Source organism: Taudactylus pleione, unplaced genomic scaffold, assembly GCF_031769625.1.
Source record: "Taudactylus pleione unplaced genomic scaffold, aTauple2 ptg000472l, whole genome shotgun sequence".
Lineage (NCBI taxonomy): Eukaryota > Metazoa > Chordata > Amphibia > Anura > Myobatrachidae > Taudactylus > Taudactylus pleione.
In genome coordinates this window covers 1461732-1533820 of record NW_028284874.1, presented here as the reverse complement: position 1 = coordinate 1533820, position 72089 = coordinate 1461732, and the positions used below count along the sequence as shown (strand labels likewise).

Sequence of the window (72089 nt, the reverse complement as noted above, 5' to 3'; positions counted from 1 at the left end):
GGCCACCATCGACCCGCTTGCGAGCGCATAGCGAGCGGGTCTGAATCAGGCCCAGAGTGTGAAAGTAACACCTATGAGTGTGGTGGTAAAGTGGGCGTGTACTGCTACATCTGAGAGGCGTGTCCTAAAACTGACTTACATCCAAATGTAAATGAACAAGAAAGCAGTTAGTAAGATCTACTTGGTGATGAAAACACACTGATACTTTTCAGAAAATGCCTGTAGCCATAGGGATCATTGGGCCTGATTCAGAGCCGTTCGCTATTTGCGGTCGTTCGTTCAAAAACAAGGGGTGGCTATTCAAATGATCCGTTCGCAAATTGCAGTCTGTTCACACCTCTAAGTCTGAACGAGCGAGCAAAACATACGCTTGTTTTTTTGTTAAAAACGCCCCCTGGCCGCTCGCACCATACGTCATGTCCGCTATTTATTAGATTAATCGAGTACATCGACCAGCGTATGAACTGCTCGCTATTCTTGTGGTTGGTTTTTGCTACCACAATCTTGCGAGCAGTTCTGGCTATAAAATAACCCAGTGACGTGGTCAATGACGCTGCTGTATTAATTATGCACACCCATAAAACGCCCGTTTTGACCTTTAAGCACGCCTGCGTTCGGATCTCCACTCCCCATTTTCAAGCACCTTCCCCTGTTACCACCCACATACGCCTCATTCTGTCACTCAAAATAGCAGGCATTCGCTATATTGCGAGCACATGAATTTCGGCCGCACTGACTGGTTCGCGCATGCGTATAACGATCCGTACGCATGCGCAGATGTGCGAACATCGCTCGGAACGAGCGTACTGCCGCTAGCGAGTGGCTCTGAATGAGGGCCATTGTGCCTAATAACCAATGCAGGGAAATTATACCAATGATACAATTTGAATGTACATATCTCTGTTATTATATAACAGCTATATATAATGGGGGTAAGGTGAAATCAGGGAGATTGCTAGACTCTTCAGGGAGACAGGGAGATTGATACTATGGGCCTGATTCAGAGCCGGACGCAATTAGCGCTCGCTCGTTCAGAAAAAGGGGGTGTCTATTCAAATGATCCGTTCGCTCTTTGCGGTCTGTTGACACCTCCATATCTGAACGAGCGAACAAAGCTTGCGGACGTTTATTTGAAAAATACGCCCCCTGGCCGCTCGCATCATACGTCATGTCGGCTATTTATTAGATTAATCGAGTACATCGAACAGCGTATGAACTGCTCGCTATTCTTGTGGTTGTTTTTTCCTACCACTATATTGCAAGCAGTTTTGACTATAAAACAACCAGGTGACGTGGTCAATGACGCTGCTGTTGTAATTATGCACACCCATAAAACGCCCGTTTTGACCTTTAAGCACGCCAGCTTTCTTAATTCCACTCCCTGTTTTCAAGCACCTTCCCCTGTTACCACCCACATACGCCTCATCCTGTCACTCAAAGTAGCAGGCATTCGCTATATAGCGAACAAACGATTTTCGGCCGCACTGACTGGTTCGCGCATGCATATTATAAACCGTCCGCATGCGCAGAAGTGCGAACATCGCTTGGAACAAGCGTACTGCCGCTTACGAGCAGCTCTGAATCAGGCCCTATGTCAGGGAGTCTCCCTGACAATCAGGGAGAGTTGGCAAGTAAGGGTTAGGGAAGGGGTTAGGAAAACACTTACCTGTCTTCCTTATGGGTGTCGGGATACTGCTGTCTGTATTCTGACCAGCGGCATCCCGACAGCCGGGATTTCATACCCACCCTATGGAGAGGGGGAAGAGGTAGACAGACTCTATGGAGGGGAGGGAAGAGACATTCAGAATATGTACTGAAAGAGGGGAGACAGGTAGGAGCTCTGTGGAGGGGAAAAAGACATGCAGGTTATGTACTGAGAGCATTCAGGATCTTGGCAAATTTGCCAATAAAGTAACCCCCATAGAAACCTATGGGGGCTGCTTTTGCAATTGAAGACGAGGGATTACAGTGGGCCCCTGTACATACATTTTAGAGAAACTTAAAATTTGCTGGAACCACCCGAAAATTGGTGTTTTTTGGGGGGGGATATCCTACAAATAAGATTTGATAAATAGACCCACAAATGCAGAAACATTTCTGTGAAATAAATACGGCGATGTGCAACTTAGATGTATTACACTTACCCTCTCACCTGATTCCTCCCCCATCCTGTCTCTCCTGTACCCTCTAATCTGATTCCTCCCCCATCCTGTCTCTCCTGTACCCTCTCACCTGATTCCTCCCCCCTCCGGTCTCTACTGTACCCTCTCATCTGATTCCTCCCCCCTCCTGTCTCTCCTGTACCCTCTCACCTGATTCCTCCCCCAACCTGTCTCTCCTGTACCCTCTCATCTGATTCCTCCCCCCTCCTGTCTCTCCTGTACCCTCTCACCTGATTCCTACCCCCTCCTATCTCTCCTGTACCCTCTCACCTGATTCCTACCCCCTCCTATCTCTCCTGTACCCTCTCACCTGATTCCTCCCCCCTCCTGTCTCTCCTGTACCCTCTCATCTGATTCCTCCCCCCTCCTGTCTCTCCTGTACCCTCTCACCTGATTCCTCCCCCCTCCTGTCTCTCCTGTACCCTCTCACCTGATTCCTCCCCCCTCCTGTCTCTTCTGTACCCTCTCATCTGATTCCTCCCCCCTCCTGTCTCTACTGCACCCTCTCACTTGATTTCTTTCCCCCTCCTGTCACTTCTGCGCCCTCTCACCTGATTCCTCCCCCTGTATCTTCTGTGTCCTCTCACCTGATCCCAATTGCCAATCCCTTTCTTTTATGTACCATGTCTCCTGATTCCCCCCCTTCGTCTCTTCTGCACCCTCTCACCTGATTCCTCACCTCCTCCTGTCTCTCATGTGCACTCTCACCTGATTCCTCCCCCCTCCTGTACCCTCTCACCTGATTCCTCCCCCACTCCTGTCTCTCCTGTGCCCTCTCACCTGATTCCTCCCCCCTCCTGTACCCTCTCACCTGATTCCTCCCCCCTCCTGTGCCCTCTCACCTGATTCCTCCCCCCTCCTGTGCCCTCTCACCTGATTCCTCACCTCCTCCTGTCTCTTCTGCAGCCTCTCCCCTGATTCTTGTTAGAAGGAATCAGGGGACGTATTACAAGCCCACCCAGGCAGAAGAGAAAATAATTTGCTTGGGCCTGTAGAAGCCATGAGGAATGCAACAGGTCCATCCCCAGCCAGTAAGTTCCGCTTTTGTTTCATATTTTGGTGATACCTTAGTTTTGGGTGCAGTTAGCCATTAAGGACCTGATTCAGAGGTAGACGCAGAAGCACACATAGCGTCTGTAATACCGATTGGTGCGCCATTATACACCACCATCGGTCGCACCATCGAATCATGCGCCAGGTGCAGTATCTCCGCCTGACCACGGCCTCTTACGCCTTCGGCTGTAGGCATGGGTACACAGCTGCTCGCATTCTCATGCCCACGACATTCCCATAATATACACACTGAACGTATTTTTCTTTGCACTACTACCCGCCTCCCAGCCAGCGCCCAGGAACGCCCAGCACTTTTCCACCACATTTCTGTTACTGTGAATTTTGATCGGAACAGCGCCTGGGAATTTTTGCACATGCACAATTACAAAAACAAAAATCACTCGTCTACGTCAGCATGTGCATTGGTGCAGTTCTGAATCCAGCTCTGAGGCTGCAACATTTCTACACATGTAGCATAACCGGTACACCCGTGGTCTTATGTCGCCTATGATGCTGGAACGCTTTATTCCGGGGGTGGATTAAGGAGTAGAGAATTCTATTTTTATTCTTTTTGTAAATGTTACGGAGCACAAAAAAAAAAGATGATTTTTACAGCATTCATCAATCATTTCTGCTGCATCGTCTGGAGGAAGAGAAAGACAGCGCCGGGCTGTGTCAGTCCTCGGAGACGCTCAGCCCCAACGCTTTATCTCTAGCAAAAGATCTATTTCAAGTCTCTGCATTTGATGATAACATTCTGGGTAGGGAGGTTAATGGAATTTAATGGAGGAATTTAATTCAGCTACAACATCAAAGGCTTTCAATTCTTTTATGTAAAGCTTCTAGATTTGTGCCTGGATTACTGACACCAATCCAGGCCTCGAGGGGTACCTGCTGAGCTGGACCGTACTCTGCCAGTATCACTAGTCTGTGGCCTCCCCCAACTCATCTGAGCTGTGGCCAATTGGTACATGTTCTAGCAGAGGAGCAAATCCTCCCGGTAAGATAAAACTTGTCCTCTGTGGCTCCTTCAGGGATATACAAACGGTATCCAATTAGCCCCGAACATAGGGCCTGATTCAGAGCCGGACGCAATTAGCGCTCGCTCGTCCAGAAAATAGGGGTGGCTATTCAAATGAACCGTTCGCTCTTTGCGGTCTGTTCACGCCTCTAGATCTGAACGAGCGAACAAAACATGCGAACGGAATTTTGAAAAAGAACGCCCCCTGGCCGCTCACATCCTACGTCATGTCCGCTATTTATTAGATTAATCGAGTACATCGACCAGCGTATGAACTGCTCGCTATTCTTGTGGTTGGTTATAAAATAACCCAGTGACGTGGTCAATGACGCTGCTGTATTAATTATGCACACCCATAAAATGCCCGTTTTGACCTTTAAGCACGCCTGCGTTCTGATCTCCACTCCCTGTTTTCAAGCACCTTCCCCTGTTACCACCCACATACGCCTCATCCTGTCACTCAAAATAGCAGGCATTCGCTATTTAGCGAACAAACGATTTTCGGCCGCACTGACTGGTTCGCGCATGCGTATTACGATCCGTACGCATGCGCAGTTGGGCAAACATCACTCGGAACGAACGAGCGTCCGCTTACGAGCGGCTCTGAATCAGGCCCATAGGCCCTCATTCAGACCCGCTCGCAAACGCTATGCACAAGCAAGCGGGTTGATGGTGGGGCACTGCGCACGCGTGACGTGCATGTGCGCAAGCCCCACAGCGAGTGAGAAATTCACTCGCTCTTGGGCTCGCTACAAACGGGGTGGCTGTCGATGTTGATCAACAGCTCGCACCGTTTTGTAGGCGGGGAGGGGGGTTGGCTGGACAAACGGAGGTGTTCCTGAAGGAATGCCTGCCGTTTGTGGGCGGCCCTACTGTCATCACTCGTGATATCAGTAGTGAGCTTCCTGCTGTATTAGAGCAGGAAGCTCACTGGGGCTTGCGGCAGACAAGACCCTACCACAAGGGTGTCGTCACAAGACTGATGGTCGCGACCATCACCTGGCCGCTCGCAAAAGCTGTGGGTGGTCACGCACAGCTTAGCGAGCGGCCAGGAGGCCGGCTGGAAAAAAAAAGCGTCCACCCTCATTCAGAGAGAGCGATCGCTTTTTGCGAGCGGCTGTGAATGAGGTCCCCAGTTCGGACGCTAATGGATAGCTGCGACCGGTGAAAAACGGGGATTATCCTCGTTTCTCGACGATGTTTTCTTTTTTCATCCTGTCCTATTATTTCGGTCGAAATAATAGGATAATTCTCTCGAAAACACATAGGACCAGAGATAAGCTTGCGGACCTAGGTGCTTTTGCCATTTACTGTAGGTTGTGAAAAAATGGCACTTACCATGGATTATTTTTCGGGACTCATCAGTTCCCCAAAAATATCCACAATAATTGCCGGTGTCAGACGGCACTTTGGGGCTAATAGGATAGCCCCACCGCGCTCAATTAGCAGTGCTACTTTAGCGCAGCTAATTGGATATTCCCAAAGGGTGAAATGTGGCGAATACACCCTCAGAGGGGGGGTGGGATGCGTCAAGCTGGTGAGGCATACCTCACTCACTCTGCTCTGTTCATGCACTGCCCATCATTAGTTGATGAAGGGAAGGTTTTTTTGAGTGCCTGGCCCCTATCACAAGGTTAGGATATGTGTACCAGTACTTTGGAGGCAGGATTCCACTGGCTGAAGACAGCAGAGGTTACAAGACCATAAGTGGTGCGTCTGCACTATGGGCCTGATTCAGAGCCGGACACAATTAGAACTCGCTCGTCCAGAAAATAGGGGTGGCTATTCAAATGAACCGTTCGCTCTTTGCGGTCTGTTCACGCTTCTAGGTCTGAACGAGCGAACAAAACTTGCGGTCCTTTTTTTAAAAAAATACGCCCCCTGGCCGCTCGCATCCTACGTCATGTCCGCTATTTATTAGATTAATCGAGTACATCGACCAGCGTATGAACTGCTCACTATTCTTGTGGTTGGTTTTTGCTACCACAATCTTGCGAGCAGTTCTGACTATAAAATAACCCAGTGACGTGGTCAATGACGCTGCTGTTTTAATTATGCATACCCATAAAACGCCCGTTTTGACCTTTAAGCACGCCTGCGTTCGGATCTCCACTCCCCGTTTTCAAGCACCTTCCCCCATTACCACCCACATACGCCTCATTCTGTCACTCAAATTTTCAGGCATTCGCAATTTTGCGAGCACATGAATTTCGACCGCACTGACTGGTTCGCGCATGCGTATAACGATCCGTACGCATGCGCAGTTGGGCAAACATCGCTCGGAGTGAATGAGCGGCCGCTTACGAGCGGCTCTGAATCAGGCCCTATGACCTTTGATGTGTTGGCTCATGGTTGGCATATACAAGTGCACCAACAAATGATTGATGAAAACTGCCGTGATCCAGAACGATGGCCCAGCCATTGAAACCACTCCATCCATCAGAAGTGCAAACGAGCAGCAGCCTCTCAGAAGAAGCCCAGAAGCATCACTAGACAGACTGCAACCCTGCTGTCATGACTTTGTATTTGCCAGTTATGACAGCCCCATTGTACCATGCAATCTCTTTATGGGGCTCTGTCCATGTCATTGTCAGTGAGGGTTAATATTTTATTGTTTGGCCACATGGAATGATCCAAGGCATCACAAGTGAAAATGTCTTGTGCCCTGATATCAACAGCAGTTTAGGAATGCCCTGTTGTATTCCGCCACCACCCCTGCCGATATTCTGTTGCATATAACAAAATCCAGTTTTTGCTGATACTTGGTAATGAGAGAATGTACATGTTCTGGTATTCACTGTGCACATCCATGACCTTTCCATGCACAGTCTGCAAGTGCTAGACAGCCAGTTCCAGATCCAGGATGGACAGTGGAGGTCTGTCTCCTGCATTGGTGGAGAGGGGGCAAAAAAACAGCATGCTACTCCCCACACACACTCCCCACACACACTGGAAAGCTCAGGGGCAGGAGGTTTAAAATGGTAAATGCAGCAACAGGAGAAAAGCAAGGTTCTGAAGTGAAGGGGAGCAGAGTGTAAAAATAGGGAACTGTCATGGGGCCCATGGCGCCATCATGCCAGGCGCGTGGCGGCAGCCATAGTGGGCATGGCCACTTTATGGAGCTGGAGAAACACCATTTAATTGATGCACCTTCCTCTGCTGTGTGCAGCAAGACAATAACTCCCAACTAGGGATGGACATCGAAAGCCGATGGTTAGCAACCATCGATGTTTTCCAATTCGATGGAAGTACTTTTTCCATCAAATAGTGGGAATTCGATGGTTGCCAGACATTGGAAGCAGCTTTCCAATGCCCATCCGATGGCTCAATGTGTTGGGGGAAAGCACACACCACTGCAGCGAGTACGCAGCGGGAGAATAAATGCCATGCGCACGTCATCTATTCACTAAGTAGGCGGACACTGGGGGCAGCCCAGCATCTCAGAGAGTGCTGAGCACGCCCCCACAGTGATGTGAAAGGGGGAAACTCAAACCTCCGCCCCCTTTGCCAGCGGCTCTGTTGGGAGATATGGCTAAGACTATGAGGCTATGATTGCTCAGTGCATGTGCAAAGTATAACCATCACGATGGTTATACCATCGAATGGTTGCGATGCAATGGCTAGTTGCCATAGCATCGCTGGATTTTTAGGAAGCCGGACAATCATTCAGTGCCGGGCTTCCGATGTTCATCCCTTCTCCCAAGTACCCTGCAAAGAGGGACAAACATCGGACAGACCCCGGTGCAGAAACTCCTCCCCCACATGTTTTTTCCATACTCAGCAAAAATGATTAAGATATGAAGATGATGCTTATTGGCCATCCTTAGGTCCGGGCAAGTTGTGATGCACACAGGTGTTATTCTCTTTCTCCATGTCCATGTGCTTTTTGTCTGTCACATTGAACAGGAGATAGAAAAGGCATAAAGAAGGGAGGAGTGGAAGATGAGGGGTGTGGTAGGTGCTCTGCAAGGGGACAATGCTTTGTGGGAGTAAATGTGAGAAAAAGAAGGGTGAACAGACAAAATAGGGGGACAATTATGACATGCATACACACAAAGGAGGGGACAGAGGGACACGGGGAGACAGATATGGCGAAAGAAACACTGAGGGAAAGCCGGGACACACACAAAGGATGGGACAAAATTTTGGGGTGAATGGCGACCCTACTTTTACATTGAAGTTCCGCAAGGCAGATGTAACTCTGTGGAGGAAGCTGCACAGAGGAGAGGGAGATAGAGGGGTGAGCCTTCAAAGATGCCAGTCTAAGGGGGAGATGTATCAAACCTTGGAGAGAGATAAAGTGGAGAGTGATAAAGTACCAACCAATCAGCTCCTAACCATCACTTTACAGGTTGTGTTAGAAAAATGACAGAAGATAGATTTGTTAGCTCTCTCCACTTTATCTCTCTTCACATTTTGATACATCTCCAAGTCATTAGATGTAGGACTGGATCACCCCTGGCATCCCTGCTCTGCGGCAGCCCAGGGCTCAGCGTAGCACAGTTGTGTAAACCGTGCGTTAGGAGGCTCTGACTACACTGGGAAAATATATTTTCTTGATTAATACACTAAATATGCTTGATGTCCCTCATTCACCCAGGTCTTCCATTGTGTTGTCAACCTACCTAGAACAATGCAAATAAGAGAGCAACACAGATGGTGTAATGGTTAGCGTTACTGCCTCACAGCACTGAGGTCGTGGGTTCAATTCCCACCACGGCCCTAACTTGTGTGGAGTTTGTATATTCTCCCTGTGCTTGCGTGGGTTTCCTCCCACACTCCAAAAATATACAGGTAGGTTAATTGGCTCCCAACAAAAATTAACCCGAGTGTGTGTTAGGGAATATAGATTGTAAGCTTCACTGGGGCAGGAACTGATGTGAATGGCCAAATATTCTCTGTAAAGCACTGTGGAATATGTGTGCGCTATATAAATAACTGGTAATAAATAATAATAACATAAACATAGTTTTGCAGTAATTTGATGTACTTTTCTTTTTATTTCTTTTCTTGCTCTTCTATTTGTTCTTTATGAATTCTCTACTTTTCTCAGTATAAGTGACAGAGGAAGGGAGTGCTGCAGGAGCATAAGAGTGGGGTGTGCACAGATACATACAGCGCCCAGGACAGCACTTAATATAAGGCCCCACTTTCATTACATATTAAAGAGAACATTTAGTTCAATTATAAATGCAGCCCTGTGTTCTTACCATAGTTTAACCTGAATGTGCCAGGGCTGGGAGAGCCTTTGTTACTTTGCATTTGCAATTCTATTCTAAACAAATATAGATCCTCGTGACTGTGAAAAAGAGCAATAACATAAGTGCAGTATAATCTGCCGCTTGCGGCTTGAAGCACAAAATAAACCTACAACGGCGAGGACGGGATCTAAAAATAGAAACTTGAGCTTCCAATCTACATAAATAGCAGCAAGTAGCAGCGCAGTAATCAGAGTAAAGATATAAAACCGCAGAATATGTTCTCAGTGTATTTGTCTAAGAAGTGAGTCTACATCTCGCTGATTAGGAAGAACAAATAAAAGCATTTTATATAAAACAGTCACACGGATGGGTATAGTTGACAATATTCATTAGATTGATGGATTAGATATGGTATGCCCACGTGAGAATGTCAACAAACCATCTGGTAGCCACTGAAGAACTGTCAAAATAAAACAATGTCAACATATTGATCCTGGTAGCCCAGCGGTCACTTACCGAGTCCCGGCGGACATGTGACCGTCATTTGCAAGAGAGTCATCTGATGCACCAGCATTTTGGTAAATACCGTCCCCCTATAATCCCAATCCCTCCCCCTAGTGCTTAATCCTGATGCCGCTTAACCCTAATATTCACCTCCTTTCAATGTCGACACTTCACATATCGACATGATGAGAATATCGATATGTGACTGGTCATCATTTTAATGATGTCAACATCCTAGTGTCCACATGTTACTGTTGACCTAATGACTATGGACCTCATTCAGAGTCGGTCGAAGCGGCCGCACGGTCGTACGCAACAATGTTCGCTATACTGCGCATGTGTAAAGATCGCAATGCGCGTGCGCAAACTAGCCGCTACGATCAGAAATTTCTCTCTCCTTGAACACAGCCAGGTCAGCAGTTTGAGTGACAGAATGAGGCGTTTGTGGGTGGTAACAGGGGAAGGTGCTTGAAAACGGGGGAGTGGAGATCCAAACGCAGGCGTGCCTAATTATGCGAACGGCGTTTTATGGGAGTGCATAATTAACAAAGTAGCGTCATGGCACATGTGACATGGGAGGTTTTTACACTGACATGATCGTAGAGCTTAAGAGAGGGTATGGTCAACCTTAAGCTCTACGACCAGTTCCGATGGTCTCGATTAATCCTTATATGCTCGGAGATGACGTGTAATGCGTACGAGAAGGGGGCGTATTTTTTTTAATTCCGGCCGCTCCCTCCCCTTGGTCGGCCAGCTACCGATCCGAACTTAGGGACGCAACTTGCGAGGGAATCATTTGCATATCCGGCCCTTTTCCCGTACGACCGTTTCGACCGACTCTGAATGAGGTCCTATATCCCTAGATGGACAGTAATAGTAATATTTGCTGATATTCCCTGTTAACTGTAAAGCCAGAAAGGTACATGGTATAACGGTTCTCAGGTGTAATAACCATTGGTAAATCACACGGGAGCGTTGAAGATGGGCTTCACACCACAAACAATGCTGTTTTAGGATCTATGCAGTGGCATAACTAGGGTGGGGCGAGCAGGGCACGTGCCCTGGGCGCCGGCAAGGGCAACGCATGCGGAAGTTGGCAGAAGAAACGTCCCTCAGCAATGTAGCTTCCTGCTCTGTGAGTCCCGCCATCTCCTCTCTCAGTCATATTTACATTTCAAAATACAGTCATAGTTTGGACTCTAACCTGTCACTTCTAGCTTTGCGTCAGACAGCTTACCAATGGAGCCATCTGATTGGAAAGGGAAGACTATGAATTCTAACTATATGATGCTACTTCACATTCTTATTAATCTAAAATACAGTCACATCTAGGATTCAAACATAACACCTCATACTTTGCAGTCAGTCACTTTACCAATGACGCTATCTGCTATTACAGTGAAAGCCTGTGAATTCTAACTATATGAAGCTACTTCATATTCTCCCTAATTTAAAATACCGTCATACCTGGGATTCAATAGAAAGGAATGTTTCCAGAGTGACGAGAAACGATGGCGTGTAATGTTGGCACGACCCCATTTTCAGTGGCCACGAATCTTGTGGCATGTAAACATGCCCATTTTTGGTTCACACAGTTGGGGGGGCACCATTTTTCATCTTGCCCTGGGTGCCAAAGACCCCTACTTACGCCTATGGATCTATGTACTGAAATACGATCTCCAATTCAGCTGCTGGAACCACAGAGCTCAGCTATAAGCAACATGGACCTTGAGTGAGACCTGCAGAGTTTGCTTACTCCATTAACCCCAGCCAGGGGGCAAAAAAGTACCCGTAACTCCCTCTATTGCCCTGCATGACTTGGATCAATTGTTCCACCACACACCTACCCTACCGAATACACAGGTACTTTCCTACCCTAATACACAGGTACTCACCTACCCTACCTAATACACAGGTACTTTCCTACCCTACCTAATACATATTCATCCACATCTCACAGCACTCCAACATGCACTTGCTCATACATGCCTACTTTGTGGCTGCCCCCACCATGCAGCCAGGTTGGCACAGAGGGGGGTGTGGTGCAGCATAGGTGGGTTGTGTGAGAGGCGTGGTGCAGCATAGGTGGGTTGTGTTGGGGGAGTGGTGCAGCATAGGTGGGCGGGGCGGGAGGCGTGATGCAGCATAGGTGGGTTGTGTGGGGGGAGTGGTGCAGCATAGGTGGGCGGGGCGGGAGGAGTGATGCAGCATAGGTGGGTTGTGTGGAGGGAGTGGTGCAACATAGCTGGGCCGTACGGGGGGAGTGGTGCAGCATAGGTGGGCGCTGCGGGAGGTGTGGTGCAGGATAGGTGGGCTGTGTGGGCGTCATGGCAGCACAATTGCATCATCATGGCCCCACCCTGATATACAATGCCAATATTACTGGCGCAAATTGTGTGTGCCGGGCAGACACGGGCAGCTACAGGAGACTCAAAGGCTCTTCCAGGTGGCTGGGATCGCCACCCAAGCCTCCCGCCTTTTCCGGGAGAGTAGGTAAGTCTGCGCCTACTCGCTTTCACCACATCACTCTTATCTCACTACCATCCTATTCCTCCTTCCTTTATTGTTAGTCCCCCATCACTACTACCCCCCCCACCCTCACCACTCTCCACCCATGAGCTGTTCTGTTTCCTGCAACCACAGCACTCCGCACCCTACAGAAGCAGAAACAAACCTCAAGCCCACAAATCATCTCACATGTTCTCTTTCTCATCCTGCTCCTCTCATGGTTGCTGGTGTCATCTCACCCAAACCCTGGACCCTGTGCAATCCCCAATATCTGCTCACATTCCTCATTCTATTCCAAAACTTCCCTCCACCTCATACTTCCAATCTCTCCAACCTTCTCCACATACGTCTGCTACCCTGTTCCTTCCACGTCCCATGCTTTGTTTTTTCTCTATAATTGTAACATTTTATAATCTTCCATACATTGATAAAAAAAACTTATAAGAGCCCTCAGGACTCACCAACAAAGCATGTCCCTGCATCACCTGCCGAGACCACAGGTGGATAAATCCCTGGTTTACCCAACTTCATACATTCTACTGTGTTTCTGTAAGAAGATCCAAAACTCTGTAGAGTGTAAGCCTGCGAGCAGGGCCCTCTAGCCTCTTTGTCCATTAATACTTAGGGGTCTAGTTACTAAGCAGTGTTTGGAGACAGAGGGCCTGATTCAGAGCCGGACGCTCTCACCAGAGCGTTCGCTCTGAATCAGTGCCCTCTTACCTAAAAATGGAGCGGCCTCCTGGCCACTCGCATAGCTGTGGGTGACCACCCACAGCATATGCGAGTGGCCAAAAAGATGGTCGCGATGGTCAAGACCATCGGGCTTGCGACGAGACCCTGCGGTAGGGTCTCGGTGACCGCAAGCCCTGGAGTGATTTTGGCTCTATCAGAGCCAAAATCACTCCCACTGACATCACTAGTGATGTCAGTGGGGCCGGAACCAGACAGTAGGCGTTCCCATGGGAACGCCTCCGTTTGGCAGGCACGCCCACCAAAGGGGGCATGCTGTCAGTCACCATCGACAGCACGCCCCCTTTGGTGCGAGACCTGGAGCGACAGTTTGGCTGTCGCTGTCCGGGTCTCACACATGCGCACGACGGAGCTCCCTCCGTCGTGCGCATGCGCGTTGGGGTAACATCGACCCGCTTGCGAGCATCCTGCGTTCGCGAGCGGGTCTGAATGACCCCTTGAGTGAAAAGTGATAAGGTGCCAGCCAATCAGCTCCCAACTGTCATTTTTCAAACACAGCCGGTGAGATGGTAGTTGGGAGCTGATTGGCTGGCACCTTATCACTTTCTTATCACTTTTCACTCTGTCTCTTATCACTGCTTAGTACATAGACCCCTTAGCCTTGTCTTACTGTATTTGTTTCCAATTTGTAAGTTACTGTAGAGTATACTGGCAGTATAAAATGACACTAAAAAAATGATACTACATGCACTGAGGACAGAACTGGGAGAGATTGAGCATGTAGTATAAAAAAAATATACTCGAAGGTAAAGTTGACTGTCATGTTATGACGCTGGACATTAAACAGGTTGGTGGTATTAGTTTGCCTCTATAATGTCTAACAAGGTTTGGATTTGATTGAACGCCCATGAATTGGAGCGCAGTCTGGAACCTGACCACTAGAGGAAGGGGTTGGGCCCCCCGGAGAGTGGTGCCCACAGGAGATTTCCCCAGTCCAACTCTGCACTTATACATGTGCCACTTTCTTACATAGTGTGGTGAGTATATTGTAAATCTTATGGGGACATGATCTCTCTTAATAAAAGCTTTATGATTAAAGAGGCGAGTAGATGAAGGTGTTATATAACAACTTTTATGAGCTATGACCTAGGCATCATAGTAACGATGTTGTTTTACATTTCTTTTATCTTTAACAGGAAATATCTGTGTCTTCTAAACGTAACTATCTCCCTCTCATACATACATAAGACCTTCATCCACACGCCTCCTCATTATATATATATATATATACACACATATACATACATACATACACACACATATATACACAACATCTTCATCCAAGCGTCTCTTCAGTGGCATTTGTAATCTGTGTGTTGGGTCCCATGTAACATCACTGTAGGTGTGGCTGGTGCAGGCACCGTGAATACTCTATGTCTTCCGATGGTGGAAACTGCTTTAAGTCAAAGGAGGCTTTACTGATTAGAAGATCTCTCTCCTCCGTAGGCTCCGGTGGAAGCGGACACTGTGCGCAGACGCAGTGTCAGCTTCCCCCGGAGAAGTCTTTCACAAAGACTTCTACAAAATGGCGGGGACATAACTGGCAGGGACAGCAGTTACCGCAACAGCTGTCCCTGCGAGTTCCCCGTTAGTACATAGCGGGGATATTTTAATTCAAGATGAAAATATCCACCGCGCTATGGGACCTTAATAATCGTAGCTGCTCCACGATGACTATTTAGGCTCCTTTTTCTTTGTTATGACAGCGGCAATTGTGCAAAGGGTTTGGGTTTCCATCATGTACAGATTTTATTTAAATGAATTGTACTGATCCTCCAATGTATTACACCTCTGCCAACACCTGTTCCTGCGCGTCAGACCTGCAATAACTCATTGCGCAATGTCATCAGCCAGAGGCGAGAATGGAGCTTCAAACTCCGCTTTATGTAACCCGGTCCCATTCACCCATCATACCTCACAGCTCGGTCACACCTATTGGGTTCTAATGCTCATTTCGTGCTTCAACAAACACAAGCAAAGCACATTAACAAACCAAAAAAGAATTAATATTAAATAGTGCCGCTCTCCCATGGCATTGTAATAGCTCAGCACTCCCTCTTTCTTACAGTTACCATGTGCATTACATTGTATCGGAGAAGGCGCAATGTGAGGAAAACGCATTATAAACACAACCAAAAAAAATAAATGAGCCTAACGACTATCAGTTTTCATTTATAGGTTTCCCAGCATATATGGATGAACGATGGCTGCCGAGCTCCTGGAAGGCCAACGCCTGTGAGCTTTCCCTCCATTTCTTTGCTGTAGAAATTTATTTATACAGCGGCAGCATATGCTGCATACTTACAAATGGTGACAAATTGAGGAATATATAAAGACCGACCATTAACAGACAAAGTGATATACGGTCCTTGCTTGCATGTTTACAATCTAGTATAGGAGATTAATGCATAGTGTTAACGGACACATCAGGCCTGATTGTGAGAGTCGTAGGCGATGCCGATATTTGCGCAAATGGTCAATGTTTTTGGACTGCACAGAGGCTCAGCTGCAAATGAGAAGAATGGCCTGAGAACTGTATTGGAAACATGCTGGGTGGTGGCTGTTCTGACACACGGGAGATGGGTGCGTCGCTGAACTGTCAGGGAACTTAGTGCCTTTTTCAGAGATGGACGGAATTGCAGAGCGGCACACGAGCGGCTGTGCAACTCTGTCCATCTAAAATGCAAAGGCAGCAGGAGGTGTCTATTTTCTACAGACTCCTTGCTACATCCGTGATCCCCACACTGCGACCATCGGTCGCGATGATTGCCCCTGTGGACAGGTTGCGGTAGCTGAAGCTTACCGCTGCCTGACCGGGTCCTGGCAGCTTGTGAGGCCAGGAAATCTGCATCGAAAGATGCATACCCTCGCCTCGTCCCTCCCAAGAACGCCCCTGCTCCGTCGCCTAAACACCCACCCTGTCAATCAGGCTGCACCTGGGAGGCACTGCAAGCAGACTCACAGATGGAGGGCTGCACATGCACAGTAACAATTGAGATGTGTGGTAACCCGATGGTTAGCACATAACTCATAATCAGACCCTCAGAAACTTATATTAGCATTAGCATAAAGTCTCAGGCACGACTACGCCAACAGTCGCAGGACCATGTGACTCTGAATCAGCGCCTTAGTGCCTATTGGTACAAGGCGGCAATGAGAAATAGTGCTTAGTGGGCTGTGTGATCCTGCCCTAGAGAATTTTTGATTATAGAACAATAAATCTAGCAGTGTTGTAGCCATAAGATAGACTGGGGAGGATTAAACACTGCAAGGGTTGGAGGCTAGAGGAAAGTCTTACACAGTATGTGGGAGAGCATTCCAGAGAGTGAGTGCAGCCTAAATAAGAGTCCTGTAAGCAAGTAACGCATGTGGGTGAAAGGCACAGATCTTGGACAGAGCGGAGGTAACGAGTCGGGAGATATTATGAAATGGAGTTTTGTTAATGACTTTGCCAGTAGAAGATACAGGTAACTAGTGTAGGGACTGATAGAGCAGAAAAAGACTTTGCAAGGAAAGCTAGCCTAGCTGCAGCATTCATCATAGATTGTACAGCTAAAACTCCAGTCAGGGGAAAGACCAGTAAGGAAGAAGTTGCAATAGTCCATATGGGACTTTACGAGTGCAAATACCGCAGCATCTTGTGCGAGATGTGAATTGGATGGGGAGGGGTGAGGACAGTTCTGAATCAAGGAAGACACCTAAACAGCTTGAGGGATTAGATTACACTTTTGTATTGTCCACAGACATAACATTATCAGTAAACAGCTTTTATTAACTGAGTGATTATAACAAAAGCTTGAATTTGAGAACTTTGGGTGACATCCTGAGACATGCTGTAATATGGGCTACCACAGACGATGAGAGATCTGGGGAGGATAGATTTGTGTATTATAGAGACTTACAACAGATCCACAGGGTACATTACAAAGGTGGCTTTTGCAAGTGGGTTTGAGCTTGAAATTAAAAGCAGCGGTAAGTGCAAAGCCCAGCGGGCGTCGCGCTTAATGTTAGGGCACTTTAGATATTGAGCTCAGGCCCACCCATCCAGCAATTTCATTGATATACCTCCGCACCTTATTTAGCAACAATGCATTTAGGGGCAGACCTGCAGGTAACCAGAAGTGACCAGACATTTGCCTTCATTGTGCAACAAGTCGTACACACATGGATGTTGCACACTTTCCGTCTTTTATCATCTCCTTTCCAGGAGAAGGCCGGAGAGAAGATGCAGCTGACATCTTTGGGGGGCCGGCTATCCACATTTACCTGTAGTGTGGGTCTATGGGGAACAGGAGGGAGCAATTGATAAAATGTGTATCATTTTAGCCCTGCACCCTCCCCATGGAGCAGATTCTCCATCTTCTACATATCCTGCCTATTTCACTAGGAAGTGGGCGAGATCCAGGGGTGCGAGTGACTACCCGAAAAATCTGGCGCTTCCAGCAACGTCCGGGAGAGTAGCCAAGTACTCTCCCAGAAGATGCCTTCTAGGTTTGTTCGCGATGTACCTAAATTCAGCCAGTTACTGGTCAGGACATGGTGACAATCTGGATAGATGGATGAAAATATCTTCAAGAAAATTTCATCCGTTTGGGCGTGTGGTTTCTTATCGCATTTCATCTGAGACTTCTTCAGGGATTATAGCAGAAAGTGGACAGGAAGGGTTTACACTAAAACATAGCAACTTTATGAATTTAATTATATTTTACTTTTTTTTTTATTCATAAAAATTTACAAAAACACACTCTAATAGGGAGGTTTCACTCCCTCAATTTACTTCTTGATCAATAATGGAAAGATCCTTTTTTTTCCCCCCACATTTTCCTGCACATACATCTCTTACCATTTTCCAGACCACAAATTTTGTAAATGGTGCATTTTATTAGGTGCATGCATTCGTCTATTTGTTTCCTCGATCTCAAACCTCTGAAGTAAGGGTACTGCAAGAACAAATTACCACAAGATACAGAAAGCCTTTCATATTAATAAGAAGCATTGGTTACAATGTTATCCTATATCGAGCACTTTACAGATTACAAGATAGGAAAGATGAAGAAAATGAGGGCGCTACAACATTTGTCAGAAGAACCTATGGCAGTGGTTCCAGGATCGGTATGAAATACCACTGGAAGCATGTGCGGCGGTTCTAATCTCGATATGTAAGTATTTTATTATTTATTAACCTAACCTACCTTCCCTTAGGGGTGCCTAAACCTAACCCAGCCCATTCCCAGCAGCCTAAACCTAAGTATCCCAGGGGGTGCCTTACCTAACTTTTTTTCCACACTCGGCTCACCTTGAATTGGGATGCCGGGCTTCCGTTGTAGGTTAAATGGGATTTCGGCGCCTGCCATTAGACCCTTGCCGGGATTAGACAGTCGGCATTCCGACTGCATACCGTAGTTGCCAAACTTTTTTGAATCACGGCGCCCTAGAGTATCAGCATTGCTTTCACGGCACCCCTAAGCCAAAAGTTTGTTGAAGAGAAACAAAGTAAAGTAAATTGTGCTGACCTGTCATTCTTTAGGTAAAGTTATGTGGTGTTGAACAGGTTTGTGCTTCTGTTTGTCCACATATTTACATTACATTGACCATTAATAATTTGATTTGGGGCTGCAACCCCAGGGTGCCACAGTGCACAGTATGGGAACCACTGGCCTAGGGAGAGACAAATTACTGGCAGGAGGAGCAGAGGGAACAGACCAGCAGCCATCTTGTCTGCAGACACACCTGAAGGTGCAAACCGCTGGTCACCATTACATGCAGAGAGAAATTTGATCTTCTCTGATAAAGGGAATATAGGGATAAGTATCTCCATCCAAAAAGGTAAGACTTCTAATATATATTAAATTAACTAGCTGGATATTATGAACATGGGTTAGGATCAGGTGTAGATGTTATCTACAGCATTATAGTTGCCCAAAGTAACCAATCAATCAGTTTCTGACATTTATCTAACAATGTATGAAATGACAGCTAGAAACTGATTGGTTGGGGAACTTGCCCAAAGCACTTGCTCTCCTCCATATAAAACTTTATATTTAATAGTGTACGCAGAGGAAATGAAGACCTAATTCAGAGATGGACGAGGACCGAGCGATAATCTGCACATGCAAAAGAGTCACACCGCGCAAGCATAAAATTTTCATTGGGGCTAGCAGCGAGGATTTATTCACAAAATGATTGATAGGCAGGGACCACTTACGGCAACGGGGAGCTGTCGACTCAAACGCAGACTGTTTTTGGGGAGTGACTCTGCCTGCGACCCCATAGGTAGGCCCCAGAGTCTCAGATCTGCATGACCATAGGGTGAACCAGAAGTCCAATAATTGACTGATCTGCGACAGAGCAAGTTTTGTACGCAGTCCCTTGTATAAGCGAAGCTTCTAGCGAGTGTCTCAGATGCATAGTTTGCACCAATTCGCAGTTGCAGCGGCAATAGCGTTCATCTCTGAATCAGTCCCTGAGGCCAGTAACAGCATATACCCCTACAGAAGATCGTCAAAGGGGATAATGCACAAAATGCAATTAAATAGGTGCCATAACAAATGAAATGCATTTCCCATTGACAAGTCCTCTCTTCCCCCATTCCTCTCGCTTGTTCTAGAAAACGGCGGTGCCTGCAATTATGTGGGAAAGAACCAGGTCGTAGAGGCCTAACGCCCAACAGATTTCTGGTCAGGTAAGGGAGATTCCCTTAAAAAGGAAACATTACCGAGTAAGACTTTGATTTTCCGATTGCAGTAAACCGGGCTGAATTAGGTAAGTGGTTTGGCCTACTGCACAGTAACTCACAGAGAGTGGTATAAAATCACAATGCAGCGACCAGTTTGTGTTTATTATTTAATCTTCTTTTCAACAGACAACACAATAAAACAAGACTTTGACATTTACCATCGCCCTAAACATCCAGATACAGTAATAATGCATCAGTACATATGTCATATCCACCATGCTCTAAAAACGTGCATTGACCACCACCAAAAAAAAAAGAAATAAAAAAAATTCAACATTTTGCACATGGCAGCGGCCATTTTCTGGGCTGAAACAAATGTTCATCGTGGCATTCAGTAGAAATCAATGACATCACACAGACACGAGTACAAAGGCCGCACCTAGCGTGCAATGATTACAATACATTTCCTGGTTGCCATATAACAGAACAGTAAAGTGGGATTTGGTGACCGGTCAGGCTCCATGGTCAAATTCTCACATTTAATTAGAATTTCTATCAACTATATTGGGTATGGGTGTGTTATAATATAACAAAAACTTTCTGGCTACCCCTTCTGGGAGGGGGCAGCCAGATTGGCAAATCAAGGGAGCATAGCAGGCATTTGTGGGCAGAGTGGGGCATGGCCACACGATCACATCATTTTGACCCAGCTACACAATGCCAAGATTACAGGCATTGTGAAGCAGGGGGCAGGGCCAAAATGACACGATTTGGCGAGAATCGCGTCACCAGCCTCCCCTGCAGCAGGGGATTCTTTTATTACTGTGGGGCGAGGGGGTCGGCGGCTGCCGGGAGGCTTGCTTCATCCCAGGCGGGGGGCTGGGAGCGGCACCAGATTTTCGGGACGCACCCAGCCAAATCGGGAGGGTAGGCAAGTATGTATAAAAAGCAGATTTTAAATGGTCTTCACTATTTAGCATTTTATATTAAAGTTAGAATGTTCTGTGCATGATCCCCCTGAAAAATAAACCCTGAATTTGGGTATCCTACACAATAAAATACAACCCCAAGACAACTACAGAATAAGCCGTAAATTGTGTCAAATTAAAAACATAAGAAACCATCTTGTTTTAGGATTTCTTGACATTTTCAAACACTGTTTGTATTAATTGTATACCATAATATCCCCCACCCCCATGCAGTAGACATGTGGAGTTAGGGGCCACAGAATTAATTTAGAGCATCTAAAAAAAATATAAATAAATAAATTGGATGTACACACCACATACACTCACCAGAAAAGGTAAAACTCCATATCATTAGGTTACCAATGAATGGTTTTCCTTCTCCATCATCACCTCCCCCATTACCCACTTACAAATACATGTCACAAACAAATACAAATCGAACCTAATCCAGGTGCATCGCACAGGAACATTTAAATATAGAAATATATATTAAAAAATGCTCCTATTTTCATTACACTTTAATTTCATTTTCAGCATGAGGCATGTTTAGGGTATATGTTTAGGTATAGGACACTCAGGTTACATGGATCCAGAAAGATTAGGGCATCTCTACATGAACTAAAATCTCATGAAGCCAGTTTGTTTTAAGTTTGTAAGAATAGAGTTTAAAAAAAAAAAAAATTCCAGGATTTGTTAAGACTGCACATACACCACAAGCCCAAAGTGGTATACAGAAACAAAAACAAACAAAAAAAAAAACACAACCGCACACACAGTACACATTTTGAACACTACAAAAAAAAAAATACATAATATGGATGAAATCCCTGAGTCTTAGGACTTGTTCACATTTTTGTTTGCAATACAAATACATAAGCCAGTTTTGAATGAAATGTGCATTATAATCTACTTTAGAGACTAGTGAGAAGTCATCATGACCAAATTAGTCCATTCCCAAATTTGGACCTAATTTGCAGATTAAAAAAAACAAAAACTATAAAACTATTTCTAAGTAGATTCAAGGAGCCCAGTGTCATACCAAAATTTAAAAAGCAGACAATTGGGTCTGGTTGATGTCTATGGATTCTAGAACAGCACAAGGGTCCTTTGTAACAGCATGGTGAGGATGCATTTACACCAGTTGTTACAGGTGAGCATAATCTAATTGTGGATTGCATTCCCTGCCCAGGGAGTTCAGCTCCCAGGAGTGTTCTGTGTTAATTAAAATCACAAGTACAGAGTTTTCAACTTTAGTAGAAAAAGTGAGCAGGATAAGCAAGCATTATTTTAGGAGAAAAATATGAAGTTTAAATTAATGAAGAGGGTTGTACATCGATAGGAGCAGGTTGATTTAAGTTGCATATTTTTAATGCAGCACAATTTGCAGAGCTTTTTCAAATCTGCAAATGTGGGCACAGATTGATAGTGTGTGAGTGAGTGAGTGAGTGTGTGTGTGTAAAGAACAGGAAGTGACGGCACTCCTAGAAATACATGGCGTGGACAATTAGAGACACTTACAGGATTTCATGGGAAAAAAAAAAGAAGAGGTGGGGGGGGGGGGGGGGGTTTGTGGGTCAGTGCAACCCCATGGAGGTAACCGCAATATCTGCAAGAGAAAGTGTACTACACAGGTGGCAACAGTCTATTTGGATTTTTTTTTTCTATTTTTAACAGCAAGCTGCAGTAAAAAATTAAATAAATAAATAATTTAAGAGGGGATTCAACTTTTTTTTTTTTTTTGCAGCTGTAATAAACGGGTGCCCGATGGAGCAATTCAATTAATGCTCCTATAGGGAGCAAGAGCCTCGGCTGCACACATTTCTGCCTGCAGCCTCCTTAGATGGTGAGCAGAAATGTGTTAAAAGTCTGGTTTGGACACCCTAAGCACTACTACAGATGGATTTAGCAGCTTGGCATGGCTAAACCCAGTGCTTTAGAGTGCGACAAGCTCAACAATTAATGGGCGCCACAAAACAATTGAATTGCTTCAACAGGAGCACATTATCGCTGCCCAAAAAAGCAACTGACTTCCCCCTTAAGAGTTTGAATCAGCCCTTGAAATGTTTGTTGCTTAAACATATGATTTCTTAAACCAATGGTGCACTATTAATATACCAAATTCACATCATGCAGAAAAACCTCATTGCTACATCCCCACTGAGGAGACACAAATCAGGGGCACATTAACTTGTGGCTGAACTTCTCTTATCTTTCATTTGACAACATTTTTAGTTATTTAAATAAAAACAAAAAAAAAAACAATACAATACATTTAATACACACATCCACTATTGTAAAGGGTACCATACCTATGCTTAAATTCACTTTTCCCCTAATATGTCAGCTCTCCCCCTCATTTACCCTTCCCACATCTACATTTATTGAATTATTGTTTCCTATAGTCACTTAAAGACATCTACAGACTATGAACGGCCACAGCTACTGAAAGCTAATGAAAAATGTATGTGGCTGTATCGGTTATACTGATTAGTTAACGTTGCAACTAAAAAGCCAAATATATTCTAGGAAAAACACATATAGTGTCAAAAGGCAGACAATCTTCTGACCTGATATTCTTTTATTGAATAGTTTTGTAGTATTTATTATAGAAGGCACTTACAATACAGGAAAAAAAATTAAATTAAAATAAAAAAAAAAAAAAAGGCACCAAGTGTGCAAATTGTAAAATGACAAAACATTATTGGAACAGTAGAGCACCCTTCCCTGTTAAGAATACAGTACATGAAAATAGCTACAGACTTCTTGTTTTGTTTTTGTTTTTTAAAAAACAATTAGGATTTTCTTAAAAAGATAAAAATTCTTCTACTTTCAACATTTAAAAAAAAAAAAAAAAAAACAAAGAAAACAAAAAAAGGGGGATGGATCGAAGATAAAATACGCACACACATTGGGTGGGGAGTCACAAGTTAGTGGTTCTTATAGCATGGCAGCTCAGTTTTTGCATTGTAAGAGATCTTGGTACATATCAGCTAGGTGAGCAGCTTCCCTCTGGCCGGACAGCAAAGCACCGTGGGTGGTGGAATAATACTTCCTGTGCGTGGCTTCACCAGAAAACATCACCTGCATGGGCTGGAAGAAAAAAAAAAAAAAAAAAAAAAAGAAAGACACTGGTAAAATCCACAAGCAAGGCAAAGGCACCACTCCTCGTATTTATCCTGGTAATTTGGAAACCGTGAATAAAACCATATTCGTTGTAACCCTTTAGATGCAGAGAGAGGTCTGAGACCATGTTTCTGTTTGCATTGGTCGCACTCCATCAAAATTTTTACACAGTACCTATACAAATTATACCTTTGTTTTTAGAAGACATTAGCAGCTTTGCTTTTTCTAATAAATTATTTTCCCTTTTTCTTTTCTTCTTTCATTATATATATATATATTTATTATTATTATTAAGTGCTTGGAGATGCTGCATTATTTTTGAAAATTTTCACAGACTGTTTAAATGCTTACAGCATGTGGCTGTAATTTGGTGGCCTAACAGGGTCCTAGTTTTTTTTAAACTAGAAAAAAAACTATGCATTAAAATAAGGTGGATCACCTTTTCTTTTTGTATTTGACACAAGTTATTGGAGATCTGGGCTTTTAATCCTCCTCTCCTTTTTTCCCAATAAATCTGTATGAAATTTTATTGTGTGTGGTGTGTTAGTCCTTTTCTGGGGGCACATGATTTGAAAGACGGTACTCACATCATCCAAAACAAGGATGCCCCAAGAATGTTTGGGCCAGTATGGGTGAGATATATAGGATACAAGTAGTGACTTGCCAAGTGCGCACAGTGCTAATTCAAAAGGAACAATAGTTACAGTACTTCCCAAATTATTTCCTGTCGATGTCCCGTATGTAGTGATCGATTCTCAATTATGTAGTTTTCATTAACATATAAAATATAAAAATCGTCCATACATAGTGTATTAAAGTTAAACTACAAAATTTATTCACAATATTTGAAACTAAAGAAATTTTTTTTTAAAATGGATGAATATATTCTCTGTGTTACAGCATGTACACAGAAATACAAACATTCAATGCAAACACAGAATCTTAAAGCAAATAATTCATATATGAGTGTTGTTACTCCTTATTCCAATGAAAAATGGGGAATTACCGGAAGTCCCAAAATTTCGGGCTCGTAGTTTTTATAGGTGGAGGTCTCCGGGTGGTCTCTCCCTTTTAAGTCCTGATTGAGGGAACTTCCTTCCGCAATCCCACTAGGATTAATAGTCCTGTCACAGCTTACCACTAACGCGTTTCGGGAGTTCCTGCTCCCTTCCTCATGGCAATGTGACACTGACTAGAAATGAATCTTATATACCTTATCCTGCATCAACTTCCGGGTCATAGGTCATCTGATGTTAACTGTTTATATCCTTCAAAGTTGTTGCAGAATTATTTGCTTTAAGATTCTGTGTTTGCATTGAATGTTTGTATTTCTGTGTACATGCTGTAACACAGAGAATATATTCATCCATTTAAAAAAAAAAAAAAAATTTCTTTATTTTCAAATATTGTGAATAAATTTGTAGTTTTTAACTTTAATACACTATGTATGGACGATTTTTATATTTTCCATGTTAATGAAAACTACATCATTGAGAATTGATCACTACATACGGGACATCGACAGGAAATCATTTGGGAAGTACTGCAACTATGGTTCCTTTTGAATTAGCACTGTGCGCAGTTGGCAAGTCACTACTTGTATCCTATATAATTTGCTTTAGTACTGAAGGGTAGTACTGTTTGTGACTAGTTTTTGCAGCAAAAGAATGTGCTAGGCGCCCGTTAGAACTGCTCATCCCATTGGTTATTAGTATTGGTGAGATAGCCTAAATGGTCTGAAGACACGTTGTGCCCCAACATTCATCACCAGACATTAGCTTTTAAGGGAGCACCTAGTTGGGCACATTTACTCCAAAAACATGCAACACATGTGCTGTAAACAAAAACACATTTACTTTATTTTGCATTTATTGTACAACACATGCAATATAAAATAAACCCATAAATGTGTAGACATTTCTAATGCCCCGTAAAACGGAACTTGAATATACAGGCAATAAGTACTGTAGGTAGGTGGCTCTTCAATGAATAAAAAAAAAAAAAAAGTCCAATTGCAAAAGGTCTGTGCCAATGAGAATCAGCCACATGGCCTTTTCTCCTGAGGTACAGAATTGACAAATACACCTCTTCAAAAGGTTTTCTGTGGTTTTCCTATCTCGAAGTACAGCGTAGGTACATAAACATACATGGACCTAAGAATGGATATGATAAATTATCCATCACTCCCCTTCTGCCTCTCTAGGTACAGGTTAGGTATACATAAATACAGTAATAAGGGCGCATGGATATGTATTTTTGTATGCAGTCCAAAAAAAATTTTTTAAATAAATTTAAAATATATATATATATATATATATATATATATATATATATATATATATAGTTGGTTTTGTGTCATTTTACCACCATCACGTTTCGAAACCACAAGGAAGCTAAAAACATCAAATACAATTATAATACACACGAGGCTAGATACATTAGGTACATACAGCAGTCTTTGAGCTCTCCGTATAAGGCAGTGGCTTCACAAGCTTTTCTACATCTTCTCCACTTGAGCCTACTTGAGTATAGGAATAGGATCCGAGGAAGTGCGGGTTACTGCCCCAGAAGGACCTCAGGATACGCCGAGGTTTCGGAATGTTCGGATTCCCTAGGAAAAAAAAAAAGGTAGGTCGGTTAACATTTTCAAGCAAACCCCAGAAGATCTTTTGCAGACAGCAGGATAATGCTAATGGAATCGCCCCTATAGAGTGTCAGGTAAGGACCCATGTCGCTTCTCTGCAGTATAACCATCTGTGGTTCTTAGCTCCATGCCATTCCTCACATCATGACGCTGCCCCTGTCTGCACTAACAACCGGATGGGTCACATCATTTTATGTGGTCAGCGTGCTGCCATTTTAGGCTAAAAGTGTTTGTTTGTTTTATCCCAGCCCACTTCAAAACTTTATTATATTCAGTCCATTCACATATTTCCAAAGTCTCAGACCACAGCATAAAACATACCTTGAAAACTAGAGAAAAAAAAAAATGTGACCGAAATTCACCATTTGGAAGGCGTGGACCATCAAGATTCAATAATTGAGACCCGTAAATTTTAATTCACAGTTCACATCATACATGCCTACTCTCCCGGGAGGCTCCGGATTTTTCGGGTAACCCCCCGCGATCCCGGAAGAGTAGGCATATCTCCCACATCCCGCCCACTTCCTAGTGAAGTGGGCAGGATGGGGAGATTTTACCTGAAATTATCGGGCCGGTCAGGAAGGGGCGGGACTAAATTTGGCAAATCGCGTCATTTAGCCACGCCCCCTCCTCACGGACCCGCGAATCACAGGGGGTTTCTGTAAAGGGGCGGGGCCTAATGCAGTCTATTTTCTGGCCCCGCCCCCGAAGAGGAGAGCAGCAGGTCCCCTCCTGCTGCTCCCGGAAAGCTGCCCAGCAATGTAGGCAAGTATGGTTCACATACAAGGTTTGGTGCTTTAATGTAATATTATTGAAAAAAAAAAAAAAAAAAAAACAACACCACACACATTTAAAAAATCTTAAGATGTTAAAAAAAAAAAAAAATTTAACTGCATAACACGGCCATTGGAATATTTAAAATATTAACCCTAAAAATTGGCTGAATTTACAAAATCAGACAAGTGACATTTTTTGTACAGATTCGACTGGTTCAAGAAATTTATGTGGCCAGATCATAGTGAGATAGAGAATATATATATATAAAAAAAATTTACAGCGTAAAATGCACTATTCCGGATTATGTAAGTATTAATTAGCATTCTGAAACAAAGCATAACCCAATTATTTGCCCTTCATTTATGGGACACTGACAGAGGTTACCCCATTTATGTCCATTTGCGGTTTCAGCCATGTAAATGGAGATTACACGGACAAGATTCATGAAAATTAATGTAATGTCCTTGATGGCTCTCATTAATATCCCACTTATTCTAACCAGGCCATTTCTGACCTTCATATGAACACAAGCCGGAAGCTACAAACTTGTAAACATTTCCAGTGGAGACATATTGTATTACATAGCAAAACCCAGTCTCTGTCCTGTGTGCCAAGTCCTGGATACCCTATGCGCGGTGTGTATTTATATTGATTTATTATCATTCCTTTATAAGAAGTCAAACAGAAATTAAAAAAAAAAAAAAAAAAATCTACAATGCTTCCACTGTGTCACAAGATTAAGCAGTTTTAGTGAGAAATAGGTTTTTTAAAAAAAAAAACAAACAAAAAAAAAACAAAAAAAACCTGAAATTTACATTGGGCGCCAGTTAGCGGGGTGATCTGCCAAAATGGTGCATTCATTCCATTATTATACTACAGAGCTCAGTAATGCAAGTATCGAATACTTATTACTGTTCAGCAGAGGGTTCACTTGTTATTTAATTGAATGCAATTAATTATTAATACAGGCTCATCCCTTAGATGGTTCATCCAACAGTGTGAGCAGATCACATACAGATGGCTGCTTACAGAAAGGTAATAGCCTGCAACACATGCAGTAATTATATTCTCCTACAGGACAGCCTGGAAGTGCTGATAATGTATTGTTACGCAGAGTCACAACATTCAAGAGAAAATGTTAAAACTGCTGAGAGGACTTTTATAAAAATAGGATTTTAAAGCTGAACTGCCAGCTAGGAAACACTTGCTAAAAAGGATCCCCTCCCCCCTACACACCTGAAGCCCATGTTTGAATATTGCCATTAACAATATATGTTGTTTTGACAGACAGAAAGTTTCCTATGACCCCTTACAAAAGAACAGCTGTCTTCGTTACTTGGAAATCTTTACTGCCAAGTAGAAAACCTTATTTGCTTTGGTTCAAAACTACTGTAATCATCACTACACCACAGTAACAGATACATAAAGTAGTAATTAGCAACTCTTTTTTTTTATGTTACCAGCTACTGTGTAAACCAGTGATGGACAACAGGCGGCTCTCAGCAGCTTCCTGCCTTGTCGTCATTGGTTTGTTATAGCTGTAACTCTTTTTTAAAATACCTGCTGATATGTTATTGCATTTTGATATTTTATGGATTAAAAGGTTTTGTCCTTCGCCCCCAAAATTGAGAAATAAAAAAAAGGAAAAAAAAAAAAAGGAAAGAAAAAAAAAGGAAAGAAAAAAAAAAAAAAAAGAAAAAGAAAAATGTGGGTAGATTAAGATTTTTTCTTTTTTTTTATTATTTTTTTTAGCATTCTGTACACAGCTTTACAGAGAAGCTTCAGTAGCAGTTTTGCAATAATCTTTGTAATGCTAGATACAGAAAAAGTTACAAAAAGGAGACAGCGTAGAAAATGCTAACCTGTAAATTTACGCAATAGCTCAGTGCAGGTTTCGGCAACCGTCTCATTGTCGCACTTCTCCATAATCAGGGCCTCATCGCCACAGATCCAGCCGCTGAGCACGTAGCCATACCTTTCCGGAGGGTACAGCACATCGAAACTGCAGATCTTCTTGTACCACATCTCCTCTGGATAAGTCAAACTCTCGCTCTCCGCGTCATCTTCCCAAACGAACTGGATGCTGTTGCACTCAGGACTCCAGAAAGGTTCTTCAAACTCCAGAAAGATCTTGTCAGTGGTGCTAATCCCTAGCTTCTCGATGGCCAGGGCCTTGTCTTCCGGGAGGCGCGGGTGAAATAAGCTCTCGTGGCACTTCTTCAGGACGCCCAGAGAAACAGTTATGATCACGTGATCGGCGGGGATGAACTCGTAGTCTTCGCACTCCACAAAGACAGGATAGCCCTTGTCCTCCGGGTGGTCGTTGTTGTGGTCAGCCACCCGCTCAATCTGCTTTCGTATGGACCTGTTCCAGTGGATGCACTTGATCGGCTTGCGCAGCTGTATGACGGACTGCGGGATTGAGGAGGACAGCAGTTCCACAATCTTCATGAAGCCGCAAGGAATTACGTGATGGGCGCCGGGAATTTCCGTCCATTCTCCAAACTCGCTGAGCGAAACCTCATCCATACTGTGGGAACTGCTCTCACAGCTTTCCACCTGGTGGAAGGAGTTCACAAAATAAAAATCATTAAGGAAGGATGCGAGACTGGTGCCAGAACTCAGGGCACAATAGATATCTGGACTTCGCTCAGTAAATGGTGAAAACCAGTATAACTATTTTAATCATGATGAATCTCTTTATAAGCAACCTTTTACATTTTTGATACAGAAGCAGCCTAAAAATGTGGGTACAGGGAGACAATGTGCAGGGCTATAAATGAGCTCCTTACAAGAAGCTTTCCGGACGGCAACTGGGCCATAACCAGTCTACATTATGCGTCAAGTGTGTGCTTTGTGGAAGTTAAGTAGTAAGGGGCCTCTCTGTACCTTTAAGTACTGCTGAATCATAGCCAGCTTCAGGCTCTTTGTGGTCTCTGAATCATAGGGATCAGCCTTGACGCGCTTCCGTACCACATCTCTGGTAAAGACGCCCACGCTGTTTTGACTTTCTGCATTGACTGGTTTTCCATTCTGAAAGAACTCCTGAGTCAAGTTATAGACCTGGGGAAAAAAAAAAAACAATTGATAACACCATCTGCATTAGTACCCAGAGGCTTACACTCTAAACACAGTATGCACACACAAACACAAATAAACCTGGAATCATTAGACCATTCATCTGTAAAACTTGCTACATTTATATGTTCAATTCTAAAAACGACTGATGCTGGAAAATATGAATAAAGTGATTCATTGTAATCGGCCAGTCCAGCCGCCTCCTATACCAGCACCAGTGAAAGATTAGTCTTTAGCCACATAAGCAATGGAGGACTGGAATAGGTCACCATGGTATTTAAAAATAAAAGTTTAAATTCTGGAGAATAGAGGTGAAGCCGAGAGCGTATATTACGTGATTGATAGAGGGCAACGAGAGGTCAGATGGAAGGCCATTGGATTAAAGAAAAAAAAAAGTAGATCTTGAACATCGTAACGCACGATTTGTTGCACATCGGTTATATCGCGGTGGCAGCATGTGGTACAGATCAACAAACTACGTATTTATACAATCTGAAGAAAAAAAACATTTTTTTTCCTGCATTTCAACCAATAGCTATAAATTTCACATAATGAAGGAACAAGGTAGCTGCTTCCACTCACCACCTGTATAGAATGCAGATAAGATTCTGTATCATTTACGTCTATACCGTGGAGTAATGCGAATGTAATGCCTCTGTATAGAAAAAAACGCAGGTTTCCCATATTATTGCCAAATGAAGCAATGCTGGTAATTTCAAGCTGTTCTGATTCGCCAAGCCACTAGCTGCCCATACAGCTCCGTCCCGACTTGCCGCAGCTGTAAGAGGATACGATACATCCCTGTATGCGCGGGTTTCCAGCAGCTCGTGTTCTGCATATCAATGGATGACCTGTGCCCCCAGTGTATGAGTCTACTAATTGGGAATCGTCTCATCTGCAGCCACTGGGCTGTGAGCGCCCATTAATCACAGGGATTGCATGAATAAAGAGCCCGGGCTTCCACTTAGCTTAGTTTCTCATTACGTATTACAAATCCCCACGTGTGGAAAGAGGCTAAACTAGTCAATTTGTTACATGTAAAAGAAATAAATAAGTAAATGGTGTTAAAAGAGGTACAGACTACCAGCCGACAATTTCTCCCTTACAGCATGTGAATTATATAAAGTTTAATGGGGCAAAAATCAAGGGATTGATTCCATTATCCTGACTCCTGACGTCTGGTAGGAATCTCTGTAGATTGGGGAGGAGGGCTCTACAGTTCTAACGTGATCCAACATTTTGCGGAGACAGATTAGGTGCCCCTGACATTTAATTGTAGTCGACCAGTAGAGGATGGATAAAGCCCCACCAAGGGGTGTAGCTATTCCTGCTTGTAGAGCTCTCAGTTCTAAAAGTTATGGTAGGGTTATCGGACATCAAAGAAGAATAATCAATGATCCGGAATATATCAGTAGGGCAGTGGTTCTACAGGTTGGTGGTCCAGGACCAAATGAAAGTATTAATGGTCAAAGTGCTAAGTAAAACCAGTCATTGGTTGCCAATCATAAAATATTAGTCTTCATTCTAGCACCCTGCACCTGTCATAACCTCTGCAGCTCCTCTAGCCTGCCTGGGGGTGTTGCTCTCTGCACTGCTGCTTCTAGCACACTCAACTGATGCAACATCCTGCCGAGATTCAGCAGTGTGCTAGAAGCACCAGAGCAAAGAGCGACACCCCAGGCAGGAGAGAGGAAATGCACAGGTTGTGACAGGTGCAGGGTGCTAGAATGAAGACTAAAATATGTGGGCAAGCAGAACACAACCCTGTCCGCCACCACGTAACTGATTACAGGTGACATTGAGAAATTCAACAAAAATTGTCTGTAAATTTTGCTTATTAAGAAACTATTGGCCTAGGGGTGCCATGAAAAAAATAAAATAAAAATGCTGATAATCTGGGGCACCAGGATTCAAGAAAGTTTGGGAACCACTGCAGTAGGAAATAAAAAAGCCAGCCAGATAACAGCCATCCAACAGGGTGACTGATCATAGCAACAGCTCACCTTCCATCCAACAGGGTGACTGATCACAGCAACAGCTCACCTTCCATCCAACAGGGTGACTGATCATAGCAACAGCTCACCTTCCATCCAACAGGGTGACTGATCATAGCAACAGCTCACCTTCCATCCAACAGGGTGACTGATCATAGCAACAGCTCACCTTCCATCCAACAGGGTGACTGATCATAGCAACAGCTCACCTTCCATCCAACAGGGTGACTGATCATAGCAACAGCTCACCTTCCAGACAAGAGGCACCATTTCTCGCACATAAAACCAATTATTAGAGTTGGTCACTACTTTGGTTATATTAGGAAGAGAACAAGAGGTCATGCATTTGCTCCAGCAGAGCCATATGAAACCGTAAAGTCTGCCCTCCTCATGGAAGTCTAGTCAGGATTTAAAAACACACAGATTCTGATTATATCTCTAAGGCTATGTATTAAAGAACGTACACATTAACCAAGAAATAAGTTTTTCATAAACAAACATCACGCTTGCCATGTTAAGAGGGATGTGGCTCTCCAATAGAGCAGGCAAAGAATGACTGACCGCTTGCCAAACTTGTATTGCACAAATACTTTGTATGGTGTAGCGAATCCATATAGGGCATGGTTTGTACACCAAGGGGTAGATTTACTAAAGCGCAGGTTTTCTGAAGTGGAAATGTTACCCATAGTAACCAATCAGATACTACCTAACATTTAACTAGCACCTTCTAGAAGAGAATAGCTAGCATGTGACTGGTTGCTATGGGCAACATCTTCACTTCTAAAAACCCTCACTATTATTAAATATACCCTCTTGACTTCACCTTGTGGGTAAGAGGTCTGCAGGCTGCAGCGTGCACTAACAAATTCATAATGACTTCTTTTATGGAAGATTTATTTTCCCTATTTCAGCAATGAATGCGGTGTCCACAAATCCAATGTCCCCGCAGCCAGCGGCAGGTTACATGGAACATGATCATAAAAAAAATAAAATAAAAAAAAACACCCGCATTTGAATTCCAGTCATAACCTCACCTACGTAGTGAGGAAAGTTATTTTTCATAGACTATTAGGTCAGATTGGAAATTCAGACACGTCCCATTGGGAAAGCTTCAATTGCAGTGTTCACATACGGCAATGGGGGGAGAGTGATAAAGTGGAGAGATAAAGTACCAGCCGATCGGCTTCTAACTCATGTTACAGGCAGAGTTTGAAAAATGGCAGTTAGGAACTGAATGTTTGGTACTTTATCCCTCTCCACTTTACCATCCTCTAAGGCTTGGTACATCTCCCCCAATATCAGAGTTTCATTTCTGAAACAGATTTAGCTACCAGCTTTTAATTTGGGAGTAGCAAAGGAGCCATTATGCCAAACGTCTGTCTATTCTGGACAGAGATTAGGATACCGTGGGGTAGGTTTACTAAAGTGAGTTTTTAGAAGTGGAGTTGTTGCCCATAGCAACCAATCAGATTCTACTTCTCATTTAACTAGCACCTTCTAGAAGATAATAGCTAGAATCCGATTGGTTGGTATGGGCAACATCTCCACTTCTAAAAACTCTCACCTTAGTAAATTTACCCCCTATTGTCTGACACAATGATAAAATTCTCGGCCTAAAATGTTCATGTTGCAGGGGTATGTCGTCAATATGTCGACATTTGACATGCCGGTGTGTGCAGGTACATGGCTGCTTTCAATCAAGGCTATAAAAGGTCTAGTTGTATGGCTCACAAACAGCCTCTGTATAGATGTTACTCTCTGTACCTGAGGGGTGAGTGCATTTAACGGTGTGTAGGACATATGCTAGTGTAGTACTTGGAGAATTGGGGTCCCTTGATGACGGCATGTAAGCTTTAATGTTTTGATCAAAATATGAACAAACTCCCCATGCTTTTATTTGCTAGATGCACACAGTACATTGTAGTATATTGTTAGCGCTAAGAGTGAACTATGGACCTGATTCAGAACCGCTCGCTAGCGCTGTGCGCTCACAAACGGCCCGATGGTTTGCGTACGCGCAGTTTCGTTCTGCGCGTGCGCAAACTACTCTGTGCAATCGCAGGCCGCTCGCTCAACAAAGACAGCCCAGTGAAATGAGTGACAGGAGAGGCAGTTTGTGGGGCTGGACACGGATAATGGGGGTGTGGAGGTGCGAACGCAGGCGTGCCTAGGTGTTCCAACGCCGTTTTTAAGGCGTGCATAATTAACAGGCAGCGTCATAGTACACGTCACATGCCTGTTTTACACTGAAGCCCACGCAGTGCCTGGGGCAGGGTGAAGCAACCACAAGCACTGCGATCGCATCCGATGGTGGTGCTCGATGTACCAATGTTTTAATACTCTTCCTGGAGATGACATGCGCTAGTGGGTGTCTCTACATAGACTAATGGGTGTCAGCATACACAGAGCATCGCTCGCACAGCCAAAGTGGGTGTGCTTATGCCTTGGAGAGCGATCGCTTCCCATGGCGTCACTGACAATTTTGCATACGCATCCAGCGAGCTGCTCTGAATCAGGTCCTACGTACCAGTGTTTCTCACACTACAACAGCATAGAGTACGGCCTAGAAGCAATAGCTGAAGCCTGGATGGGGACAAAATAAAATGGAGGTTGACTAAACAGGAGGAGAGATCGGTCAACGTTGTTTCTGCCATTAAACAACCACGTTTAGGGCTCAGGCATACAGAGTGCACGTGCTCCGCTTTTGGAACACAGGGGTGCCATAGGCAATGCAGAGTTTTATAAACCAAGGTATCTACAGATGTGGCCCCACTTACCCGACCGTCCATATGCCACATGACGCGCAGGGTGCCGGAGACGCTCAGAGAGAAGTAGCGTACCGGCTTTTTCTTTGCATCGTATTCGCTAGGCTGATACTTCAACCTCATACGCAGAAGGTCGCAGATGATGCACACCAGAACTTGGCGTGAATAAAAACAGCCGCGGCATCGGAGCTCTTTTCATAAGAATTCAGACTCGGTCACGCACAGATGTACAAACGAAGCACACCCCATTGATCAGCGTATGTCATCAATGGAATTTTCTTGCTTCTATGCATTTCATTTATGCAAATAAGTCTTACGCGAAAAAGACGCTCTTCAAGAGTCTCACGGGCCCTGGCATGCTGAGAGTGGCTATTTGGCGTTACAGAAACAGTAAAAAGAACACATCTGTATTCTGAAAAACTAGTGATGGGAGGAGGGGAGTGATCTGCGAGGTCTTCGCCCAGACTCCTTCTCCAGGGGGGGGGGGGGCAACGACAATTTTTAGATTTCACGTGGCTCATACATTGGAAAGCACCAAAAGGGGAGTGGCTGTGGCTTGCTAGGGGTGTGGTCACATTACAGAGGGTGTGGCCATGCCTGTGGGGTGCCGCTAGCACCTCAAAATACTAGTATTTCCACTAAACCTCTCTACTAAAGTAGTTTCTCTTTCATCCACTAGGGGACACTGGAGGTGCTTACGCTGGGGTATAGAGGCGTGGATAACTGGAGCCGGCACTTTAAATAATTTAGAAGTGTGAAGCTCCTCCCCCTCTATGCCCCATCAGCCCTCAGTTTAGAAAATGTGCCTCTAGGAGCTGGTCACATTATGCTGTGCTCCAGCAATACATTTATTTTATTTTAAATATCTTTTACACACCTATAGGTACCCTTCGCCACCTATCTAAAAGGTGGGGTCCGGGTACCTGGCGCCCTGGTGTTTTAGCCACAGCAGGTCTTCACACAAGACGAGAAGACTCTGCTGACCTGCCGAGAGAGAGAGGCCTCTGGGAACACGCAGTGAGTAACAAGCTGCGCATCCCCCGGCTCCTGCCCCCGCTGCCCGGCGCTGACACAGCATACTGCGCTGTGTTACTGTGTGAATAGCGCTGTTAGACAGCGCTACAAGGTCCCGCTGTCAGCGCTGCCCTGCGTGGTGTTAGAAATACACAGCGCTACACGCGGCTCCCTGCTTCTCCCCTCTCTCCACTGATACACGCGGGTAGCGCGGAGGGGAGGGGGGGATGGACATAGCAGCCATATTGGAGCCCTTAGGGCATGAAGAAGGGGGCGGGGCCTAATTAACGCGGGCTCTCTCTCTATATTCGGCAAGCGGCTGTAGTAACAGTGTGGCTGCCGTTTATTAACTCTTAAATGCCTGCATCTCTCCCTTATACAGGAGAAGTGCAGCAGATCGGAAGGCTGGATTCTTTGGCTCCCCATTCCTGGCTACAGCAGCTACAAGTTAAGCAGAGGCTGTGCATAATACACTGGGGGTGCAGGGAATCTGATCTGTGGGAAGGGAGTGGGGTGTATCTCCTCCTCTGTCCCAAGCCAGCCTTCTGTTTTTCTTTACTTCTGTATATACTCTGTCCCTCTGTGTGTGGTGACTGTGTGTATCCATGTCAAACAGAACAAAAGCGTCTCAAAAGATGTTTGTTTGTTCTAGGTGTAACAACAAACTGTCCAAGCCGCATGCGGCTGGGTCCACTTTATGTGATCTTGTATAGCAATTGATCCACCTATGGCTATTACTGCCTCACCTGCGCCTCCATGGGCCGCTGACATGGTAGGAGTAATGACGGACTTAACGTCTGAGTTAGCTGAGGCATGCAAGTCTCAGCCTCCCTGGGTTGCTGGGCTAACCAAGTCTCTAGACATCCTGGTACAGGTAATGGGTACAGCTGTGTCCGCTCCCGCCACCTTCTTACAAGGACCGACACAAAAGCGTCCTTTATCAGCTATTCTCCAGTCAGAAGAGTCTGACGAGGAATTCCTCGCTACAGAGGATACTGAGGAAGGGGAATTGGAGGAAGCATTACAGGAAGATACCCCTCTAGAGTTAGACTCCACCTCTCCCGGGGTGGAATCTTTAATTTTGGCGGTCAGAAAAATCGTTAACTTACCTGAGGATATTATTCCTGCATCCCAGGAGTGTGAATTATTTCATGAACAACCAAAGAGTTCGGCGGTTTTTCCGTTCTCACTGCATCTTCAACAGCAGCTCTCAGTGGCCTGGAAGCAACCGGATAAACTGTTTCAAATTCCGCGCCGGTTTCCTTCTAGCTACCCTTTTCCATCATCCATGATGGAGAAGTGGGAAACACCCCCTCCAGTAGATGAGTCAGTCTCCGGTCTTTCTAAAAAAACAGCACTCCCAGTACCGGGAGCTACAGTACTAAAAGATCCTTCGGATCGTAAATTGGAGACAACGCTAAGATCTATTTATACCGCAGCGGGTACTCAACTTAACCCAAGCAGTAACAAGGGTGGGCCTAACAAAGCGGTGGTTTGCTGGGCTGACCAGTTGATTACAGGTTTGGACTCTGGTACTTCTAGAGCAGAGAGTTACGCTTACTAGCTGAACACATCCGTGAGTCTGCAGTTTTCCTGGGAAAAGCGTCAAAAGATATCAGTCAGATTAGTGCTCGCATATCTGCTTCTGCTATTTCCGGCCACACAGCCCTCTGGTTACGCGCCTGGCAAGCGGAAGCAGAATCCAAGCGTGCGGTGGAGGGTTTACCATTCAATGGCGACATGCTGTTTGGCCCGGAATTAGACAAATGGATATCCCAGGCCACGGGGGGTAAGTCTTCCTTCCTCCAGTCAACTGCACCGGCTCCCAGACGATCTTATACTGGACCTTCCTTTCGTGCGCCACATTCCTTTCGTGGTAGAGCCAGAGGTGCTCCCTTCCAAGCAAGAGGCGGCAGAGGTAGAGGTCGCCCACACTTGGTTGCACGTAGACAGGAGCCTAAGCCAGCTGAAAATCAGGTGGCACTGTAGGTGGTCCCACCTGGGACCACCTACAGTGGGAGGCCGCCTGCAAAGATTTCAACAAGTTTGGAACCAGACATCTCCAGAGCCGTGGATCCGCAGACTAATTTCCCTGGGGTACCGAATAGAGTTTGAGGTCCCCCCTCCACCTCGGTTCTTCACTACAAGTCTGTCCATACCTGCAGACAAGGCCAGGGTTCTACAGGAGGCTATCCTGTCTCTAGTAGTATCATCTGTGCTAGTCCCAGAACATCAATGAGGTATGGGGTTTTACTCAAACCTGTTTGTAGTACCCAAAACTGGATGGATCGGTCAGGCCCATCTTGAACCTCAAGTCATTGAACCTGTATCTGAAGATGTATCAGTTCAAAATGGAGTCTCTGCAGTCCGTTATTGCGAGCTTGGAACCAGGAGAGTTCCTATTATCCATGGATATCAAGGATGCTCATCTCCACGTTCCCATTTGGAAACCACACCAAGCCTTTCTGCGTTTCGCCATATTGAAGGATCATTATCAGTTTCGGGCATTGCCGTTCGGGTTATCCTCTGCTCCCCGCATCTTCACCAAACTCATGTCAGTCATGATTGCTCTCCTTCGGTCATCGGGAGTGAACATAATCCCTTATTTGGACGACCTGTTACTCAAGGCGCAGTCGGTAGCTCTTCTTACAAGTCATGCCTTACTGACATATCAGACTCTAATCCAACACTGTTGGATAATAAACTTCAAGAAATCAAATCTCAATCCGTCCCAGAAGCTCCTGTTTCTGGGCATGATCTTAGATACGGCATCAGAGAGGATCTTCCTTCCAGTAGACAAGGCCCGGGATATCCGGTTGTTAGTTCAGCTGGTCCTCAGACCAAAGAGGGTGTCCTTCCTTCTTTGTCTGCGTCTCCTGGGGAAGATGGTAGCGGCCTTCAAGGCAATACAGTTCGGGCGGTTCCACTCCAGGGTGTTTCAGCTGGACCTACTAACACAGGGGTCAGGGTCTCATCTGCTCCTACATCGCCAGATCAGTCTGAGCCCAGCTACCAGAGTGGCCCTTCTCTGGTGGACACAATCCAACAATCTTCTTGCGGGCCGGAGATTCGGAGTGTGGGACTGGATCATCGTAACAACGGATGCCAACCTTCGAGGATGGGGTGCTGTAGTCCTCGATTATCATTTACAGGGTCGATGGTCCCCTCTAGAACAAAAGTGGCCCATAAATGTGTTGGAACTCAGAGCGATCTACAATGCGCTGATAGAAGCAACAGGGTTTCTAAGAGCTAGTCCGGTAAGAGTTCAGTCCGACAACGCGACGGCCGTCGCGTATATCAACCGCCAAGGAGGGACTCAGAGTCGCATGGTCATGCGAGAAGTAACTCAGATTTTCAGGTGGGCCGAGAGCCAGTCAGCAATCCTGTCGGCGGTATTCATCCCGGGTGTGGACAACTGGGAAGCAGATTACCTAAGCAGACAGGATATCCACCCCGGGGAATGGATGCTTCATCCAGACGTGTTCAACGCGCTGATACGTCGATGGGGATTTCCTCAGGTGGACCTCATGGAGTCACGATTGAATCGTCAGCTCCCGGTATACGTGTCAAGAACTCGAGATCCGCAGGCAGTGGCAGTAGACGCTCTGACAGTTCCATGGAACTACGACTTTGTTTACCTCTTTCCTCCGATTCCACTTCTTCCTCGACTGCTAAAGAGGATAAAACACGAGTCAGCCTCTGTTATTCTTGTGGCTCCGAACTGGCCTCGGAGGAGTTGGTTCGCGGACCTTCGGTCCCTATTGTCAGACGATCCGTGGCCCCTTCCTCTGCGCCCGGATCTGCTACAGCAAGGTCCTTTAGTACACCCCAACCTAGCGCAACTGCGTTTAATGGGTTGGCTCTTGAAACTGATATCTTAAGACGCAAAGGAATCCCAGGCTGTCATTCCCACCATGCTATGCGCCAGGAAACCAGTTTCGGCTGCACATTTTCATCGCATCTGGCGTTCTTATATCTCGTGGTGTTCCAGTCGGGATCTTCCATCTAGGACTTTTCGGTTGTCCCGGTTTCTGCTTTTTCTTCAGACGGGTCTGGATTCTGGCCTTCGGCTTGGAACTTTAAAGGTGCAGGTTTCTGCCCTTTCCTTTTTCTTTCAACGGAAATTGGCCCTCATTCCTGAGGTGCAGACGTTTCTTCAGGGGGTCTTGCGGGTGCAGCCTCCTTTTGTACCTCCGATTGCTCCCTGGGACTTGAACTTAGTGCTTTTGTTTCTTCAGTCGTCCATGTTTGAACCTTTGGAAGAGGTTGATATTAAGTACTTATCTTGGAAGACGGTCCTTCTCTTGGCTCTAGCTTCGGCTCGTAGAGTTTCGGAATTGGGTGCTCTGTCCTATAAGCCACCTTACCTTGTGTTTCTTGCCGATAGGGAGGAACTCCGGACGGTAGCCGCCTTCCTTCCCAAGGTAGTGTCGGTTTTTCATATTAATCAGCCTATTGTGGTAGTCTTTGGTGGAGGACTCTGGTGGTTCTTCTACCTTGGATGTGGTTAGAGCTCTCCGCATCTATGTTGACAGGACTGCTTCCCCCCGTAAGTCTGAGTCACTTTTTGTCCTCTATGTTCAGAGGGGTTGGCCAGCGTCTAAGCAGACTTTGGCACGTTGGATCCGACTGACTATTCATCAGACTTATGTTGGAGCCGGACGCCGGCCTCCTTCATCCATTTCAGCTCATTCCACACGTTCTGTGGGTGCGTCCTGGGCGGCTGGTAGGGGAGCCTCCACGTCACAGTTGTGCCGTGTGGCTACTTGGTCTTCTGTGCATACGTTTGTCAAGTTTTACAAATTTGATAGGTTCGCGGTTTCGACATCCCGTTTTGGCAGTCTTGTTCTGCAGGCCCCGCAGAGCGCTCCCGCCCGTGGGGATAACTTTGGGAAGTTCCCAGCGTAAGCACCTCCAGTGTCCCCTAGTGGATGAAAGAGAAAATGGGATTTTGGTACCTACCGGTAAATCCTTTTCTCCGATTCCACAGGGGACACTGGATGCCCACCTCTGCGCTCTTAGCCTGCCTGTTCGGTTTGTTCCATATGTTGTATATTTTGATTATTGTGTGTTCTCTCCCTTTTTACTCTGCTTGTTCTCCATCTCCTCTCGGTCTTCATTTTCTAAACTGAGGGCTGATGGGGCATAGAGGGGGAGGAGCTTCACACTTCTAAATTATTTAAAGTGCCAGCTCCAGTTATCCACGCCTCTATACCCCAGCGTAAGTACCTCCAGTGTCCCCTGTGGAATCAGAGAAAAGGATTTACCGGTAGGTACCAAAATCCCATTTTATCAATGGCTGAATGCACCACAGACACCCGTCTCTGGTAACCACAGCACACAGTACCTAATATAGGGTTGCTATACTATCCCTTTAATCAGGGACACATGAATTTCACAGGTTCCGAGGCAGATTACAACCATGTGAAATGCAGACTTTAAGGCCAGCCAGGACCTGTCCCTGATTAAATAGACATTATATCAGCCCTAATGTCCCCAATTAAACATGATTAAAAAATAATAAAAAAATATAAATACTTTAATAGACTTGCAGCTTACGTTCATTGGGCAGCTCAAAAGCTGCCTCAATAATTACATTAAGATTGAGTAAATTAAAGATTTCCAGCTTAAATATAATTATTTCCCTTTCCACTCATTTGTAGGTATATGCGTTTTAGCCAATATCGAAAGTCTTATAGTACAATGAAACGGCTCTTACACAAGGGGGCAGAGTTCATTCACAGCCATTCATTTACCAGCAACGAATCCAAATTCTAACACAACAGGGTGAGTATTCTGTCTATAACGGGCTGTTCCTAAAGAACAAGCAGCCGCTGAGTCACTCAGACCTGGAATAGTTAGCGATTCATGAAAAGAGGAAAAAAATAAAATAAAATCACTAAGAGCTCATATAAATCAATGTATTTAGTAAAAGTTGCAGGAGGGCCTGTACTCAGTCCAATAAGGTAAATTTGTTATTCATACTGGAAATAAAACACATTATGGTACAGTTCCTATACTGTACACCAAAGGAATCTGAAAGCCCAAAGTCGCTGCAGAATAGATACTGTACAAAAGCAAACTAGCTCATTAAACCAGAAGTAAAAGTGCAGGATTCCTATTACTACAAAATGAGGACATAGACCACGCAATACACAGGAGGTTGCATTGCCCACACATAGCTCCTAACCAAAGGTCACACATGCTGCTTATTGTGGGAGCAAAAGAAAAAACATATATTAAGTGCAGATTTTGGCAAAATGCTGTAGTTTGATTGTCTGTCCATGGTGGCATAGAAAGGGTGGGGCAGGGAGAGGGCAAACGCTTTCCCTCCAGAAGATATTTTAGTAATGATACCCATCAGAACAGGGGCGTCAGGACTGTATTGTATGGTGGGTGGTCGCAATGCAATGCTGGACAGTATGTACTCTATGGCAGTCATTGGAAACTGTGTTTACTGTATGGTGATCACTGGATTGCCTCATGTCAAAAGCTGGCTACGCCACTGCCTCTCCCCGCACCCCTTCCAAAAGTACTAACTGGAATCCATACCACAACCAGCGATGGCAGATTCAGGGACCCAGCACTGGGCTCAAATCCAGACTTCTGGAGCTCAAACCAAATGACCAAGTCTACCCATAACTTTGCTTCCTGGCTCTTAATCTTCAAATGGGCTCTCAAGACCTATTTCTTCCTCAAAGCTTTCCAGCGCTCATCTTAACCCACTACTCTATGCTCCTTTCTCACTATCTAGCCCATCTGTGTCTCCTGTTTGTTTGCCCCTCCCCTTTAGAATGCAAGCTCTTACGAGCAGGGCCCTCTTCCCTCACTGGCTTCTCCTTGCCTTACTTTTATTTGCAACGGCACCCAACACTTTGTTGCAAACACCCTGCTGGTAATTTACTGTAGGTGTTATGCAGCAATGTTAATAAATCATGTACTTGTCCTGCATTGTTTGTACTGTTAATAACTGTTGTCTTGTGTACTCATTTGTTTCTGTACTTTAAAAGGCGCTGCGGAACCCTTGCGGCACATTATAAAAAGATTATTAATAAATTACCCGGGATGGGTACGGGATGCCGGCAGTCAAAATCCCGATGCCGGTATCCCGACAGGGTAAGGATACTGACACCTGCCTTCTTCTACTGCTACCCCTCCCAGCAGCCTAAACATAACCCCCCTCTCCCTGCAGCCTAAACCTAACCCTTCCCCTAGTGCCTAACCTTCTCTCTCCCTACCCGTCCCTGAACCTAATCTCCTCCTTAGTGCCTAAACCTAACCTCCCCACACCCTAAACCTCCCCCTTAGTGCCTAACCCTCCCCCTAATCCCACTATTTATCTTCAGGATGCTAGCGCTGGGATTTTGATAGGTGTCGGGATTCCGGCGCCGGTATTCTAAGCACCGACATCCGCTGTGCGAGGACACTGAACGCATCCCAGTCTACCCACGCGAGTGCCAATTTAAAGTTCACCTGAAAGACCGGCAATTATCCAGCAACTGCCAATTGTCACTGGTTATTATAAGCAGTGTTTCTTAATTTTCTCACCTCGTTATAAACATCACTGAATTCTTCAACCATATCCTTCGGGATCCTCTGTCCACTGCTGGTGAGGTAGTGAGCCACTCCATTCTTGGAGTACAGACTGATGCGACCAACACTTCTCTCTCCATCCGTAGTTTCCTCCAGTAAGCCATTGTCTTCTGCTAGATGATAGATGGGATTGCCATTCGACCCATGGATCCAAGTAGCTCCCAGTTCAAATGTAGCGTGTTCTAAAGAGAAAGAACAGAAATAAGAAAATTAAAAAAAAAAAAAATTACATAAAGTCAAAGAGGGGCCACAACTCCATTAACATGGACGATGAAATGTAATAGGGCCAACAGGTTTTATTACCTTTTATTTAAAAGACGGATGGTGTCCTGTCAACGTAACAAAAATATAATGTCCGGTTAAATGTTTTTGTCAAATCGATTCGGAAATTCCTCTGTGCAGGTCCACTGATGTGTATTCAGTGGGTGGTCGCATGGTTTTTTTTTTTTTTTTTTGGCCTTATTACAGAAAAATCACACTTAAAGATATCAATAACTGCCAAGCTTAATTTTTATACCCTGTCCCACAAGGAGGAGGAGACACTAGGCCTATTGTAGAAGGGGTCATGTGAAACCATAAAATTGAGAGAAGGATGAGAATTGCAAGTAAAGACCCACATTCTGGAGGTGAAGGCCAGATGAAAACCATAGATAAGTAGCTTTTTGACAAAATAATCCAATTATTTTTCAGGAAAAAATAAAAAAAAAACCAAGAGAATACATTGTCTAAAATTTAAAGGAGCAGGGCAGAAGGGTATCATTTTTTTTTCCCGCCTTTTAATAAAAAGGCTTATATCAAAAACTAATCGATCTAGTTTCAGTTCAGACTTCGCCCGGGTTTCAGCCAGGGAGAAGTGACCATAACAGATGATGGTGGCACGAGCCTCTCCTGAACCGTTCTGCTCCCCGAGAATGGGATCCTCGTGGTTCTATAAGTGGGGTGAGACGGAGGGTTACTGAGAAAAATCGTAATGGTAACGTGGACTTCTCATTGAATATGAGGAAGAGGGGGGGGGGGCGTTAGCCGTGAAAGGGGGGGAAGACTAGAAAAAGAAGAACGGATGCTACTCACCAAGTTTTATACTTTGCACTCTACCTCCAATTCGATCAGATGCCTCAAGGATCGTAACATCCGTGAATCCTTTCTCAAGGAGATATTTGGCAGCAGAGAGGCCTGCAAGACCCGCCCCAATGATCACTATACGCGGTTGTCCGTTTCGAAGTTGGCCACTACCAAGAGGATCATCGGAGTTGTCTGAAGATATTTCACAACTTTGCATGCCGTCCAAACTCTCCTTTTAGTTGACCTAGTGGAGAAAAAAAAAAACACAAAAATAAATAACGAAGGAACAAAACAAAAAAAAGTTATTCAGCTGAGATATCAACACTGCTCATATCCACCAGGTCAACCTACTACCAAAAGGTATGTTGTTATTAAAAAGGTGGATACATTACCATACCATCCAGCATGACCCTTTCCACCAGGGCACAAAATCTATGCTCCTGGACTTCCCACTTAAATTGTGATTGCAGCTACCTCCGTTGAAATGCTCTTCTCAATTACCAGTCCAAAACAAGTGACTGCAATCGTAAATTAGGTGGGAAGTCCAGAAGTAGAGCGTTGTGTACCTGGAGGAATAGGCCATGTTGGAGGGCCTACATTAAAAAGATGTGAAAATACAGGCGGAGGAGACTGATGCCCTGAATATCACAGCAGACAGCAAACCATGCTAGTGGAGGTTATAGCCTATGATTTTATAATAGCAGGTGTACAGGTCCATGGTGTAACCGACCAAATCTAATAACAAGAGTGCAGTAAGATCCAGGCAGCAGGATTCAAGCTTTTGGAGGAAATCTATACCTTGTAGTGGGAGCCGGTGAGGTTCCCCTGGACCCCCACCAGTTCAGATCACAATGCGCATGCACAGACATTGGACGCAAAACGAATATCACTTTAACCTTTCTCCAGCAGTGACCGGGAGGAAAACACTCACTGAGGAACCCAGGCAAGGTAAATTCTGGCAGCACATAAATAGGCAGTTACCGCAGTCACCAATGATAAATAGACCCCTAGGCATACAGAGAGCAAACAAATGGGAAAATTTATCCTCTGCACATGCCAGGAACAAAGGAAATAAAAATTATTAAAAAGAAAAAAAAAAAATAATAATAATAATATATGCGAAGTAACTTGTTACTTATCAATAGTCTATTTGTGATTATATTCTGAAATACCTGAACCCAAATGCATCCATGTCTCAGACATAAACATCAACTTTCAAGCAGTTCATCTAGAGACTTAAAAATTAATACAGATGCACAGAAATCCAAAATAATGTAAAATTACATTTTCTGAGGACTAGATACAGAAATATTGTAGCACTGAAAAAGAAAAAAAAAAAGTTAAAAAAGGTGCATACACCATTGTTTTAATGATCATCAATATAGTTTAAAAAAAATCGTTCACTTTCTGAGTTAGAACGATCGTTCATGCGTGTTCACGTTTGTAGTTCAGTCAGACTGACCAACTCAAAATATGCAAAAATAGTTTGTAGTTCAAAAAAATCGTTCGTTAATTTTTCCCTTGAAAAAATTAACGAAAATAGTTTACCAATATCGTTCATATACTAAATTGTTGCATGTGTATGCAGCTTTAAACATGAAATCTAGAATTAGGACAACAAAAAATAAAAAATACCAGAATCTCCGACTATAATAAGCAAACAGATGTATGACGTATCTGCTGGCATTGCAAACATCAAAAGAATCCAAAATAAGGTAAACTGAGATTTGAGGACTAAATACAGAAATGTATTAGTACTGAAAAAATAAAAAAAATAAAAAATATATATATATATATCACACATACACACACAGCGGCATTCTGTACAAAAACCAAAAAAACAGCATTAAGACTGTTTTGGTTTTTGTATGGAGTGCCACCCTGTGGATATTGTATGCGGTCGGTCCTGGTTCTGGGGCTTGCTGTGGAGGGCACCCGGCCACATTTGCCATGGACTTTGTGAGTGCCGGATTTTGGAGTTATATAAAAAATAATAAATTCTCCCATATCCAAATATTCCGAAATACGGAATTATTCTGGCATGACAGATAATGAAACCTTTGATTTTTGATGGTTCAAACACTTTGTCTAAGGCACAAATTATTACAAATATTGTATAAAATTACCTTCAGGCTGTATATAAGGTGTATATGAAACAAATTAATTTCATTTCTGTACACAAACTTTGTTTGAGCCACAAAATTATTGAATATATTGTATAAAATTACCTGCGGACTGTGTATATAACACAAATGCATTCTGTGTGTATATTTGGGTCCTATTCCCAAGATATTTCATTATGGTATGCAGTTATTCCAAAATCCGGAATATTCAGTTAACCAAAATACCCCTGGTCCCAAGCATTTTAGATATGGGAGACTCAACCTCTAATAATAATAAATAATATGAGATATGGTAAGAACTTACCCTTGTTATCTCTATTTCTACGAAGTCCATAGGGTTCCACAGGATACCTTGGGGTATAGGTGTGACGTCAGTCGCAGGGCACCAAAGAGTTAAGCTTTCAGCCTCCCAGGATGCACTAGGTCCCCCTCCTATACCCCGCCCCCGAGCCAAGGCACCTCAGTTAGTTACCAAGCCATAGGCCGGAGGAGGAGAAGGAAGAGAGAACAAAGATCTGGACACATACAAGAATCACATTCTCACCAGAGGGAGACGGAAAACCGGTGACCAGAGCAAAGCCCATCTGCAGCACAGGTGCGACAGGGCGGGAGTCCTGTGGAACCCTATGGACTTCGTAGAAATAGAGATAACAAGGGTAAGTTCTTACCATATCTCATATTTTCTACTTCAGGGTCCATAGGGTATCCACAGGATACCTTGGGGATGTCCCAAAGCAGTATCCTTTAAGGGTGGGGACGCTCCTGTGCAGAAAGGAGAATCCGCCGCCCGAAGGAAGCATCCTGAGAGGCGAAGGTGTCAAACCTGTAATACCTCACGAAGGTATGGACAGAAGACCACGTAGCAGCCTTGCAGATCTGAACTACCGAGGCACCACGTCGAGCTGCCCACGAAGGACCCACAGACCTAGTGGAATGAGCCTTCAGAGAAGGAGGGACCGGTAGGCCTTCATGAAGATAAGCTTCAGAAATAGCCATACGGATCCAGGCTGCCAAAGTTTGCTTTGAAGCAGGCCAACCCTTTTTACGGAAGCCAAAGAGGACAAACAAAGCGTCCGACTTCCTAAACGAAGAAGTGCGGTCAACATAAGTCCTTAAGGCCCGCACAACATCCAAAGAGGCCTCACCCACGGAAAGACCCGGTGAGTTAAAGGCCGGAACAACTATTTCCTCGTTAATATGAAACTGGGAAACAACTTTGGGAAGAAACTCGGGCCGAGTGCGGAGCACTGCCCTGTTCCCATAAAAAAACCAAGAAAGGGGGTCTACAAGAAAGAGCCCCTAACTCAGAAACACGTCTGGCCGAAGCAATGGCCAGAAGGAAAACAGTCTTAGCTGTTAGCCATTTAAGATCCACTGAGCCCAGTGGTTCAAACGGCGGTCCTTGGAGAGCCCTCAGGACCACAGCCAAATCCCAAGGCGCCACAGGTGGAACAAAGGGCGGCTGAATGCGGAGAACACCCTGCATAAAGGTGCGCACATCCGGGATTGTAGCAATCCTACGGTGAAACCAGACAGATAGGGCCGAAACCTGTACCTTCAAAGAAGCAAGGCGAAGCCCATGATCTAGTCCCGCTTGCAGGAAGGCGAGAATCCGAGACAGACGAAACTCCCGCGGTGCATAACCTCTCGGTCGACACCACTGGAAGAACGTATGCCACACGCGATGGTATATCCTCGCGGAAGACGGTTTCCGAGCTCGTAACATGGTCCGCACCACAGAGCTGGAAAACCCCCGGGACCTCAGCATGGCCGTCTCAACAGCCACGCCGTCAAAGACAGCCGAGTCAGGTCCGGGTGAAGGCAAGGACCCTGAGACAGAAGGTCCGGTCGTAGCGGCAACCGCAGAGGAATGTCCACGGACAGACCCTGAAGGTCTGAGAACCAGTGCCGTCTGGGCCACGCGGGAGCTATCAACAGGAGCGTCCCTCCTTCCTGTTTGAATTTCCGGATTACCCGTGGAAGAAGGGAGACCGGAGGGAACAGGTATGCGAACCGGAACGTCCACCGGACGGACAGAGCATCCACCAGAGACGCCCCTTCGTCTCTTGTGCGAGACCCGTACACCGGCAACTTGTTGTTGTGCCGGGACGCCATGAGGTCGATTTCTGGAAGACCCCACCTGTCCACCAGTAGTTGAAAAACGTCCGGGTGCAGGGACCATTCCCCCGGATGAACGTCCTGGCGACTTAGAAAGTCCGCCTCCCAATTGAGCACTCCCGGGATGAAGACCGCTGATATGGCCGGAAGATTGCGCTCCGCCCAAACCAGGATCCGAGAGACCTCTACGAGAGCCGCCCGACTGCGAGTTCCTCCTTGCCTGTTTATGTAGGCCACGGTGGTAGCGTTGTCCGACTGGACCTGCACCGGGCGACCCTGGAGAAACCGCTGTGCCTGCTGGAGAGCATTGAAGACCGCACGGAGTTCCAAGATATTTATTGGAAGCTCCGCTTCTGTCGGCGTCCACCTGCCCTGGAACAAGTGTGGACCCGAAACTGCTCCCCAGCCCCGAAGACTGGCGTCCGTTGTCAACAGGACCCAATTTGGAACCCAGAACGGACATCCCTTGTTGAGGTGGGTCGTCTGTAACCACCACGTAAGGGACAGGCGAACCTCCTGGGTGAGCACAATCGTCTGGGACTTCAGAGACTGAGTCAGCCCGTTCCACTTGGACAGGATCAGGTGCTGCAGAGGTCTGGAGTGAAACTGGGTGTATTCCACCATGTCGAACACCGACACCATGGAGCCCAGTAACCTCATCGCCGAGTGTAAGGACACCCGGCGGCTGTGCAGACAACTGCGCACCCTTGACTGTAAAGCAGAGATCTTGTCCTCCGTTACGAAGATCCTTTGCTGTCCCGAGTCCAATAAGGCTCCAAGATGCAGAATCCTCCGAGACGGGATTAGAGTGGACTTCTGCCAGTTGATTAGCCAGCCGTGCCGTTGCAGCAGTGCAATGGTCAGGTCCAAGTGGCGTAACAGGAGCTCTGGAGATCCTGCCACCAATAACAGGTCGTCCAAATACGGCAACATGCGGACTCCCTGCAGCCGCAGAGAAGCCGCCATGACCGCCATCACCTTGGTGAAAACACGTGGTGCTGTTGCCAGGCCAAAAGGTAACGCCCGAAACTGGAAGTGGTCGCTGCTGATTGCAAACCTGAGGAACTGTTGATGGCGCCAAAGAATAGGGACATGCAGGTAAGCGTCCTGTATGTCCAATGACACCAAGTAGTCCCCAGGTTCCAGCGCCAGAATGATGGACCGTAGGGTCTCCATCCGAAACTTCGGGACCCGCAAAGACTTGTTGAGTGCTTTGAGGTTGAGAATCGGACGATATGACCCATTGGGTTTCTGTACCAAAAATAGATTTGAATAGAAACCCTGGCCCCTCTGGGAGAATGGAACCGCCACTATAACTCCAGCCTGGAGCATAGTGTGCAATACCTTCCGCAGCTCCGTAGCCTTGTTCCGGTCTGATGGGAGACCCGTGGTGAAGAAGCGAGCCGGGGGTCTGTGCCGGAAGGAGAGGGCGTATCCGTGGGAAACCACCTCCAGAACCCAAGTGTCTGTCGTAGTGGTCGACCAACACTGGGCGAACTGTAGCAGGCGGCCTCCCACCCTGGGATCCCCCAAAGGGAGGCCCGGACCGTCAGGCCGCAGGCTTGTCATCTGGCTTGGGGGCCGGACGTCTGGTACTCCATGCCTGCTTCCGGGGCTTGACCGATTTCTTAGGGCCAGCCTGTCGAGGAAACGACTGTGGTTTGGGCCTGCCCTGGGCCCTAGATGACCGAAAGGACGATGGTCCCGAACCAGAAGGAGCAGCGGCCGACGGGAGACAGGCAGATTTGGCTGCCGCCAGCGTGGCCACAATCTTATCCAGATCCGGACCGAAGAGAACTTCTCCGGTAAACGGCAACGCTTCCAGACCTTTCTTGGAATCTGCGTCCGCCTTCCAGGATCGCAGCCACAAGGTGCGACGAGCAGCTACCGCTGCTGAAGAAATTCTAGACACCAGAGTACTAATGTCTAGAGCCGCCTCGTTGATGTAGGTGGCCGAATCACGGAGATTGCCAATCAACTCCGCCTGATCGGCCGGACAGTCGGATTCAAAAGAAGCCTCTAATGAATCCGCCCAGCGCTCCATCGCTCTGGCAACCCAGCAAATGGCCATAGCCGGCCGTGCTGCCCCCCCTGCAAGGGAATAAGCGGACTTCAGGCAGATTTCTACCTTGCGGTCCGTAGCATCCTTAAGGGAGGACATGGATGGCATCGGCAATGTGGCACTACGGACAAGACGGGTCACGTGAGAATCCACCTGTGGAGGGGATTCCCACTTCGCAAAATAATTATCCGCGAACGGATAAGCCACCGCCAGGCGTCTCTGCGGCTGGTATCTTTTGCCAGGTTGTTTCCACGCCTCCTCTAAATGGTCCACCAACTGACCCGAAAGAGGAAAGACTGTGGCATCGCCCTTCACATCTTTGAAAAAGGCATACTTAGATTTAGCCGCTGGGGGAACTTCGTCCTCAATCACCAAGGCTGTGCGGACCGCCCGAATAAGTCCAGGAATATATACTTTGGACTTAGCATCAGCGTCCTTAGTATGGAGAGGTTCCTGATCGTAAGGATCTAGAATCTCCCCATCATCAGACGTCCCTTCGTCATCCTCATAAGGAGCGGACAGAGACGCCACCGGCCTTTTATGAGACCGCATCACAGACTCCCCTTGCAACACATCCGACAAGTGCTGTACAGAACTCGTCAGGGAGTTAACCCACGCTGGCTCCTGAGAACCCGGGAGCGGGGAAATAGGGAGACTGTGGGGTACCACCAATTGTCGTGGGAACCCCTGCATGGGTGACGACACCACAGACTGCTGGGACAAACCCATCGGAGTAAACGCGGGCTGCGGAGCTAACTGGCCCACTAAAGCTGTTAACGCCTGAGCGAAACAAGCCCAGGGCGGCTCCTGTACCGGTGCTGTAACCGTAATAGGCCGCGCCATGGACAAACACTGCCGGCAAAGGCCCTCCGCGCTACCCTCCCCCTCCGCTAACGGTACTTTGCACGTGGTACACTGTAGCCGGAGGGGAAAATCACTTGCAGACATGATGGCACCACGTATGTGACCTCTCTCACCAATTAAGTATTAAATAGGCGAGAGACCACCCTGCAGCACCGCACCGCAAGGGCTTTAGCAGAAAGAACAGGGACAGTAATAAAGCTGACAGTTTAGAGAAGAAAAGATTACAGGCAGCAGCACTAGCACAGTCACATACAATGCAGAAAAATAACAATTCCTGCACTAACAGCGCTGATCACTCAACTACACAGACACAGGGCCTGGTAGGACACAGCGCTGCATACACAGACCTGACCACAGCGGAGGAGAGGTATGCAGGGGGACCCAGACCACGATGCTTCCTTCCAGCGCTTCCAGCAGCGTTCACCATGCGTTCTGGAGAAGATGGCCGCCGAGGAGCAGAGAGGAGGCTGGCCTGGGGGAGGAGCGCTGCCACAGGACCAGTCGGCAGCATGCAGAGAGGGCTGTGTGCAGCGGGGGAGGCGCCGGCTGTGAGACAGGGAAGGCGCGCTCCCCTGGCATGCATTTAACCCCTGGGACGCCGCAGCGCTACCGCTCTGCTGCGGTCCGCTGTCCCAGGGGGTAGTGGAAGCGCAGGTTGGTCGCCTGGCTCCACGCTGCAGCCAGTCCCCAGGGAGCCCCCTGCCTGGGGACTTAGGACCATGTGATCAGCGGGGACCCACCGCGGGACCCCGCTGCTTACCTCTGTCCCCCTTGAATCCGGCCATGGTCCGGAGCATCTGGGGTCACCGCTAGCTGTGACCCCAGACGCCCACCAGCATCCCCGGATCAGTACCGGCGTTCTGGTACCGGCGGGGTGTAGGGAAGACAGCATGGACGTCAGGACTGACTGTCCATGCTGTTCATCCAGTTGTGCAGCCACAGCTTCAGGGGCTCTTCTAGCCCCCACTCCAACAGGTGCACCCGACTCCGGCCGGGCACCAAACTAAACTGAGGTGCCTTGGCTCGGGGGCGGGGTATAGGAGGGGGACCTAGTGCATCCTGGGAGGCTGAAAGCTTAACTCTTTGGTGCCCTGCGACTGACGTCACACCTATACCCCAAGGTATCCTGTGGATACCCTATGGACCCTGAAGTAGAAAATATTATTATTATACAGATATATTCATAGCAGACCTAAACAATTTAACAAAGACACAGTAACTGGGGCCCATTTTTGAATAACTGGAATGACAGAAAAGGGCACTAGGAAAGTGCAGGAGGGAGAGTTGGCACCTAACATTGATAGTCAAGTTCACTGAGGTCCAAAGGCATAACTAATAATCTTCCGATTCTGGCCTATGATTCTACTGATGGCTTCTAAAGTCTAGTACAAAGGTCCCCAAACGCAGCTCTTAAGGCAACCCAACAGGCCAGGTTTTAGAGATATCCATGGTTGATCACAGGTGGTTAAATCAAATTGACTGAGGCACTAATTAAGTCATCTGTGGTCTGGCATGGATATCCTTAACACCTGGACTGTTAGGGCGCCTTGAGGATCAAGTTTGGGAACCTCATTTTTCCACCCAATAGGACTGCAATTGCCGGGATAGAAGGGTATCCAAGTAAAAAAATATTGTCCTCTAATCTTCTACACCAGTGGTGTCAAACTCGGGCCCTTCAGCTTTTGTGGGACTACATATCCCAGCATGCTTTGCCGCAGTATTAGCATGCGCTAACAACAAGACTGTGGCACTGCATGCTGGGATGTGTAGTTCTACTGCAGCTGGAGGGCCAGAGTTTGACACCACTGTTCTATACAATACAGGGAAGGGTTGACCTAGATCAGAGTTTCCAAACCTCATTCCTTAGGGAGCACTAACAGGGCATGCTTCCCATTTTTCCTAGTTGGGGCATTCATTACTGGCTAACACGTTTTAAAAGATCCACAGGTGGAACTAATTATTTCACTTGTGATTCTGTGAGGAGACCTGGAAAACATGCACTGTTAATGTTCCCTGAGGAATGAGTTTGGGAAACCTTGCCCTAGATGGTCAGTCAGCTGGTTGTTATTTTTATTCCCCAGTTTATTTTTAGTTTTCCAAAACGGAGCTGAACAAGAAAGGCCATCATTATAGAATTACATTTCATGCCCCATTACATGGCTTAGAACCATTAGAAAGCCCTTTGTGCCTAAGATTATATGTTCCACACATCGATCTTGCCGTCTCATTAGACACGCAATGCACTGGCCTTGCCCTAGTTTAGAGGGGAAGCACGCATTTTCACAAATGGGGCCTTCCTGGCAGTAGAAGGAATAGGTCACAGTGATCCCTGAGAGGTGTGCTAGACAAAAAAAAAAAAAGTCAAAATTCTCTGGGACGACTGGAAATACTGGGAAATCTGGGACCGTCGGCAAAAACTTCTATGGGGCAGAAAACTTCACCGCTAATCTGGTCAGAATACTTTTTACCAGCAACGGTCAATAGTCGTACTTGATCCGTTTTCGAGTTCTGGGTTTGCCAAGAACGCAGATTACAAAGACCAGAGAAGACTTCATGTATCGAGCCCTTCAGAAGAGGAAAACAAATTAATTTTGTTGTGAAAGATCCATCTGGGTTGTTCTTTGAGACACAAAGCAGACTTTCAAATTGCCAATTCAGCCTCAAAATAACGGGGTAAAAAAAAAAAAAAAAAAAAAAAGACTTTCGGAATATTTTGTCTAGATTTGGATAAAGAAGGAAACAAATGGTGACTTTCTTGGAACCGCTCAGATACAGATGAATAGACTGGCATTAAAATCGGATAATACGGAGTAGGATGGGGGAAGGAAAAAGCAAAAAGAAAAATCCAACCTCCCGTCGCACGTTATTTGTCTGAGAACAGTCTGTGCTTTAATAAACTAAAGGCTGGCTGAACAAGGGAGGTTTTAACAAAATTGCCATCAATTACCGTGACAGGAAGAGAATGACTTTTCTATAACCGTTCAGTTCTGACTTCGGTCCCCGGCCTCCCATTACCATACGAATACCCCCATTTATTGTGCAGATACATTCAGATAAATACATGCCAGAATAAGAACATCTCGCAGGACAAGTGCCAAACGGCAACTGGTGATACAGCGAACATTAGAAGTAACCTTGGTGACACTGGCTGGCTGTACTATATAGTAGTAGGGATCTATATAACTAGATAGCATTAACTGCGTGCCCTCCAGGTTGACAGCTGAAAAGTGTCAGGCAGCTATTCTAGGGGTCCAATGGCACCCATAAACCTTGAGGAATGACAATCTAACAATAATAGCGCCGATAGCCTAACCCGGACCAATGATATACAAGACAAATTAATAAATGTAATCTATTGTGTGATAAAAGGATAGCTACCGTATATACAAATAGGTCCTATATAGAGGTCATAAATAGAATCATAGATACAATAAAATTAGTTAATACATGACTTTCCACAAATTCTCTCTGGAATATACTGGTTGAGTATCACATATCCGAAATGCTTGGGACCAGGGGTATTTTGGATATCGGAATATTCTGTATTTTGGAATATTTGCATACCAAAATGAAATATCTAGATTTGGGTCCCATTCCCAAAACACAGAATGCATTTATGTTTCATATACACCTTATACACTCAGCCTGCAGGTAATTTTATACAATATTTGTAATAATTTTGTGCCTTAAACAAAGTTTGGGCACATTGAACCATCAAAAAGCAAAGGTTTCATTATCTCAGTCATGCTAAAAATATTCCGTATTTAGGAATATTTGGATATGGGAGACTCAACTTGTACTGAATAAAACAATGGTGTTGAGACTTCTAAATGCAACTCATCAACACTGGACAAGGTAGTCTAAACCGATAAATACGACAAATGCCTGATCTGTTTCCAAGAGTGTTTTGTATTAACTCATTTTATTGTATGAGTGATTCATGTCCTCTATAGAAGACCTATGTGTATATAAGATAGCTATCCTTTTATCACACAATAAAATTACATTTATTAATTTGTCTTGTATCTTATTGGTCCGGGTTAGATGATTGGTGCTATTATTGTTAGATTGTCATTCCACAATCTATACAAGTAGGAATGCACAAACCATATTCTTGGATTCAGACAAAAAGTTACACAGAAAAGAAAAAAAAAAAGCAATTAATATTTAACAGCTGAAACCAGTAGCTGCTCTCTAAACTAAAATTAGGGCTGTACTAAGGCTCTAAGTGCCCCTGGCAAAGTGAAAGACTTTATATACATTATATGTCCAACTGTAGTGTCCCCAAATCACATTGGTGAGGTCCGCTGGTCCACCACAATAAAAACCGTATTTAAAAAAAAAAATCCTGATAAAAATTTTGGTCAAATCCACTTTTGACTGGCACATTGTACTTCACTAATGAAGTCTGTATACCACCTTGTCCTTTTGCAAGCAACACATACACACAGACCTTTGTAGAGGGTAGTTAGAATCAAATTTTGATTCAGAATATTTGCCCTGGACGCTTTCAGCTGCTATAACATCTCCTAAAACTTGAAGTAGGAGTTTTGCCTGAAATCATCAGCTGAAAAATCAAAACACACAGTTGCGGCCATTGGACAGATTGTTTTCTGTGTCAAAACCTATCATGGCAATATTTGTATCCATGGAAACATCCATGCAGTCCAGTTTGTTTCCATGGTTACAAGTATTGCCAAAAGAGGTCAGTAGCTATTCAAATCCTTTCTGCCAAATGGTGACAGCAGTGAGTCTTTAACATGCAATTTCAGACAGATGTCTGAAGTGTTCACAGTAAGCTGTAGGACCACTCATTAGGATTTAATATGTATGGTCATTTTAGAGTGGAGACACAATTTTAATTGTGCCAATAACCTGCAGATTTGAGGGAGCCATTTTGTGCACCAAACCCAATATTCATAAGAACACAGCTTATCCATTCGTAAAGAGTTACATTGTAGGAATTAATATACATGACTATGCATGTAAAAGACTTATGTACTGCAGTGGAAAACATGGATTCTTATGATGATCCATTCTCTGCTCTGTATCAAAACCTTTCCAGCTTAAAAGGTCAGTTTAAATATTTGCATAAAATACATCAACTCAGAGAGCCCTGCAACATTCTGGATCCGTCATGAAAAAAAAAAAAAAATGCATTACATGACCCTTATTAAGGGTTTACATAATTCCTGCCTATTGTATTTGCCTCTCCTCCAGGAGATTTCCCCCCGCCCTCCCCCACACAAAAAACAGCAATTTGCTACAAATGGTGCCATCATGCCACTGCCCACTACCATACACTAGTGGGGTGGGATGTGGGAGGGTGACCTACCCGCCCAGGACTCCCCGGAATTTTTTAAAAAAGCGTAGGAGAGTATAGTTTGAAGGACAAGCTGGAAATATATGCTTCCCCCCCCCCTCCCCCCATCAAATAGAGCTCTGGTGGTACCGCCAAGAATCACCAGAAGGGCGTATTCAAGCAGCAACAGTTGCGGCCAGTAGGTGGCAGTTGGAGAGTGTCACAGATGAGGGAGTCCTGAGCTCCCCATAGGCTGCCATGAGGGTCCCTAAAGACAGTGGTGAGGGGTGCCGTTAAAGGTTGTAGAGTCATCCATGTGAACCCCTTGAAAAGGGGAGGGGGACGACACTACAGGAAATAGGGTAAAAGCGCCTTTCCACAGGGAGAGAGTCCCCATGTCAGAGAGCCTCATGTTACTTAGAGGAGGGAGGCAGAGTCCTCACATAACAGAGACTGCATCAGAAGGGGAGAGTCCCCATGCACGGCGGCAAGTGAAGGGAAGTCACTGCTGTGAAGAGCTGAGTGAGTCATGAGAGACTGTGCTGGTGGAGTACAGAGGTGATGTTCAGCCATCCTGGGCGCCATGCTGATAAGCACTGTGCAGGAGAAAAGAGGAGCGATTATATTTTCCTATGCATGTAATGCATCCGTGCCATTACACCTGCATGAGCTAGCCTGGGCAGAGGATCGGAAACAAAGATCGGTGGACTACCCAACACAGGACCCTCGCAGCTCATGCACATTGACCGGTGGATGGGAAGAATACAGGAGTCGAATCACAATCCAGCCGAACGCAACTGTAGTTCGCACCGCTGCTCAGAATAAGCCTCATTTCTGTCTCTCAATAAACAGGAGCGAGAGAGGGTCTGTATTACATGTGTAACTTCTGCATACCTATTATTTTTTATTTATTTATTACCAGTTATTTATATAGCGCACACATTTTCCGCAGCGCTTTACAGAGAATATTTGGCCATTCACATCAGTCCCTGCCCCAGTGGAGCTTACACTCTATACTCCCTACCACATGCTCACACACACTAGGGGTCATTTAGTTAGGAGCCAATTAACCTATCTGTATATTTTTGGAGTGTGGGAGGAAACCGGAGTACCCAGAGGAAACCCACGCAAGCACAGGGAGAATATACAAACTCCACACAGGTAGGGCCGTGGTGGGAATCGAACCAACGACCTCAGTGCTGTGAGGCAGTAACGCTAACCATTACACAGTCTGTGCTGCATACCTCCCAACCGTCCCAGCTCTGCTGCGACAGTCTCCATTTGGGAGCCTCAGATGGGCTGTAGTACTGGGCCCGGCGTACGCTGTCCTGATTTTGCATGCCTAGATATTGGGAGGTTTGCTCATGCGTATCAAAATTTATTTTTATATTAGCCGAAATGGGATTAAACCAAGCAGTGTGCCTCTGAAATCTAGGCATACTACAAAAGTAAGGGGTGTATTCGCAAAGCAGATATTTTTAGGTTCAGGGACAGACCTAGCAGTAAAGGTCTGTGAGTAACTAAAACTGAAGGCTCTCCATGCAAAACGCTGGAGAAAAGCCTTTATTTAATTTACTAAAAAGACCCATCTATCTCCGCTTCTCGCAATTCAATAAGAAGTTGACCCTGGAGAAATCAGATCTCTGGTTTGTGCCACTTACGGTCGTCCCTTAGTCAATTTATCAAACGGCGAGCAGCTTAGTTTTTGGAGGCAATCTATACCTCGTAGTGGGAGCCGATGAGGCTCCCCTTAACGCCCACCAGTTGAAATCACAATGCACATACACAGACATTAGCCGCAAAACGAATATCACTTTAACCTATCGCCGGCAGGGACCGGGAAGACAACCCTCACTGAGGAACCCAGGCAAGGTTAATTGTGGCAGCACAAATTGGCAGTTAGCAATCCACCAATGATAAATAGACTCCTAGGCATACAGAGAGCAAAGAATCAAATGGGAAAATTTTAACCTCTGCACACACCAGGAACAAAGGAAATAAAACATGAAATAATTCAAAGTAACTTTCTATTCGGGATTATATTCTGAAATACCTGAACCCAAATGCATCCATGTCTCAGACATAAACATTAACTTTTGAGCAGTTCATCTAGAGACTTAAAAATAAATACAGATGCACAGAAATCCAAAATAAGGTAAACTGACATTTTCTGAGGTCTAGATACAGAAATATTGTACAAAAAAAAAAAAAAAAAATTATATATATTTTAATAATGATATAAAACTTTAACATGAAATCCAGAAATAAGACAAAAAAAAAAAAAAAGAAAGGAAGCAGAATCTACGACCATAATGAGCAAACAGATGTATGACGTATGTGCCGGCATTGCAAACATCACTTCCAAGAAGATTACCTCACTGAAGCCACCGACGTGGTCAGGATGTAACGGCTACAAGCTGTACGTGGTGATTCAGAGCTGCAGGGCTCCCGTCATGACAAGTAGCAGCAGTATTTGCTTTTAAAGGCATGTGCACACTTATGCTGGGAAAAGCTGGATGAAAACTAATGCGTTTAATCATTTTAAAAAGTACAGTATTTTGTAGTCCCTGCAGGCTATTTCAGGAACAAAGACAGAAGTTTCCTTAAGGATTTAGCAGCTGAATAAATACACACAAAAAAAAAAAAAAAAAAAAAAAAAAAAAAGGGAAAAAAGGAGGAGGGGTTTGGAGACAAATTATTTCAATAAAATTAAAAAAAAAAAAAAAAAAAAAAAATTCCATTTTTTTTAAGCTCATTACCATATTAATTTTTTCTCTCCCCTTTCGCAAATTTTTATAATTTTTTTCTGTTCAAACAATGGTAAGATTTATGTCCTTAATTTTTTTTTTTTTATTATTATTATATAGGTACTACAGTATATCTGGAAGTCAAAAGCCTCAGCTTGCAGCACAGTTCTCAGTGTGTATTGGCGAAGCCAGGTTACCCAAGCGGCCATAGAATAGGTTATATCCATGCAAAAGAAAAATCTTTAATATCGCTGCATGTAGATAAAAAACAACCCCAAGTCTAAAAATCTGCAGCACGCCCAAGCGGTAAATGGCTACAAGGGCTTGCTGGGATTTGTAGTTCCACTATAGTTAAGAGAATATGCAAAGCAGTTGAGTTTTTTCCCTGACACCCATCACCCCTAATGACCACATTTATTTATTAATAAGCTGGAAGTTATTTTGAAGGGGTTGTGGTGGGGGGGGGGGCGGGGTTACACTGATTCAGTCACTTGGCACCCGAGCAGAGTAGCCGGATTAACCCGTGTGTGGCCACCTTAAAGGACCAAGGCAAAAAACAAATATCACCCTCAGCTGTAGGTGGATAGTACCTGAATGAAGAGCAGGCGCATGAGTGGACGTGCACCAATCACAGAACCCAAATATCCACTCATGAGCTAGCGTCTTCAGCCTGGTACTCCACACTGCCACCGATAAACAATTCACATATGGATGTTGGTATCTAACTAACTAAGAGTTGTGATACATCCCCCAATTATAACAAATGCAGCCTCCCACAAAACCAGCATATGTGTGTATTTGGAAACACTCTGCTGCTGTGAACACCCTTTATGGGGTGCTAGGGAAAATGTGCCAGAGTTCTGCACCCACTGGAATTTCCCCCGAATAATGGGCCAGATTTAGAAGGTGGTCGCTAATACATGCCCGGCTAGCATTTATTTCTGACTCGCTTGCGAGCAGCGGACAGCGAAAGCCATGGGACGCCCACTTTCAATATTCATGGACAGTGCAAGTCCGCCAGTGGCCTAAAAAAACACCATCGGCGCACCATCACTATGACCATCGCCACTTACGACGCCCTACGGCTGGGACAGAGGACCTCATTCAGAGTCTGTTGTTGCGGCCGCACGGTCGTACGGGAAAAGGGGCCGGATATGCAAATGATACACTCGCAAGTTGCGTCCCTGAGATCGGATCGGTAGCTGGCCGACCAAGGGGAGGAAGCAGCCGGAAGACAAAAAATACGCCCCCTTCTCGTACGCATTACACGTCATCTCCGGGCATATAAGGATTAATCGAGACCATCGGAACTGGTCGTAGAGCTTAAGGTTGACCATACTCTCTCTTAAGCTCTACGATCATGTCAGTGTAAAAACCTCCCATGTCACATGTGCCATGACACTACTTTGTTAATTATGCACTCCCATAAAACGCCGTTCGCATAATTAGGCACGCCTGCGTTCGGATCTCCACTCCCCCGTTTTCAAGCACCTTCCCCTGTTACCACCCACAAACGCCTCATTCTGTCACTCAAACTACCGACCTGGCTGTGTTCAAGGAGAGAGAAATTTCTGATCATAGCAGCTAGTTTGCGCACGCGCATTGCAAACTTTATGCATGCGCAGTTTAGCGAACATCGGTGGCGTATGACCGTGCGGCCGCTACGACCGGCTCTGAATGAGATCCAGAGTCTCCTTCTGTTTGCGAATGCAGCCGCGTACACCGACACACCCGTGAGATAGCCCTTTTTTGCGTTCACTTCAAAATGCCTCCCAGTCACCTCCTAGGAACGCCCATGGCTGGCCGCTGCCATCGCTACTACAAGTGACACTGGGGCTGATTCACAACGGATCGCAATACTGCGTACGCATGCAGTTCAACTGCGATAGTAAGCAGAACCACTGCGATTTCAGTGCAATCTTAGCACAACATAAGGACGCCCATTTTACCATACGCATATCCGTAATACTTAGCAGAAAAGAAAAACCATCGGTACAATCGAGAACCATCGCAGCCTCACGCACAAGCCCTGACCTTACTCAGGAATTGCTGACAGCCACGTACGCTATGAGACCTCACTGCGTACGGCTTCGCAGTGGATAATTCATGCATGCCCCTGAAACGATGTGTGAACGCACTGGCACGCCTGGGTTCTGCTGACTACCCTCCCCAGTCACCACCCACAAAGTGCACTTCCTGTCAATCACTCTGCGATGGGTCTGCGTAGCCGCTGAGATCAGTCACAATCGCAGCAGCTGGTTTGCGCACTTCAATGCATATGCAGAGCGCAACAATAGGCAGATTGCGTGCGTATTAGCAACTGCGATCCAAGCGAATCAGGCCCTCTGTTTGCAACAGAGATCTCTGCGTACACTAGTGGTAACCTAGTCTTCATTCTAGCACACTGCACCTGTCACAACCCGAGCAGCTCCTTTTTCCTGCCTGGGGTGTCGCTTTCTGCTCTGGTGCTTCTAGCACACTGAGCTAATGCCACAAACTGCTGAGATACCGTCCAGAGTGTGCTAGAAGCACCAGAGAGACACCCCAGGCAGTAAAAAGAGGAACTGGACGGCTTGTGACAGGTTCTGGGTGGTAGAATGAACACAAAGTAGCAAATAATTGCTCAGCTGCACAAACCACGACCGTGTGTCAACCTCTCAATCGGGCCTAATGACAACTAAAAGCCTGTAGCGAAATACTGTTAAAAGGGCTGCTATTATAACACTAGAAGTTACAGACGGGAAGAGAATGGCAGCATCAGTTGTAACACTAGATCTTCTGGCTGCGCAGCCTGTCCCATAGACCAGTTATCTCACATTTGTCTGGCAATTCATGTACCACTAGAGAAGGTCTCAAACTCTTGGACATTAGATTAAAGTACACATACGAGGAACGCAGGACAGGGCTGCCGCCTGGGGCAGGTTACACAAACCTGGGGTCATTCTGTGAGCTGTGGGAAGAGGCTATGGGATCTATTTACTAAGCAGTGTTAGGAGACAGAGTGAAAAGTGATAAGGTGCCAGCCAATCAGCTCCTAATTGTCATCTCACAGGCTGTGTTTGAAAAATGACAGTTGGGAGCTGATTGGCTGGCACCTTATCACTTTTCACTCTGTCTCCTAACACTGCTTAGTAACTAGACCCTATGTCACCACTTCCGGAGTACTGACCTGCAGTATCAGGTCATATGGTGATTCACAGCCTAGAAAATAAAAAGCTACAAAATCGTTCCTAATGACTCACAATAAGTCACTGTAACCTTTACTAGGGATGAATGAGATTGTGCATTACGCAAGACTTGTTATGAAATAAGACAAATCTCTACAGAACAAGGTGTTGCATTAAATACCAAGCATTCCATGCAGTGTGTACACACACACACAAACACACACAAACACACACAAACACTAAAGTTCCCCAAGCTGTAGCAGATCTGGGGCAGGGTGTCAGGAGAGGCTGACTAAACAAGCATGCAGCCTATGAAGCAAGTTTCAGGGGTAACAGTCCACAGATTGCAGTGGGTTTTTTTTCGGCCCTATAGAATGACAGAGCCGGATTCAGAGATCGCAGCTGCAATTTCACACAGAATACAGCTGCGAAAATATGCTGTTTCCAAAGCTCACCTAAGCATTGGGACGCCCACCGCTGCCCTCATCTGTCTGCGACGTTGCTTACCTGCATAAATATAAACATAGAGCGGCCATCTTGCCCTTTTCGCCAGGCCTGATCAGCCGCAAACCCTGCAGGCTGACATGCAGAGGGCCAACAGGTCAGATCCTTACTTGGATAAGGTAGCTCTGTACTTGGGTAGAGGGGCCAGTCCTGCCCGACTTGTAAACCTCTAGCAATTACCCTCAGTGATGCTCATATATACCTCTTTAGCAGGGGAGATATGATCGGGTTCTCCCAGATTAAGCTGGCGCAGGACCTGCCGTGGTACAGAGCTCCTATGAGTTAGGGCAAGGAGTTACCGGAAGGACTAGTAGCCAGAAAGATGGAAGCTTAATGAGAAAAGGTTATTCATTATAATAATAATAAATGCAGTGTAGAGGGGTTAATAATGATTAATGCAGGTGTTGAAGAATGAGGTTAAGGTTGATGCAGGAAGGAGGGGACTAATTAGGTTTAAAATTAAAGGGGGCAGGTTAGCAGTATTATAGCTTTTATAGGGGACCTGTTTATAGTGTTATTAACCTGGCCTAATAAGGCTTGAAGAGGGCAATAATTAAAGAGGGCGATAATTAATGAGTGCCCAGAACAATTGAATTGCAAAACTTGGTGCTCATTATATATCCACGCCCACAACAACTAAATTGCCCCCACTGTATTACAGCATCTGACTTGAGTCGGGTATTACAGTTTGACCTACGGTGGGAATAGCAGGACAAAATGTCCCTTACAGTATCAGTGGGAGTCACCATAGATCTATTAGTTTAGAGTTGACAGATTAATGAGAGTATGGTAAATATCTTTACAAAAAGGATAAAAGTTTAAAATAAATGAAAACAGAAGAATAGTAGCAAGCATCGCAGTACACAGTAGCAAACATTTTATTTTAGCAGACAATTGGCCACACATAAGCCACTGACCTTATAAACCACCAGGGTGTAAGTTTAGATGTAATCCTTCCCATCAGGTTACATAACACTGCTTTACCGAGCAGCAGACAGGACAGGCCATGAGCGAGGGACACTGCCGTTATCTCAGTATACAAATCTCACACAACACAGACCGAACCTGGGGTTCTAAGAGTGACTTCTATAGGAAGCTATGTAGCTGGAGGGTTTTTGTGCAGGGAATTTATGCCACGATGCTAAAAGAGAATGACATTATAAAGGGGTCTCAGACAGAAGTGGCACATTACGGACCACACTGAGAGACCATAATGGTGGCTTCCACTGCACAAATGGAGTAAATGCTTATGCGTTCCACAGGCTGGGGCGGTTTGACTGGGGCGGTACACCTGTAAAACCGTAACGCAGGTGTCCTAAGGCGAGCTCAGGGAGGACAGAAACCTCCCGTGGAGCAGAAGGTATATGGTTATGGTATATGGGCTGGTTCAGTGGAGCATGCATGCAACACTGAACCAGCCCATAAGGCCTGGTTCAGTGTTGCATGCATGTCAAAAAATGGACATACCCAGCGATTATGTGCAAACTGTACATTACCAATGGTTCTCTGCATCCATGAAACGGACGTTTCTGGGTTAAGGGGTAACAATGCCAACGCACGCAAGAGACTCTCATGGGAGTGCAGCCAGAGTTCCGCGCCATTATGAGGTGTGCGCTCAACGAAGTCGCGATTCAGATGGATCTTTTGCACACAGCATGGAGTATATGTGTAAGTGGCAATATTAATGGAGACGGTGGCAGCCGCAGAAGCAGGTGGGTGGCAGGGCCATGCGCGTGAAGCTGCGCAGATCGCGACATTACCATAAATCTGGCTGCGGCCGTTCAGACTTGTGCGAGATTCACAATTAGGCCCAAATTGCCCACAAAAAAACCCCACAATAATGATAATTTAAGTGACTCGACCCGTACAGTGAGGCTTTGAGGACGCTACGAAGTACGAGGTCTACGCATATTTTTAAATGAAAATTGCTACTACAATACCAGAGCGTATGACCCTGTAAGGTTAGAAATGTAACCATCAGCACATTCATTTTCCAGATACAGTGAATAATTGTGTACGAGATTACAGTACGGTTATAAAGTTTCCAATCACCAATGACCCCCCTCCCTCCTCTTCTACAGAACCACAAAAGACACCAGGAAGAGTCATGCAAGGACAGAATGCCACGCAGGTCCTCGTACTGTACTTTATCATGCTGCAAGAAGGGAGAGTAGGCCTGACTCAGCACAGACGTCACATCCCATACTTACCACAGAACAAACAATAGGATTTCACAGGACGGCAGCATTTACAACGGGGCTGAAGGGAATCTTTGTAACAAGACTACTTTGCCTCTTTGGAGAACAAAAAAAAAAAATAATAATAATTCAGGTCCGGGTTGCAGGATCGCATTGCAGGGATTTCATGTTTATTCAGGTTTTAAAACCCAGCCCTGAGCTTCACACGCTACCATGGAAACAAGACGCTTCATAATGGGGTCAGTAAACAAGGAATAGGGATTACTTCACTTTGGGAAGGAAAGGCGGATTTAACTTCCTCCGGGCTGATGCTTTCCAGTAACAAACTTCAGCACAAGGGCAAATGGAAGACAAGGCAACAGAACAAATCAAACAATAAGAAAAAAAAACAAAAACACGGATGTACATATGGTTAACAGCTGGATAAATAGCAGTTTCGTGTATTCTTAATGAAACCTAACTATATAGATTTGCAACCTAAAGCTCGGTATACACTAGGGGGTCTATTACTAAGCAGTGTTAGGAGACAGAGTAAAAAGTGATAAGGTACCAGCCAATCAGCTCCCAACTGCCATCTGTGTTTGAAAAATGACAGTTGGGAGCAGATTGGCTGGCACCTTATCACTCTGTCTCCTAACACTGCTTAGTAAATAGACCCCTGAATGATGTATGTACCCAGCGATGGCACAATATATAGGGCAATACTTAAACACTGCACAATCTGGTGTACGACCGCCCGCTAGTGTTCCCCGGCCGCATCCAGAAGCATGGTATCAGCCGCCGGTTCTTGTGATCTGCCGTGCATGCATAGCCGATCGCAAGACATGCGACCGCGCGTACACACTGGACGATCTGTCTCAAAACGACAAATCATCCAATATACCATCTAGTGTGTACCCAGCACCCTTTATAGAACTGAGCAGTACGCTACAAATTACAAAGAGATTTGCCTTAATACACGTAAACACCCATATACCACTATGCATGGCACACCGACACAAAGAAAGGAGAAGAATTAATAAGGGAAAATTGTTGGGACAGAAATCAAATTTTCTTGAATTAGAATAAAATATTTTCCTGCAAATTAATTTTAACACAGCAGTAAAATTATTATTACCAGTTCTTTATATAGCGCACACATATTCCGCAGCGCTTTACAGAGAATAGTTGGCCATTCACATCACTCCCTGCCCCAGTAGAGCTTACACTCTATATTCCCTACCACATGCACACACGGGTTAATTTTTGTTGGATATAGAGATAGATATATATCACTAGTATCTATATATTAGGGGAGGATAAATCTTCACAATACCGGTGACTAAGGGTTACGTCGCGTCCACGTAGAGCTGCCACTGAAGGTTTTATAGATTAAAAAGCACGATTATGTACATCTCTCCCGGAAAGTTTACAATCTAGCATTTACGAACAGGCCATGCACATTTCAGCAGCACAAGTTAAACCAATTAATGACCATCCAAAAATCATGAACATACCATTTTATGCTGTATACATTTCTACCAGCGTAAATCATTCCAGTGCTCCTGGGATGCTGATCTACATCCATTCAGCCTTATTATACCCACTACATCCTATCACAAGCCCATGCTTACACACTGCAGGACGGTAACAGATGTTGGAGCCTCCCATCCCAACGCCACAAGATAACCCAGGATAGAGTGTGATGGATAGCCCGGCATTGTATCACCAGTAGACTGTCAGCTTAGTGGCTCAGGGAAATTACATTACAGTGGTTCATTATATCAGAAAGCAAATGAAAAGAAATAATAATAATAATAATAATAATAATAATAATAATAATAAATAGGTTTTTGCTTTTCTTCAACCGATAATGCAGAAAATGAGGTCAGAGGAAGGAAGAGGGGACAGGATGCAGAAGGAGGGGACAATGGGGGGGGAGGGGGGATTTTGGTGCAGACCCCCAGATTCTCCTATCGTGTGCTTGGAAGAGGGCATATCTGCCTCCCACCCCCTTCCCTACCTGCAATGCTCGGGTTTCTGTTTACAAGGAGCACACAGCAGAGTGGCAGCAGCTACCCTCAGCGGCAGACCCCAACCGCTAGGAACAGAGACCCCTGCAGAGCCCCCCAGTGCTGCAGCAGAGCCCCCTTCTTGCTACAGAACCCCCCCATCTCCAGGCGCTGAGCCCCCTGCCCGCTGCAGTGCCTCCTTAGTGGCCCCCATCTCCGGGCGCTGAGCCCGCTGCAAAGCCCCCCCCCCCCCATCTCCAGGCGCTGAGACCCCCAGTGGCCTCCATCTCCGGGTTCTGATCCCCCTACCCGCTGCAGAGACCCCCTAGTGGCCCCCATCTCCGGGCTCTGATCCCCCTACCCACTGCAGAGCCGCACACAGCACTGCAGGGTGTGAGTGGGGAAGGGGCACCTGTCAGTACGAAAATGCACAGGAATCAGAGGCTTTATAATACACTGCAGCAGGGGGGGGGGGTCCCTATGCCTCCAGTCACCCCCTGCACACCAGTAACACTCCGGCACACATACGGTTACCGGACACGGCGCTCTATACACATTACACGCCGCATACCTTCCTCCGTGCGCCCGAAGTGATCACTGACTCCGCTCCCGGCTCTGACACTGCGCACTGCTCTGACTCCTTCTCGGTGATCAGCCGTCCGGGCACTGAGGCTGCATGAGCCGGGCCAGTCTGTTTATCAATGTGCAGGGCCCTCCCCCTGGCTGCAAGACGTGTGACAGACCTCCTTCACCTTCTCATACATATTACATACCTCCCTCCTCTCCTCATACATATTACATACCTCCCTCCCCCTCCTCATACATATTACACACCTCCCTCCCCCTCCTCATACATATTACACACCTCCCTCCTCCTCCTCATACATATTACACACCTCCCTCCCCTTCCTCATACATATTACACACCTCCCTCCTCCTCCTCATACATATTACATCATACCTCCCTCCCCCTCCTCATACATATTACACACCTCCCTCCCCCTCCTCATACATATTACATCATACCTCCCTCCCCCTCCTCATACATATTACACACCTCCCTCCCCCTCCTCATACATATTACATCATACCTCCCTCCCCCTCCTCATACATATTACACACCTCCCTCCTCCTCCTCATACATATTACATCATACCTCCCTCCCCCTCCTCATACATATTACACACCTCCCTCCCCCTCCTCATACATATTACATCATACCTCCCTCCCCCTCCTCATACATATTACACACCTCCCTCCCCCTCCTCATACATATTACACACCTCCCTCCCCCTCCTCATACGTATTACATCATACCTCCCTCCCCCTCCTCATACATATTACACACCTCCCTCCCCCTCCTCATACATATTACATCATACCTCCCTCCCCCTCCTCATACATATTACACACCTCCCTCCCCCTCCTCATACATATTACATCATACCTCCCTCCCCCTCCTCATACATATTACACACCTCCCTCCCCCTCCTCATACATATTACATCATACCTCCCTCCCCCTCCTCATACATATTACACACCTCCCTCCCCCTCCTCATACATATTACACACCTCCCTCCCCCTCCTCATACATATTACATCATACCTCCCTCCCCCTCCTCATACATATTACACACCTCCCTCCCCCTCCTCATACATATTACATCATACCTCCCTCCCCCTCCTCATACATATTACACACCTCCCTCCCCCTCCTCATACATATTACACACCTCCCTCTCCCTCCTCATACATATTACACACCTCCCTCTCCCTCCTCATACATATTACACACCTCCCTCCCCCTCCTCATATTACATCATACCTCCCTCCCCCTCCTCATACATATTACACACATCCCTCCTCTCCTCGTACATATTACACACCTCCCTCCCAATCCTCATACATATTACACACCTCCCTCCCAATCCTCATACATATTACACACATCCCTCCCCCTCCTCATACATATTACACACATCCCTCCTCTCCTCATACATATTACACACCTCCCTCCCACTCCTCATACATATTACACATCTCCCTCCTCCCCTCATACATATTACACACCTCCCTCCCAATCCTCATACATATTACACACTTCCCTCCAGAGCTGGATTTAGACCTCATTGGGCCCTAGGCAAAATACCGGTTTGGGGCCCCCCACCCTCAAACAAACCTGAGCATATATTACAGTAGGTGTAGCTGGAGCAAGATACACACATCAAATTATAGTTATATAATATATATTATATATATATATATATATATATATATCTAAATAAAAAATTATGTATTTAGCGTGCTCTAATCAATGCCACTACTGTAATAAATGCAGTTATTATATTAGGTGTAATCAAGTACACAGTGTAAGCACTAATTTAGAAAACATGCGCATAAAGGCCCCCATACACCTACCAACAGACTGTCGGATCCTACGATGGGATCGGAAACACCAATCCGCCAGTCATTATATATGTTAAATATCACCGATTTGGAAATCATAATCAATGGATTGCAGGATCGCGGTGATCTAATGCTAGTGTATGGGCACTTTATGGCAAAACATCAAATAAGACACTGATTAATACCACTTGCGCATACGCATACACACAGTTATAGATTGGAATTCTATAATGGGAAGAATGGGGAACAAACAGGTAGAGGGAAAAATGGGGGACAAACAGAGGGAGACAGCAGGAGATTTGACAAACAGAGAGAGACAGTAGGATAGGGGACAAATAGAGGGAGACGGGAGGAATTGGGGACAAAGATGGAGATTGGAGGAAAAGAGGGAAGGAAGGAAATAGAGAAGAACATGGTGAGACAGAAGGAGGAAGAACTTAGCGGATATACAGACAATATATAGACACACATACAGTATATACTATATACACAGACAATGTATAGATACACATCATATTTATTCTATATATAATAAGGTAGGGAGAGCTATAAGATTTTTCAGTTAAACTTACCAAAAGGCCATCTTTGTATCTTAGCTCGGGGCAGAACAGGGAAGACAGGGTGGCTGGCTGGCTGGCTGGCTGGCTGGACTTGGGTTTGCATACCTTGCTTAGAGAGAGGGTGGACCTAGGCGGAAGCAGTGCAGGATGCACCGTGCAGCAGGTAGAGTCAGAACATCGGAGCTGCAGCATTTGGATTGGCTGCAGTTCCACGAGCTGTTATTGGCTCGCGGACGGCTCAATATTTCATTCATGCGCAGCCTATGCTCTGTCTCCCATGACTGTCAGTCACCCGGTGCACTGCATTGCACACCGCTGCCACCCGGGCCCCATCACTCTCCGGGCCCGGGACTGGATTGCCGGCAGTCCCCCCTGATGGCGGACCTGCCGGCGGGGGCAGGTGGTCAGTGCCGGAGGATGCTGCTCCTCAGTCTCTGGGGGTTGGAGGTGGTCGGAGCCGGAGGGAGGGGGCTGTAATGAGGAGGGAGGATTGCGGGTGGAGGTGCTGGCTGCTTGTGAATTGGCAGGAAGGGGCACCACTGGCTAGATGCTGCTAAGAGGAGGCACTGGCTATGCTACACCATGGAGGAGGGGGGGGGGAGCACGGAGGAGACTGGCTACACTGACTGAGTCACATTGGTGTGAATACAGCAGCTCACACTGACTTTGCAGCTTCAGATTTCGAGGGGTGGGGGACCCGGCCACGGGCCCCATGGAACCCGACGGGCCCTAGGCGGGCGCCTAGGTTACATAATGGTAAATCCGGCTCAGCCTCCCTCACCTCCTCATACATATTACATATCGCCCTTCCCTCCTCATACATATTAAATCATACCTTCCTCCCCCCAAAACCTAATGCTAACCCCGCTATGCTACCTAAACCTAACATTCCCCCCCTGCTAACAGATAAGACGCCCCTGGCTTACCTCGTTCGGGCTGGCGTCTTGTCTGTATTCCAGCGTCGGGATTATGATAGGCGTCTGTATTTTGAGTTGACGCCTATCTTAAGTTCCGTGTTGGGTTTCCACCGTCGGGATTCAGACCGGCGGCAAGCTGCCTGTCTGCTAACGACATCCCAGGACAAACTTATACCTGCAACACACATGCACTGTAATATTCATATATCTCAAGTAGATTGTTGGATTCTAGAAA

General features: G+C 45.7%; 1 protein-coding gene across 1 annotated transcript; it reads right to left on the bottom strand.

Annotated features, from left to right (window-relative positions):
• Nucleotides 1-23403: 23403 nt before the first annotated feature.
• Nucleotides 23404-68665, bottom strand: SMOX (spermine oxidase). The gene is made up of 7 exons (XM_088448940.1): nt 68541-68665; nt 44903-45137; nt 43787-44013; nt 30277-30450; nt 29250-29946; nt 26417-26577; nt 23404-23933 (listed from the first exon to the last, which is right to left on the bottom strand). The coding sequence occupies exons 2-7, from the start codon at nt 45108-45110 to the stop codon at nt 23796-23798; spliced, it is 1605 nt and encodes a 534-aa protein (XP_088305066.1). The 5' UTR covers nt 45111-45137; nt 68541-68665; the 3' UTR covers nt 23404-23795.
• Nucleotides 68666-72089: the final 3424 nt, after the last annotated feature.

Excerpts from the sequence above, each read along its gene's own strand:
- SMOX (XM_088448940.1), bottom strand. The coding sequence starts at position 45,110 with ATGCAAAGTTGTGAAATATCTTCAGACAACTCCGATGATCCTCTTGGT. Across the intron at positions 30,451-43,786 it reads TCAGTGATGTTTATAACGAG|GTCTATAACTTGACTCAGGA; the intron begins GTGAGAAAATTA and ends TTTTTTCCCCAG. Across the intron at positions 23,934-26,416 it reads CGGAGAGCTCAAAGACTGCT|CCCATGCAGGTGATGTTTTC; the intron begins GTATGTACCTAA and ends TTTTTCTTCCAG.